Below are 72089 nucleotides of genomic sequence, written 5' to 3'. Positions count from 1 at the left end.
GTGCGACCACAGGGGAAGATAAGGGGAAGCAGCATGAGGAAGATACATGGGTTCACAAGGCTACTACAAAGGAACCTGAGTTTGACTTGGAACGCGCAAAGGAGATGTTTATGGAAGCTAAGAAGAGCTTCATGGAAGCCTCCACTTCAGGTATTAAGGACCAACCAGAGCTAGAGATGGATCCTTCCATGCTTACTACCTTTCTAGAGACTTGCATGAAGCTGTTGCACGACAATAAGGCAATTAAAGGACTACAAGAGTTGATCACTTGGTGCGCGGGGTCAGGAGAGCCACATGTAGTCCAAAAAGTGGGAAAGCATACATTACGCATGGGGAGGAAGATGAGATTGATGGTGCAAATTGGTGAATATCAGGTTATTCTAGACCTAGGGTCGGACACGAATGTATTACCTAAGCAAACCTGGGAATGCATGGGCAAGCTCATGTTGCAGTGGTCCCCTATTCAATTACGAATGGCAAACCAACAGAAGATCGTGCCCATGGGAAGGTTGCAAGGAGTGACAGTTGATATTAAAGGTGCGAGCACGCAGACAGACTTTGAAGTGATAGATATTATCGATGACAGCAATCCTTATCTCGCGTTGTTAGGAATCAACTGGGCGACTGATATGAATGGAGTCATTAATCTGAAGAAGAGGAAGATGATATTCAAGACAAATTCACTACGTATGGTAGTCCCATTAGACCCATCCGAAGGGGCACGCTACACTGAACCAGTGCGCAACGATGAAAGCGATGATGAGTTGGATTGTATTTACTAGATAACTATGCAAGATCAGGATCGGGTGAATCCGACCATGGATGGAAGAATCTCATGGGAACAGGACAGCTCCTGCACTTCGGATTCAAGCGATGAAGTAGAACATTGGTAGAACTGGTTACACGAGGTGACAACACTAAATTGCAACCTGATGATTAGATCACTTCATCGCGTGACAACAAAAGTGAGGGAAATGCCAACACATGATGACGTGACAGTGGTAGAGGAATTCCTGGACAAATTTGAAAGCGTAGTACCGAAACAGCAGCGGTACGCGACGCTAAAAGAGATACAGTTCGCAACACTTGTACATGGATGGAGTACACATACAAAGACCATGATAATTTGGCGCGAGGGTAAAAGGTGGATGCGATTACGGATGGGAAGCCCTCAGTGCCAAATGAAAGGTGGGCGGCTAAGACAGAGAAGATTGCATGTTCCCCTGTGTCGGCGAACGTGCACTGTGCCATCTAAAACCAAACTAAGGATCGACACTAGGAACTAGTCGCAGCAGCAGAATCAATGGTGCGCACCACAAAAATCTTGCATAGAAGCATTCAAAAGGGTATGCGGGATCTTGAATAAGGTTCACTAGGCCAGCCAGACTACTTGGGACCGACGCGTACCAGTGGTTCGATGGGCCTATAGGGCTATGTAAAATCATCTGATAGCGGAGACGATCCTAAAGACGACGGGCAAAGTCAATGCCATAGGTTAGCAAGGAAGGAATCCTGATATAATTGGAACAATTCGTAGGGACCAGGGCGAAGGAATTATGCAGCCGTGCAGGAGCAAACTTATGCAGATTCAGCAAGTCGTTCGGCAAGGGTACTTGAAAATTCGCGAACTTGAAGAAGATCGAGTACGGCTAAGGACGAAAAGTAGGATCCTAGACGAAGAAATCAACAAACTAGAAACCAAAATCACACAAACAGGCCGCGCAGAGAAACTAAGCCCGACAGAACAAACAATAGGCAGTCATGCTACTACATTGGAAGAATTGGTGGCTCTGCTACCATGGTTGTGGTTGCACCTCACTAGACAAAGGAACCAAGGGATTACACCGTATAAAGACGAACGTGAAGTGCTGAAGGATGTAAGGGTAAATGTGGGGTACCCAGGGACTAGGCTGGAAGGTGCAGGGTGGTCCTGCATGGGTGGGGTAACCACCTAACTATCCGTAGAAAGCACAGTATCAGCGCTCCAAGCAGTTGGAAGAGAGCGCGGGACTATAAAAGAGTCTGTATGGAAGCAGCGCGATAGGAGGACTACGCGGGGGGTCATTTGGTTCCAAAGGTCACATCCACACACGAGAGGCCACGCTGTCACGCAAGTAGACTGGGAAGTGACCGTTGGGGTCACTGTTCATGATAAGACATCCCATTTAAGACAACAAGGAGCGGGCGATGAGAAATTAAGCCACGCAGTTAGACCTAGATTTGAAACAATATACCACCAATATCACATTAATGAGCCAAGGGAAGGGGGAACGGTCGAATTTGAAATTTGGAAGGCCTATAAATCACATAGAATCATCCACTTCACAACCCTTGGCATCCTGGTAATTAAGTTATTGGGTTATCAACTATGTATGGATTTCACGGCTTTAAAAGCTCTGCAAGCAAGTTCAGTGTTTGAAGCAGTGTCGAGGACGCCACACCGAGCCCGATGTCATCTGTGGGGGATGCACTAGAAATTCCAAAATCACCCCAAACGCCGAGGCCTAAAAAGGACCCATAGTGAGCAGGACTGGTCTGCACATCTCCGCGAAACCCACGGTTTGGTAAACTATCTCTGGAGGATAAGGGAAAAACAATTAATATTCAGGGAGGAGGAGGATCTCCATGCATTTGTAGAAGAGATGGAACCAGAGGTAGAAATGGAGCCAGTACGTGCTGCAGAAAAGATTCCCAAGTATGTCCCTCCATGAAAAGGGAGAGTAAAGGTACCTAAGGATTTGGATATTGTTAAAATATCACTCTAGACCCTGTTCCTCCCTGAGGGAATTCTGTTTGAAGGGTCAGCTTTGGGCCATGTACCCATGATGAATTTTGAAGACTGGGACCTCGCAGATAGCGAAAATTTTCTGCATTTGGAAACTAGCCAACTAATGAAATAGAGCAAGGAGGGGATAGTTACAGCATTGCAGCCATGGAAATGGTTGTGTGGGGTGGAGGAGGTCAGGCTACTCCACCTCCTATGGATTCCACACTTTCATCGTAGCCTAATCATGATATTTTTCATCAGGCAACTGCTTTGCCTAGTGCACGATGGGTACTTGTGGCTGGACGAGCCCATTCCCATCATGGCAGAACCTATTCATAGGATTTCTCAGCTTCCCTATATGGAAAGGGACACTGCGAAAATCGCTAGTACAAGTGGAGACTTGGCGCTTGCAGAGGCCATGAAAAAGAAATATAAATTGGAGAAAAAGCAAAGGGGCTATGTGATCACTAGCATTCAAGACAAAGGGGTCTGATTCGCCACCCAGTTGTTGGCAGGAAAAGTGATGAGGAAATGCCATGGAAACGAGGTACCAGCAACGGTCATCGCATTGGCCAAGCAAGGCGCAGAGGGAGTATGGTTCAACTGGGCACAGTTCCTCTGCGAGGAGTTCTCGACGAACTACAGGGAGTCCCAGGAGTAGGGTAATGCATTCCAATATGCATGGTTGCTCTTATCCATTCTTTTCGTTGCAAGGGAATTGCCAGAGGATAGTCAGTTTCCTCCCCTTGACCAGGATTTGACGAAGGCAGCCAAATATGTGTCACTATGGGTGACAAAGGATGCTACACGAATTTGTGAAACCAAGATCTTTTGGATACTTATGGAAGCGTACGAGTGTGGATCCACAAATGGCCACGCCTATCCCCCACGGTATATGACAGTCTGCGGAGCTTTGCAAACTTCAAGGCTAACATGCACAATGTGTACATCAGCGCGCGGAAGGATCCACAGCAGAAATGGACCACCCTCCCCTTCATCGCGATTGATAACGTTGTGTTCGCAATGCTGGACTCTTGGCCATCTGAATGGCGCGCACCGGCTCTGGTAGAGTGCGACGAGACAGCGGTTCAAAGGCAGAAGGATGTCGCTAAGCTGCTAGCACAACAGAGCCGAAATGAATAGTTCATTGAGGAGGTGAGGGCCTCCCACGAGGCAGCAAAGGTCGCCACAGAGCAAACCAAGGTCACGGAAGAAGCAACAGCAGCACCGCTAACTGGGGCCACCACAGTACAAGAGGAAACAGTTCCAGACCAGCCCGCGGGACAAGGGATGGGTGACATGGCGGTAGGCACATCATTAGCATAGCTAAAGCGGCTGCATAGTGCGGAACAAACAGGGCCCCACAAAAAGACCAAGGCTTCTAAGCTAAATGGGGAACTAATTACATTAACCAAGGGTGACCTATACGACATCAGCGACACAGTTCTCGAGGTCATCCGGGAGGCACTCCAGGAAGTAATGATGGAGCAACAAAATGTGATGGGGGCACTCAGGGTGCAACTCCAGGAACTGCAGGTGCGGCCCCCACCATAGGGAACGGTAGCCGTCTTGTTGGCATTATGGCTAAAGTATTGTCCTTGATGGCAACCCATACAGGTGATAGATCAGAGTACTTCAGGTCAGTAGCAGAGATTGATGATCAGCTCTCGAATATTGAAGAAAATAAGGGGTACTCAGGTACACCGTACAGAAGGTGCGGACATGCAGGCATGTCTTACATAAAGTGCGTACATACCCGCAGTTATCCCGTGTAAAATGTGCGGACCCTAGTTCACGCACTTTCATGCAGTGAAAAAGTACTCTCACGTGGGAATCTGATGGTGGACCATAGTATTTAAACCGACGTATTTGATCCTATGGTTTGGTCAATGGTATTGTTTTATATTATTATTATTATTATTATTATTGAGCCCCATGTTTTTGGGCCCCTTGTTTTGGTTATCTATGGTATTGATCCATGATTTTAGGAAGAGCTTGCCTATATAAAGCAAAGGAGATCATTTGGCTAGACACTTGTGAAGGAAGAAGATCTTAAGAGAAGCTAGATCTGAAATTCTAGTGATGGGTTTGTGAGAGAGAGTTGAATCAATATAAAGGAGAAACATGAGTCGGATCTACTAATGGGTTGAGATCCATTCGGCGCATGATCAGATCTGTAGATCTGATAGTCTGGGTTATCCTTGAAGTCTGAAAATTGTCTATACCCGCAGGAACGCAAGTGCAGTGAAAGAAAAGTGCGGAGATACGCAGGCGCAGAAGCGTTGCAGGTGCACAGATACGCAGGCCCAGAAGCGCTGCAGATGCGGAGGTGCGCAGGCAGTTCATAAGACACAGAGCGCAGGTACGCAGGAAGTCCGTGAGGCACAGTGCGTGGGTACGCAGGAAAGTAGTTGGAAACAGTGCGTACTTCTACGCAGGTGTTCTATGGGTGAAGCTGCGTACTTCTCATAAAATCTATTTAGTTGCCCCTGTTTATTATTGTTGTGTTCTGGGTTTTGAAGTGATGTCTGGTTTCTGGTATTAAGTTCTGATAACAGCAGTGATTGATTAAATGTTTATACATTCATGGATGAATGGATCAGGTTCTTATTGACTCATTTTATGTGATCTGATGGACTAGATGTGATTGATGACTCACTTGTATATGTATTGATCTAGTGCTTGGGTAATTCATAAGGTTGTTTGATTATGAGTTTCAATGTTGTTGGGCCCAGTATGAAAATTGGATGAAATGTGGCCTTTCAGATTATGTGTTGTGCTTCAGTGTATCCAGTCTGAAAATTGATGAAACGTGGTACCTGGAGGAGAAAATATTGTAGGTCAGCACCTACGTACTAGTATCTAAGCTAGTACAAGAGCTAAAGGAAATCTTTGGAGCATTGTAGCAGGTAGCAGCATGCGTACTAGTAAATGGATCGGCTAGTACAAGAGCAAAGGGGGTTGTAGCTCCCGTACTGGTATAAGACTGCACCAATACAAAATTTTGTAAAAGGATTTTCTTATTAAGAAGAAGATTGAGATGACTTGCAGCAGGTGGTTTTCTCCCACATTGGGTTTCCACCTTATATCATGGTGTTCATGTGTGTGCCTTATGTGTGATGATCTATTCTATGTTACTGCATCTGTTAACTGATAATATGGTTGATAATGTTCTAATGCACTCATTGAAGATCAATTAACTTAATCATAAGAAGTTGTGGAACTAGCATATATGAATCTGATTATGGAAATGAAAAATTTTTATTAATGTGATAATACTGATTCACCCCCCCCTTTCAGTATTATTTCCAACACGTCTACGGGGCTATGAGTACATCAGCAACAGAGCAGTTGTTGCAGGCAAAAATGGTGTATACCATCACGCTACAAGAAGGATCAGTGGCAGCAGACAGTCTGGAAGATAGAGCCACGGTAGGCCGACTCAAGGGACTTGACCTAAATTTGGCAACCCTTCCGCAAGATATCATATACCAACTACAAGACATAGCAGCGGTGAAACTCAGTGCTCAAGAAGGACGAGTAGTCCAAATTCTCAGCGAATAGTGAATCAATATCGAGCAACTAAGCCTCCAACATGATGAAGCCATCACACAGACTCAACAGTTGGAGCAGATTGTGGAGGAAGCATGTTGCCGTGTGCCCGAGCTAGAGATTGCGAAAGACTTACCAGCAGGAGTGCGGATCCACAAAATGGCCAACAGATTCCGCGAGGCAAAAGAGGAAGCAACAAGGATCCAACTGGACCTCAACATGAAGAATGCAGAACTGTAGCTGAAGGCGCAGCCCTCTACACCCCCGAAAGTCAAGGTGCAGTGCCACATCGTCATTCAATCAGGGTTGGAAGCAATACAGCACGTTATACAAGATTGCACAAGTCTGCTAGATTAGCCACTTGTCACGCTCACTTCCCTATAGGAAGACCCAACGTTAAAGCGTTTAGAAACAGAAGCGCGGACGTTGTAGAAGGCCTATGATAATGTATGAGGGACAGTGTAGACGGTTGCTCTTACTCAGCAACTAGCCAAGATGGTGGAGGCCCAATCGCTAAAGGAGCAGGTGGACGATGCTCGACAGAAAGAAGAAGTGATTAAAGCACGCATCCAGCCTTGGCTCGAGGAAGAATTCACAGTCACCGCCAAGATCGAGGGAAAGCTAGCGCAAATGTGGGGTATATATGCGATAAGACAAGAGGGTGCCCCTGAAGATGCCGCATCAGAAGGTCACACACAACTAGTGCAGCGGACAACAGAAGAATGTGATGTGGATTTACGGGAAGTGCAAAAGCTATTGGATGACCTCTACGCAAAGATCAACGCACCGGCCGAGTGACTTGGGACGAGTCACGTTGATTGTGTTGGGGACCTGTTGGGCAGTAGAGCCCCCATAGTGATTTTTTGTCCATGTAATGTAAAGACCCCGCAAAATGCGGGTGAGGAGCACGAGAGTCTAGGGTTGTCCGCTCTAAGATAATGTAAATTTAGTATAGAGTGTATCGGCCTACCCATGGTCCGTGGACCATGGGATTGTATAAATAGAGCAAGGCTCTAAGTGTAGAAAGTAGTTTTTAAAGTCTTATGATGTTCTTAGAAGAGAAAACCACTCTAAGTTTGTAAGTCCGAATCTTGGGTTGTAGTAGGAGGTAGAGGCTCTGCAGTTGACTGCACAGAGGCCTAGTAGAGTCCGCAGCTGAGTGCGCGGACCCCTGTAGCTGAGTGCGCAGGAAGGAGTCGAGTCTGTATTGGAGCAAGCTTTGAAGATATTAATAATAAAGATCAATTGGGTTGTCATATTGTGCATCTGGTTCATAGATCTGGCGCACTTATATGTATGTATATGATTAAAATATCATCTTAGTAATTAACGAACAAACCCTAAGTAAGGAAGAACTAGGTAGTTAACATAGATCGCATGGTGGTTGAGGCTACGCGGTTCCACAAAACACCAGAAACTATTGAGTACGCGTAATCCAGTGAACACGAAGGCTGGATCGGGCACCAATCCCCCACATCAAGACATCCCTAGGGTGTGGAAGCCTGGTTCCAGCACCTCCCATACTACCTCGGGTGAGACCTCAGTCCGCGCTCAGCGGACTGTTGCCAAAAGGGCCGGTAGTATCGGGATTTGCTTGGCTGATCTGAAAATGAGATCTTAAGGTATTATAGACTCAAGTGCATGGATTTGCCTATGTTACTTTATGTAATGGATCGATAAGATTGTGAAATACATAGACAATGAAACAGTTAAAGAAGCATAATAGACAAACACACATAAACACAGAAAGTTTAATAAGGAGTTCACCCAATACTCCTGGGCTACATCTTCTGGTCCAACCTTCAGTGGTGGCCCCTCTATTATGTCTTCAAAACAGAGTTTCACAAAAGTATGAGCTCAATTTGAGTCTCAACACACAACAGATACAATAGCAAGACTTTTGCTTGAACCCCTCAAGCCTCTCTGAGTACACAGACTCTCGCTATCACTCTTTGTCTCTATCTTTGCTCTGTCACAACATTGTCTGCCTCTGTCTTCTGTTTTCTATGGCTTTAAAGCTAGACGGCGTTGCCTGTGCATTTCCTATTCTTGGCTTTCTGTCTCCTAGCCTCTGTCCACTTGAATCCCCCTTCTGAGCGTTAATAATCACTACATAACGTCTTTAGGGGAGGTGGCCACCTGTTCTGTAATGGATGAGTGCATCGGGCCTTTGAAATCCCTTAAATGGCCATTCTCTGTTTACACAGAGAAATGCATTCAAACACAGGAAAATTCCACCAAAACATCGTTCATCAGAATTCAAATATTCATAAATTCACCCTATTCTCCCGTCAAGTCCGCCTATAAGTCGTTATCGCATGTCACAATGCCCCTCTCCATGGCTTCCCTTTGTATTTTGAAAATATGTTAAAACAATAAAAAATCCTGTAAAAATGGCCTTGGGTGGATCTGAAATATTATACACTTTCATTCACAAACCCTTTCGGGTCCGGTTTTCATCGCATCGGCGCTTCCCCTTTGTATTTCGTTTAATAAACGAAATATGCAAAAATACATCAAAAATGCCATTTGACAGATCTCAAATCTTATCAAATAGCATTTATATTTCCATCGGGTCTGGATATCTCATCACGCATATATATATATATATATATATATATATATATATATATATATATATATATGTATATATATATATATATATATATGTATATATATATATATGTATGTATATGTATATATGTATATATATGTATGTATATGTATATATGTATATATATATATGTATATATATATATATATATATATATGTATATATATATATATATATATATATATATATATGTATATATATATATATATATATATATGTATATATATATATATATATGTATATATATATATATATATATATATATATATATATATATATGTATATATATATATATATATATATATATGTATATATATATATATATATATATATATATATATATATATATATATATATGTATGTATATGTATATAGCCCTGCTCCATTGTGTTTTCTGATTGCGATATCGCAATGCGATTGATCGCAATCGCATATCGCGATAACCTTGGGCTGTTTGGTGAGCGCTCTATTGTGGTTTGTCGACGTGATGTTGTGATGCAACATGGGCTATCAATCTGCGTGCTTGATTGATGGTCCTCATATATGTATATGTATATGTATATGTATATGTATATATATATATATACACATATATATATAGCCCCGCTCCATTGTGTTTTCTGATTGCGATATCGCGATGTGATTGATCGCAATCGCATATCGCGATAACCCTAGGCCGTTTGGTGAGCGCTCTATTGTGGTTTGTCGACGTGATGTTGTGATGCAACATGGGTTGTCGATCTATGTTCTTGATCGATGGTCCTCGTTGACCTCGCTGATCATTGTCGCGTATACCATGTGGTCTCCGCCAATAGCCTTCACTTGCCACTGCCAATTGCGATTTTTCGATCAGATCTGGACCGTTGATCAGCCAAATCTGACGGCTACTGTGCAAAGTTGTTGATAACCCATTTTTCCATTGTTTCTTCATATTTTTGGCTACCGATAGTGTTTTCCGTTGTTTTATGAAGGTTTTCCCATGCGATAATTTTGATCTTTTCGAGGATTTTTTAAGACTTAGAGGTATTTGGATCCATTTTGGATCATGCCTTCCCACTGAAAAAGGATTTTGGACCACCAAAAGTTGGTTTTCAAGCATCGATCAAGTGAAGATATAGCTTCCTCACTTTTCAAATCTCTATCCATTTTGCATTGTTGGGTTTTGAACCTTTGAGTCCAATTCTGAGCTACTCAATGTCCCCTCTGCGCGCAATTCGCACCTTCCTGTCCAGAACTGTATCTTCCTGCAATTCATTGAGATATTCAAGCAACATATCATCAATGGAAGGCAATTGACTTTCCTCTTCGGGATCTTCAATTAAAGAAGGTTCAAACAGTCTTAAATTTTCTGCATTAGCCACTGAATAGATGTGTATATAAGCTGGTAAATCAAGGCGGAAAGCGTTCTCACCAATTTTCTCAAGTATCTTGAAAGGCCCATACCTTATTGGCTTCAGCTTTTTCCCTTCACCTTGCATTTTGTCTTTGCTGATATACAGCGAGACTTGATCACCAACTTGGAAGCTATGCTCCATCTGATGCTTATCATGCCTTGTCTTGTACTTGGACTGGCTCTTTTCCAGCTGTTCCTGCACTGCCTGGTGAATTTATTGGATATGTTCAATGAACTTGGTTGTTATGTCCACATCACTGTCTCCATCAACTGCTATGTATTTTTCAAAGACAAAATCCAAGGGAGACCTTGGTATAAAACCAAAACAAGTCTCAAAACGAGATCTCTATGTAGAAGAATGCTTGGCACAGTTGTAAGCATGTTGCACATAACATAAATGTTCATCCCAAAGCTTGGGATGCTTGCTGAAATAACCCCTAAGAAACTGGATCACTATCCTATTGACCACCTTTTTTTAGCCATATTCTTGTGGATGAAAGGTTGTGCTCTTCTTTAGTCTAGTTTCCATCGATTCCCATAGACTTGACCAAAACTTCCCAACAAATCGGGAGTCTCGATCAAATACTATGGAAGTGGGTAACCCAAAATGCACCCAAACATGCTGAAAGAACAACTTCATTGTTTGTTCCGCTGTAATATGCTTGTTACAAGGTATTAAAATACACATTTCGTTGAACCTGTCCACAATAACATATAAATAGTCATGATCTTTTCTAGATTTTTGCAATCCCCCAACAATGTCCATGGAAACACTTTCCCAAGGACGAGAAGGAACTAGAAGTGGAGTGTACAAGCCTAATTTTCTATTGTTGGCTTGCTTTTAGCACACAAGGTACACCCTTTAATATATCTAGAAATTGTTTCATGCATTCTTGGCCAATAGCAGAATCTTTGCAGTTGTGCCACTGTTTTACTTACACCAAAATGACTTGATATTAGAGAAGTATGTGCTTCCCGAATTATGTTAACTCTTTCAGTTTTTGGAATGCATAGCTTTCCCAAATGATACAAGAGTTGGTCCTTAACATAATAATCCAATTCTTCTACTTTTTTTCCATGACATAAAGTTGCATATACATCTTTAAAATCTATATCTTAAGAATATTGTTCAATGTAACTTTCATGCATTACTAAGTTACGCTTAAGTATAGTAGATGCATTTATGATTGGTCTAGACAACATATCTGCAACTTTATTGTGTATGTCTTTCTTATATCTGATGACAAGATGAAACTGTTGTAGAAAACCCATCTACTTATAGTGTCTTGATTGTTGCAATTTAGTTTGTGAGTGCAAATACTGAAGTGGTTGATGATCAGTACGTATAATTGTTTCTTTGCCCATTAAGTAATGTTTCCACTTTTTCACACTCTGGACTAATGCATACAAATCTTTATCGTATGTGGGATAATTAACTACTGCAGAATTAAATGTCTCAGAATGATAACATATGGGTTTACCATGTTGCATCAACACTGCTCCCATGGCATAGTCACTGGCATCTGTTTCAATCTCAAATGGTCTTTGAAGATCTGGCAATGCTAGTACTGGTGTTGTACTAATTTTTTCTTTCAAGGTTTCGAAGGCTTTCTGTTGTTTCCCTCCCCACTGAAACACCTTATTCAACCCTGTTAAAGCATGTAAGGGAGCTACAATTAAGGAAAGTTAGCAATCAACTTTCTCCAATATTGTGTTGCTCCTAGGAAGCTCCTAACTTCTGTAGCAGATTTGGGTTTAGGCCAGTTTACAATGACTTCAACCTTAGACAGATCTATCTTCAATTCACCACCCCCTACAATATGACCCAAATAATTTAAATATGTTTTGCCAAATTCACATTTTGATAACTTAACATAGAGATTTTCTTTTTTCAAAACATCTAGAGTCTGCTTTACATGCTTCAAATGTTCTTCCCATGTTTTACTGAAAACAAGAATGTCATCTAAATATACAATTACAAAATCATCAAGAAAAGGTCGGAGTACATCATTCATAACTCTCATGAAAGTGGGAGGAGCATTAGTTAAGCCAAAAGGCATAACTAGTCATTCATACATCCCTTGCCTTGTTTTGAAAGCAGTCTTCCATGCATCTTTCTTTGCTACTCTGACCTAATGGTAACCACTACACAAGTCCAACTTGGTAAAGTAAACAGCTTCTTTCAGTTGATCCAATAGATCATCAATGCGAGGAACGAGATAACGATTCTTGATCATTTTTTTATTCAGTGCTATGTAATCAATGCACATCCTCCACGAACCATCTTTCTTCCTCACCAACACGATTGGAGATCTGCATGGTGATGTGCTTGGTCTTATGAACCCTTTTTCGAGCAACTCATATACCTACTTCTTGATCTCTACATTCTCTAAAGTAGATAACCTGTACATTCCGATGTTAGGCAATGGAGCATCTTGCAGCAAATGAATATCATGTACAATTTCCCTTTTGGGTGGCAGACCTTTAGGTTCTTGAAATAGGATATCATATTCTGAAACAACATTTTCTAAATCATATTTTTGCTTAGCATCATAGCCCTCAAATACATTGGTTTTATCAGGCTTCTTTTCCTTTACAACCATTAGTGAAAATTGTTTGCATGAATTTACAATTCTTTTCATCTGCCTTGAGTTTATGAGAGTGTAATTAATTTTGAGTTTATGAGCTCTTACAATATATTCTATTCCATCTTTGGTGAGTTGATACTTATTTTCAGCTCTATAGAAAATGGATTTTCTATCATACAAGTAAGGACTTCCTAAAACAATACCACATATATCCAAGGGAATTACATCTAACTCAACCTCATCTACAAATGCTGACCCAATAGCAAACCTAAGTTTACATTGTCTAGTCACTTGTAGCTTTGCTTTATCACATACCCAACCTAATGGATATGGTTTCTTGTGAGGTGTGATTAGTAGTCCCAACTTCTTTACAATTGCTTCAGAAATCAAGTTTACTGTGAGCCACTATCAAATAAATTATCAACCTTTTGATGGTTGGAAATAAATATAATATGAAAAATCTCATGTCTTTTCCTCTCATTTTCTTTATTATCAATAGTTTGTGCAGAATTACTAGTAGATGCTTCAGAATTTTTACCTTTATACCTGTAGTTGCGACTTTTGTTTCATCAGCTAAGTCTGAACCCAAATCTTTCTAAATAGCAGCAGCACCCTTCTTCTTCTTGCCATCAAACTTCTTGGTTTTCAGCTCCAGATGTAGACCAGCAATGTTCATCATCATGTCCATCCTTCTTGCATTGAGTGCATGAAGGTTTGGCTTTCTATACAACATTTGCCTTCCTCTCTTTCCATTTCTGCTTCCTATTTTCCTTGTTCTTGCTTGCAGTGGGTTTGGATGATCCCCCAATCTCTGGGTTCACATTCTTGCCTCTATCCTCTAGATGTGTACCCTAAACAAATATCTCATCTATGCTAGTAGTGTTAAACATGAGAATGGTATGCCTCAAATAACTATGCAGACCACCTATATACTTCAGCAAAGTTTCAGGTGAGTCTAAAGAAATGCGTAGAATTAAATCTCTTTCTCTAAATTCCTGGGTATATCTTTGTACACTTTGCCCCTTTAATTGGCGAAGAGTTTGCCAACTCATCATAGCTTGTTGCATATAAGCTAGTGGATAGAATTGTTTTTTAATGGCAGAAACAAATTCACTCTAGGAAGAAATAATTTTACCATGCTTCTTCAAATCAGCTTTTGTCCTGCCTTCCCACCACACTAGGGCAGTTCCTCCAAGGCCAAGGCTGGCCATCTGAATTTTACTCCTTTCCGAATCGATGTTCTACACCCTGCAATACACATCAATCTATCTAATCCAGTTATCTAGCTTTTCTGCATTTAATTCTCCATCATATATTGGCAAATCAAATTTTACATCTAACTTAATCAAAGATGTTTTCTTCTTTTTATTTTCAGGGCTATCAGGAGGTGTTGATATAGAAAGTTTTTCTCCTTTTCCTTTTCCTTCTGGGGCATCTGGAGAAGGTTCTTCGGCCCCTTTGTCTTGTTTGGAGGTTGAAGTACTTTCACCTCAACCTTTCTTGAATTCTCGATACATCTCTTCTACCATGGCTCTCATGGTCATGAAATTGTCCATGAACTGAGATTTTGATTCCAATTGAATCTCTTCTACTATTTTCCTCCTTGGATAGACTCACCCAATTTCTGGGTTGGCTTCAACAAGTTCTCCTTTTCCCAATTTGGGCTTTGACCTAGTTAGCATTCAACAATCCAGCACAGGCTTGTCTAACCTTAGCAAACCTAAAGCTCTGATACCACTTGATCTGAAAATGAGATCTTAAACAATTATTAAGGTATTACAGACTCATGTTCATGGATTTTCCTATGTTACTTTATGCAATGGATCGATAAGATTGCGAAATACATAGATAATGAAGCAGTTAAAGAAACATAATAGACAAACACACATAAACATAGCAAGTTTAATAAGTTCATCCAATACTCCTGGGCTACATCTCCTGGTCTAGCCTTCAGTGGTGACCTCTCTATTATGTCTTCAAAACAAAGTTTTACAAAAGTATGAGCTCAATTTGAGTCTCAACGCGCAACAGATACAACAGCAAGAGTTTTTCTTGAACCCCTCAAGCCTCTCTGAGTACACAGACTCTCTCTATCACTCTTTGTCTCTGTCTTTGCTCTGTCTCAACACTGCCTGCCTTTGTCTTCTATTTTCTATGGCTTTAAAGCCAGACGGTGCTTCCTGTTCATTTCCTCTTCTCGGCTTTCTATCTCCCGGCCTCTGTCCGCTCGAATCCCTTCTGAGCATTAATAATCACTTCATAACGTCTTTAGCGGAGGTGGCCACCTGTTCTGCAATGGATGAGTGCATCGGGCCTTTGAAATCCCTAAAACGGCCATTCTCTGTTTACACAAAGAAATGCGTTCAAACACAGGAAAAGTCCGCCAAAACACTCTTCATCAGACTTCAAATATTCATAAATGCGCCCTATTCTCCCATCGGGTCCACCTATAAGTCACTATCACATGTTGCAATGCCCCTCTTCGTGGCTTCCCTTTGTATTTTGAAAATACGTTAAAACACTAAAAAATCCCGTAAAAATGGCCTTGGGCGGATTTGAAATATTATACACTTTCATTCACAGACCCTTTTGGGTCCGGTTTTCATCACATCGGCGCCTCCCCTTTGTATTTCATTTAATAAACGAAATACGCAAAAATACATTAAAAATGCCATTTGATGGATCTCAAATCTTATGAAATAGCGTTTATATTTCCATCGGGTCCGGCTATCACATCATGTATATATATATATATATATATATAGAGAGAGAGAGAGAGAGAGATATAGATAAATATATCTATATATATAGATATAGATATAGATATATATATCTATATCTATATCTATATCTATATCTATATCTATATATCTATATCTATATCTATATCTATATCTATATCTATATCTATATATATATATATATATATATATATATATATATATATATATATATAGATATAGATATAGATATAGATATAGATATAGATATAGATATAGATATAGATATAGATATAGATATAGATATAGATATATATAGCCTCGCTCCATTGTGTTTTCTGATTGCGATATCGCGATGCGATTGATCGCAATCGCATATCGCGATAACCTCGGGCCGTTTGGTGAGCGCTCTATTGTGGTTTGCCGACGCGATGTTGTGATGCAAAGTGGGCCGTCGATCTTTGCGCTTGATCGACGGTCCTCGTTGACCCCACTAATCATTTTCATGTAAACCATGTGGTCTCCGTCAATAGCCTTCACTTGCCACTGCCGATTGCGATTTTCTGATCAGATCTGGACCGTTGATCAGCCAGATCAGATGGCTATTGTGCAAAGTTGTTGATAACCCATTTTCCCACTATTTCTTCACATTTTTTGCTACCAATAGTGTTTTCCGTTGTTTTATGAAGGTTTTCCCATACGATAATTTTGATCTTTTCGAGGATTTTTGAAGACTTAGAGGGTATTTGGATCCATTTTGGATCATTGGCTAAACTCACTGTTGAACCTGGGTCAGGCCCCAAGTAACCAACATCTCTCCACACACACTCCCCAAAATGATCTTCAATCTCTGCACACAACTCTGAAACATTGTTGAAGAATAATCTCTGAAGCTCTGAACTTACTACAAAACTCACTAGTTGTGCACTAATAACATATGCACACTCACTCACTAACACTACTAGAGAACCCACCAAATGAACTTCTTGCCTTCACATATTTGTAGAATATAGAGATGGTTAAGTCAATTGATTTTCTAGATGATGTGAGCTCCATCATCTGGAAGATTTGCTCACTCACATGGGCCTGTCGTTTAAGCGACTAGACATTTTCAGTCGCTCTAATGAGAATCCATCCATGCAACTGGAGCAGAGCATAAGTTGAAACAAGATATCCAACCCTCAAACTTGCAACAGAGCTTTAGGGGAGTGAAATGACCTATAAACCATCCTTCCAAACTCATCTTGACATCAGGAACCCAATTGCATAACTTCAACAAGACATCACATACATCATCAACTAGACCTCTAGGAAAAATGTAGCTTAGCTTCAGATGAGGCCTTGTTACCTCATGACACCTCTCCTACAAACCTTCTGAGACTTATGACAACATTTACATTAGCATGACAACCTTCAACAAGTATACAACAGACTCAAGACTTGACATATAGACTCATGAGTACATGAATTCAACAGGTGACATCAATGGAAACATAAACATGGAAACACTTATTTTTTTGCATTGCTCCGATTCCTTTTTATTAATTCTTTAAATACCTTTTACATATTTTAGCTAGCCACTATCAACAAGGAGAAATTTCCCCTATAAAAAATTGTTGGCCACCACCAACAAGGAAGCCCCAACTCCCTACCATTTTTTTATGGTCACTACCAGCAAGGAGCCACTACTCCTAACTTGGCAAGCCACTACTTTTCGGAAACCCCTACCTCCACAATCTCCACGAGCCATGGTTTCATACAATTTCAAACTAGACCCCAATCAACAAATCAGCTCTCTCTACAGCAAAATATCTACTCAATAAATTAGCAGCAACACATCTTAATAATATCATCAGTACAAATCCTCACTCAGCCATACAACCCAACCATAAATTGTAGTTAAATACAAATCAAGATATACAAGACATGACATATATAGTGATGAACTCAACCTATGAAACTTTCACCTCAACTCTGATCTCTACTACATGTAAAAATATCAACTTCATTATGAATAGAAGCTAAAATAATATGTAACACCAGTATATTATATTTATAATTTTTTTCCCTCGCCAAATTGGACAAAATTAGCACATTAGTTACATTCCATGTCCAATGATAACCATATCAAATAAAATTTAATTAATCATGCAAGCTCTCACACCAAATACCATGGGAAAAACCCTTTGTAATTGATCATGGTTTTCTTTTCTTAAAAATATAACATCATCACACTAGAATACACAGTTCTAGCCATCTGCAACAATAGCAACACACTGGAAAACCATGCCAAAACACATTTAGGTTGACATCAACGCTAACCAAACAAAATTGTTGCCAACAATGCATACACATGTCATTTATTTTTTGGGTTAAGTAGATATCTAGTGCACTATCTATCATATGCCCTTGATAAGCCTACGGGTCAAAATCACTATGTTACTACAAAAGAAATCCTATATGAACAATATAGGATTAGAAATAACCATGACGGTGATTGTGGATTTATTCAACCAACACTTATTCTCTAGTGATATCTCGTAATCACACGATCTCTAGAATAAAGTATGAAGCAAGGAAAGGAAGAAAGCATCGATAATTCCATAATTTCTTGTACAATGATTCATAGGAGAAGAGAGAAACACGAATATAAATGGATCATAATAGAGGAGTCCAAATTTGTTACAGATGTCAAGAATAAAATAAGGTTTTATGAAAGAACTCCAAAAATACTCCAAGCACATGGATCCATCTCCAAACAATTAATGATCTCATCAACACACCAAAAGGGTTCGAGAATTTGTCATCTTCTCTCAAATAAAGATTGGGATAAACATGAAACATTATCTACTCCAAGAATAATCCTAGTGAAGCACTTCATCTCAAAGCGAAATTAAATCCATGGACATACTAATACTAGCTCATTAAGATGTCATCCATGTATGTTCATTAAATAAGGTCCACAATTGTTGGGTCCCTATAATACTAGTGATTACCCTGTTACTATTGTAGTTATACCCCTTATTAATATTGTAGTGCCCCTATTGCCCCCATATTGTTATTACTGTGCCCCATAGAATCCCTCTATTGTTATTTTTGTGGCTTTATATTATTATTGTTAGGTCGGCTGGATTATATTGTGACTCCTTAGACTCCTATATATAGAAAGGAGGTTTTGTCATTTGAATCGTCCAAGAATTGTTCATTTATGTAATGTAAATGAGGTTTCCCCCTCGAAGAGGCTGAATTCTAAGGCGTTGATCTATCTTTTCTATCTTTTCTTGAGCTGGTTTCATAACAACAATCCATCTCATATGGTAGCAATTTACCCTGAGTGAAATATTACTTCATAATGAAGCAACCTAAAAGTAGACAGTGTTAAACTTCATGGAAGTTTCCCATTAATTCAAATTCTTCTTGAAGGAAGAAAATAAAAATAAAAACGTATAAACCGAAAAGCTTCCTCTAAAAAATTGAATTATCCTCTACCACTTAATTATGTCATGATAAAACAAAACAATAAAAGAAATTTATAGTGAATAACAAAACTACCAAATATAGAAGGTGCACGCCAACTTATCAACTACTAAGAACCTTATAGAACATTTCAAAAATATCTGGATCTATGAAATTTACCATAACCAAAATTTCTCGAAATGACATGAAATGTGACCATAATGTTGTTCATTGCATTTCACATCCTAACAAAAGTAAAAAATCTTATTTTGGAAAAAAAAAATCGCAGTCTCATATTACCACGAACTTTCACCCACAATTTGTACTCAATATTGGGCATGCAAAAATATGATTCTCTTAAAAAAGAAAAATGTTTATGTATAGACCTTGGTTTGACCATATTTGGCCAAGGTCCTAAACATCTTGGAATTTCTTGAAAATTGAAACCACAATCTCATCTCTTGCAAGGGTATCTAAATCTAATATCATATTTCAAGATAAAATTTCTAAACATATAGATTTTTCCAAGATTGAGAGTCTAAAATTTTTAAGGTTCATGAACTTGATCTTGGATTCCCAAAATTGTTATCAAATACTAGAGAAAATCAAGTTTCTAAAAATAGTTAAGTTAGGACTCTAAGAGTGTCCATCTGACTATCTTCATCCCCATGCATACCTCAAGGTATATCTGTCATTTGTATACATAGGGATAGCTATTAAAATTTGAATAAAAATTCTATGAATGCACAAAATACACCAAGGAAAACTATCCATCCGATATAAGTATACCATGTCCTCTAAATTTACCTATACATGAACCACTTACCAAAAGCATGCCCTATCATCATCCCACTTATCAATAAAATACTTGTGACCATGTGTCAAATCCAACTAGCACTCATGAACCATCAATGTCGAATGATGGGTCAACCAACGAGTGCATCTCGTTATGTATTCATAAACCATATTTGATGAATATACTCAAATGGATTTTGGGAAAGTACATTTTGATGTTAACAACTTCCTAGTGCCAAATTTTATATCCTTGATTTAGAAAACCTCAACGCGATCGTAAAGTTTCATGGAGGACCTAGATGTCCTCAGAGACTTGAGGGAAAACATAAATCTTGTCAAGGTAGGGCTTTAAGAGGTTTTTGTTTGTATTGAACACTGAATTCTTTATACCTTCTAGGGGTGTACCAAATTCTTTGAAACTCTTAATTTTTAGTTAAATACGAACATTTTTTGAAATTTTATGTTTCTTAAGATAGGAATTCAGGTGATTTTTGTCCATATTACTAGATTCTTTAGCTATTCTAGGGATGTCCCTAAATCTTTTTTAATCTCTTATTTTTCAATTAAATATGGAATTTCTTTTTATGCTTGCAATATTTGATGAACTAGTTATATTAGTTTCATTAGAAGTTCTTTTAATATCTTTTCCTCCAACTTTACAATTTCCTTTATTAAAATTCAATGAAAATAATTATTAAGGCCAAAAAGAGTATCACTCATAAACAAAACAAAACAACAAAAAATCTCTCCTTTGAGTCATAAAATCAATATTTCAATTTGTATTATAACATTGAATTTGTATGGAATGCCATGAAACCTCTAATTTGTAAATTAAGACAATTCAATGATGAAATGGATGGCTAAAAACAACAAAAAGTAAGAACAAAACAAGAATATCTTGAGAATACTTAACGAGGATCTTCAATATGAAATGTGTAATACAGCATAAATCAAAAAATCAAATGAATTTGAAAAACAATTACAATAACCACAAAAAACAATTCATAACTTATAAATCAAGGATCAAGCACAATTTTATAAGATGTCCAACTCAATGTGACCAAGAATTGCAAGAACAAGATAGGTGAAAACAAGCAAATCAAGAAGATAGATAAAAAAAAAATCAATAAAGATTTATCAGAAGAAAATTATTAAAAAAATAATTATTTGTTTAAAAAAACAATGACAAATCACAATTCAAGTACCAGTAGCACAACCAATTGAGAAAGGGTTTCGTTAGTAAGGCATCCTGTATTCAAACCTCACCAAGCTACTAAGCACGTGCGCTACAAAAAAAACAACGAGAAATATTACTTGTTAAAGTCAATCGATTGAAAACAAAAAACAAAAACAAAAAAATACCAATCCCTCAAATCAACAAAGGAGACTAATATACTTATTGAATCACGGATTTTCCAAAATTTAAGGTACAAACAACAAATATAAAAATTTCAAAAAACTTAATCAACAGTAAAAGTCCGGGTATCGTTAACAAGAAATGTTGATAATCCAAAAAAACAACAAAAATATATAATGAAGATATAAAACCTGAAGAGAATCAAGAAATTGTGAAAAAATAACAAGCAAATTAGACTTGGAAAGACACCCTTCCATCATCCAAATCATAAAAATTGTCACAATGATCATTTAAACTACCAATGTCTGCATTACTCCAGACAAAGCAATGGTGATAAAAAATACACTCATAATTGGAATCAAGAACCTAGTTAATGGTTGATTATGATACACTTTGACTTAGTATTGAATAAATTATATACGATGTGCTAATATTTCTTAACTATTCCATAATTATCCATCATCTCATCATCTACTCGAAGGACAAATATTTACTAGATACGCACACTTATAATATATTATTAATACAATAATAAGTACTAAATATGTAAATAATATTATATATAACTAACATAATTTAGTTAAGACTAAATGATGTGACCTTTCATGTTTGAGAACCATTCAATGTATATTTATGCAAATGTAACGCATAGTCATTATGGAAGCTCTTGAAATTGAAAAGCACCCTAACAACTTCAATCGGGAAGATGGGTTTCAATTAAGCCAACCTTGAAAGTTGCTATTCATTTTTTGTCCTCTAATATCAATCCTAACCATCCTTAAACCCCTCCCCACCTCCCCTCTTTTCTGGTCTCTCTCCTATTGTTAAACCCTCCGCTCCCCCTACCCCCTCTATCCTATATTATTATTAATATTAAATAATATTATTAATCCTAAAATCACAGTTTTATAACATTTCTATCTCTCCTCTTTCTCTTTCTAATCATAAATTAATCTAATCTAATTATAAATTATAAATTAATTTTTGTACTAAATTATAATCTATTTTTCTGTTCAAAATTAATTTTATTCCATTCTTTTCTATTGTTTATAGCTAAATTCTTTATAATATTATTTAATAATTTGAATCCATTGACTAGAAATTGGTCAAGACCTACTCTATTCTAATATTATTTTTCATCCATTATTGTCATTTTGACCAAATCTTGAATATATCAATCTAACTCTAATTTATTATAATTTACCAAATTTAACCTTATTATATTTTTCTTCCCCTAATTTATTCCAATCCTTGATATATTTTTATAAATTTCTCCATTTATCTATAAATAAATTATAATCTCCTAATTCAACCTGAATTTTCTATATTTCTCCCCATATCTTAGCCATAATTTACTCCAATCCACTATCAAAATAATATTAAATTAAAAATATATTATTCTTGATTCATATATATATATATATATATACATGATAATATTAAATTAAAAATATATTATTCTTGATTCATATATATATATATGTGTGTATATAGTCTTTGTAACAATAATATCAAATTGATCATATCATAATTAATCTTCAATATTTATAATTCAAATAAAATTAATTAATTAGTATATCAATGTTCAAATCTTTTTCTCTATCTCTAACATCTCATCTCTAAGGGTCATGTTCTTACCTTATCATGGTTTGGCACTTTTATTATTATCAATTAAGCTTTATGTCCTTGATAATGACATCTCATTGAGAACACACAGTTGTCCAAAAATCTTTAACATCATCTTGTCAACCCAACCCAATATAAGAGAGATGTTGTCCCATAATGCTACATTATAAAAATCAAATAATACTTACATTAAAATTTAAAAAAAAATATATATTAATAACAAAAAAAATTCAACATTCATCGTAATAACAAAAAAATCAATATATTTCCTATATCAAATATTTCAATATCAAATATAAATAAAATAATTTAATGTCCACCTTAAATAACATAATTTTACATCAAATTTGTATATAGAGAGAAAAAGTAATTGAAAACCAAAAATTTATAATTTCATTCTTAGCTACTTTCTACTAATCCCCTCAATATGGAGTTGATACATGACATTTAAAATAATATTGATTACACCTCACAAGATGTGTAATTTATCCCATGCTCAGCAATTGACATATTGTATTTTAAAAAAATATTAATAACAAAAGAAAATATTTGTCATTTATAAATAAAATATTGTAACTTCTATATTAAGTAATTTTTGTTAATTTTATATCAATTTTATATATAAATAAAGTAATTGAAAATAAAAATATTCATTTAGTAAGAAAAAAATACCTAAATACATAATAAAAATATAAAATGAATCAAAACACTACCGAAAACTAATAAAAAAATTAGAATTAAAAAGACACATTGCCATCATGCAAATCATAAAAATCGTCACAATAAACATTCAAACTACCAATATCTACCTTACTCAAAATTATAATCAAAATTTTAATTATTGATTTATTATTGATTAATTATGATACAATTTGAATTAGTATTAAATAAGTCATTTGTGTTGTGCTGATGTTGTTTGAATATTTCACAACTATTCATCTTCTACTTATTTGAGTCAAAGCTTTAGTGGAGGAGATGACTTGTAATACGCTATTAATACAACAATACCAAATATATAAGTAATATTATTTATAACTAACATAAGTTAATAATAAATGATGTGACATTTCATGTATGTGACCATTCAATATATATTTATACAAGTGTTATACATAGTTGGAAAGCATCACCTTGTCAACTCAACTTAATAAGAGAGATATTGTATTATGATACTACATTATTACAAGTGTTATACATAGTTGGAAAGCATCACCTTCTCAACTCAACTTAATAAGAGAGATATTGTATTATGATACTACATTATTATTATATTAAAAATTATAAAATAATAATAATAATAATATTTTTCTATATTTATTATAAATATTAATAACAGAAAAATAAATATTAATTATAAATAAAATATTTAAATATAAACAAAATATTTTAATGGTCATTTTAAATAATATAGTTTTAAATCAATTTTATATAGAGATAAAATAAATGAAAATAACCCCGGATGCGGGTGGTTAACAGCTCAATAGTTACGTGGAAGGCGTATCACATGGGTAGGTGTTAGCCCCCATGCGCCACGAGTAATAACGCTGGTCAGGCGAGTTGGGCTCGCACAAGTTCATTTATGAAGACATTAACTTCGTCCATCTGTTGCAAGGTTAACAGTGCCATGGCGCTCCATAAGCGAACTGCTCCCGCGGCTTTGTTGCATTCCTCTGCAGCGCCTTGGATTGCAGCGCTGTGCGTTTTTCTGAGTCTCTCCGCTAGCGAACACGAGCACGTTAGTGCGCCAGGTTCATATGAACCATTTGATGTTCTGTTGTTGTCTAGTTCAGAGCACTCTTCTATTTGCATTCACCCTCTGAACGCCACAATGCCGCGTGAAAGGCCCAGGTTATTGAGCAGACGAGGTGGCTCTGGTGGCCGAGCGACCTCTCAGCGGTCTTCTGAAACACTGGAACTTGGGCGGGGCAGTCCACTGGTCACAATAGGCGGAAGAGGCAGGGGTCGTGGAAGAATTGGGAGGGTCGAATGTAAGCATGTTGCTCATCCCACTGTACGTTATCGCATTCCATGCTCTCTCGCTAATTCCACTTTCATAGTCTCTGTCACCATAGAAAAATGTGAAGATAACAGGGATCTGGGAGCCGCCCATCCTGAAGCACTTGCCGAACAGAGGAATGTGAATCCAGTGGATAACCTGCGCCCGGTCATGGGGAGTGCTTCGATGCTGGACACGGCCGTTCCTGCAGGCCCAAGTGCGCCTGTACGTGGCGTACCCACAGGCTCGGTGGCTCCACATTCTAACTCGGAGGACTCTCTTCAATATGGATGCAGAGTCGTCGAGGAGCCTTATACCACTGATGATGACTGATACAGCATGACTATGTTTTGTTTTCGCAGCTACGGTTTGTCTCAGGTCTCTGACTGTCAATGTGTCATTTATACTTATCATGACTATGTATTGTTTCGTGCAGTTACTGTTTGTCTCAGGTCTATGTCCGTCCATGTGTCGTTTACACTCAACACTGTGGCATGTTGGTCCAATATATTGTCCCCGCTTTGTTCAAATCTATGTTGTGTCGAAGATGAAGTCAACTTACTGATGAAGGTTCACACTGTTTTGACCTCATGAGCTTTTTGTAATATGCCATTCTCAGGGCAGAACTCTCAAGACCACGGCCTTGCTGTAACTTTTTTGTATCAATAATAGAAGTAGCCAGATTGAGAAAAAAAAAAAAAATTAAAAAAAAAAAAAATATAATTTCTTCTTTAATTACTTTCTACTACTCAACTCAATATAGAACTGATACATCTTATTTAAAATAATATTGATATTACATCCTACAATGTGTAATTCCTAGTCCTCAACATAGAGTTGTTATGTGATACTTAACAAAGAAATATTAATAACAAAAGAAAATAATTTTTATCACTCTTAAATAAAATATTTTAATTTCCATATTAAGTGACATAATTTTATTAATTTTATACCAACTTTATATACAGATAAAATAATTGAAAGTAAAAATTTCTTTACATGCCTAATTGTTTCACTATTTAAAAATATTTCAATATAATCTTAAATAAAATATTTAAATATTCATGTTAACTAATATTTCAATATGAACTTCATGAGAGAGAAAATAATATATATATATATATATATATATATATTAAAATTTTAATATCAGCATATAAAGTGAGAAAAGAGAGTATATATATATATATATATATGCGCTAAGGGAAAAAATCAATAATATATATATATATATATATATATATATAAAGACAGAGAGAGCTAGCCCTAAGGGTCTCTAGAGCTAAACGAAAAGTTCTTTGATATTGTTGCTAGTTGTTATTGATCACAGGTTCGACTCTCTTCGATTCTCTTGGGGCAAGGCTTTGTAATCAGGGCTAATGGTTTACATGGTTTACCATCCACGAAATGCGGGGAGTACTCCAAGGTTCCAATGCTTTCATTTCAAGTGTGTGTGTGTGTAGAGAGAGAGTGTATGTGTGTTGAGAAAAGAAATCAGTGTTTCTCTCAATCCAAGGGCTATAGTGAGGTTGTTCGTACCAAGCGAGCGACAATGTGGACTATAGACAAAATATTTCAATGCCTATGTTAAGTAAAATATTTGAATATCACTAGATATATGTTTTATAGAGAAATTAAAAATTAAAAAATTCCTATGGGCAAAACATTTTATTGGTGTTACTCAAAATGAATGAGATGTGCAATTCCTTCTTTGTTGAGTGTGGAGTTTATATATATATATAACCAATGTAGATCCATTTTAATCCTGGATCTATTAAACACTGAGAGGGATCAAATTTCTCAAGGTGCAAACCTTTAATTTTTGCACTCTAAAAGAAGTTTGCAACTCAAGAGATTTAATCCCTATAGGCACTTGATAGCGAAATGGAATTTTACAACCTAGTATGGGGAAGATGTTGTCCCATAATGTTATATTAAAAAAATAAAAATAAAAAATTACAATAAAAAAGAGCTTTAAAAAAAACACAATATTTTTATTAGTTAACCAAGTTTAAATCACATAAAGGCTTTTAAATCTAAAATAATAAACCAGCATTTATTCATCTTAAACCCAAATATATTAAGTACTCAGAGATCAAATTTGTTAAGGTGCATTTATTAAAAAACCAATATAGATCCATTTTAATCTTGGATCTATTAAACATTGAGAGAGATCAAATTTCTCAAGGTGCAAACCTTTAAGTTTTGTAGTCTAAAAGAAGTTTGCAACTCAAGAGATTTAATCCCTCTTGACACTTGATAGTAAAATGGGATTTTACAACCTAATATGGGGAAGATGTTGTCCCATAATGTTATATTAAAAAAATAAAAATAAAAAAAATATAATAAAAAAATGGCTTTAGAAAAACACAATATTTTTATTAGTTAACCGAGTTTAAATCATATAAAGACTTTTAAATATAAAAAACTAAACCGGCATATATTCATCTTAAACCCAAATATATTTAGTACTCAGAAATCAAATTTATTATGGTGTATTTATTAAAGAACCAATGTAGATCCATTTTAATCTTGGATCTATTAAACACTGAGAGGGATCAAATTTCTCAAGGTGCAAACTTTTAAGTTTTGCAATCTAAAAGAAGTTTGCAACTCAAGAGATTTAATCCCTCTCGACACTTGATAGCGAAATGGGGTTTTACAACCTAGTATGGGGAAGATGTTGTCCCTAATGTTACGTTAAAAAAATAAAAATAAAAAATTACAATAAAAAAAGGGCTTTAAAAAAAGCGCAATATTTTTATTAGTTAACCGAGTTTAAATCATATAAAGGCTTTTAAATCTAAAAAATTAAACTAGCATATATTCATCTTAAACCCAAATATATTAAGTACTCAGAGATCAAATTTATTAAGGTGCATTTATTAAAGAACCAATGTAAATCCATTTTAATCCTAGATCTATTAAACACTGAGAGGGATCAAATTTCTTGAGGTGCAAACCTTTAAGTTTTGCAGTCTAAAAGAAGTTTGCAACTCAAGAGATTTAATCCCTCTCGACACTTGATAGCGAAATGGGATTTTAAAACCTAGTATGGGGAAGATGTTGTCCCATAATCTTACATTAAAAAAAAAATACAATAAAAAATGGCTTTAAAAAAAAACACAAATATTTTTATTAGTTAACTGAGTTTAAATCATATAAAGACTTTTAAATCTAAAAAATTAAACCAGCGTATATTCATCTTAAACCCAATATATTAAGTACTCAGAGATCAAATTTATTAAAGTGCATTTATTAAAGAACAAATGTAGATCCATTTTAATCCTGGATCTATTAAACACAGAGGGATCAAATTTCTTGAGGTGCAACCCTTTAAGTTTTGCAGTAGAGATTTAATTCCTCTCGACACTTGATAGCGAAATGGGATTTTACAACCTAGTATGGGGAAGGTGTTGTCCCATAATGTTACATTAAAAATAAAAATTACAATAAAAAAGGGCTTTAAAAAAAACACAATATTTTTATTAGTTAACCAAGTTTAAATTGTATAAAGGCTTTTAAATCTAAAAAACTAAACCAACATATATTCATCTTAAACCCAATATATTAAGTACTCAGAGATCAAATTTATTAAGGTGCATTTATTAAAGAACCAATGTAGATCCATTTTAATCCTGCATCTATTAAACACTGAGAGGGATCAAATTTCTCGAGGTGCAAACCTTTAAATTTTGCAGTCTAAAAGAAGTTTGCAACTCGAGAGATTTAATCCCTCTCGACACTTGATAGCGAAATGGGATTTTACAACCTAGTATGGGGAAGATGTTGTCCCATAATGTTACATTAAAAAAATTAAAAACTAAAATAAAAATTACAATAAAAGAACGGCTTAAAAAAAAACACAATATTATATTAGTTAACCGAATTTAAATCATATAAAGGTTTTTATATCTAAAAACCTAAACCAACATATATTCATCTTAAACCCAAATATATTAAGTACTCAGAGATCAAATTTATTAAGGTGCATTTTTTTAGTCATTTGATTTTTCTTGGTGTTTACTAAGTTTGGATTAAAACAGATCTATGTTGGTTATCTTACAACCCCACATGAAGTATAAAAACTGTTTAATATTAGAAAACCACATGAAGAATATCATGACAAATGAATGAATAAAAATCTCTTAAAAAGGTGGATATTTAAGCACAAAATCATCGAAACAATTCCATAGTCATAACCATAAAACACAAAATTATCAAAACAATTTCATTGTCATAACCAAAAAAATGCGTTGGGTTAAGAGCAGAAAGTGTGGCTTAGTATAATTCCAACGCAAATCTAATATTTCTGAAGGTGTGAGAGGAACCTAGCAAACATGCTTCAAACTTAGTACTAAACACCTATAAAGTAAATGAGAGTATGTAGCAAATAATGTGTCACAATTTCAAAGAAAGAAAATCAAACTTGATGTTGAACTAAACAAACACTCAACCAACGGAAAAGGCAAGGATGATTACGACTTAGAAATTTGCATGAAAAGCTTGGACCCGGCCGGGACGTCCTTGCAAATCAATGGTGTGTTTGGTTCAAATAAACTGCTGGTTAGAGATTTGCAAAATTGAGAAAATGACCAAAAAGTTAAATAGTTTAAGAAATGGTAAACCTACTCTAACTTGATACCAAAAAAGAAGCAACAAGCATTATGAAAGCTAAGGTAAAGATACAAGCATAAAGTCTGGTTGCTTTGATATCCCTATAATTTTTTTCTACCAAATCAATCCCAACATGTAATTTTATAACAAAGTGTACTACTACATATAATGTCCATTTAATCACATCACACCGATAAAAAAAATATTGCTCATAACAACAAAGAGACACAAAGTAACCAAAAAAAGACAATTATACATGATTGAACCAAAAATAATTTTTATTGCTCATAACAACAACAAAGAGACACAGAAAAAAAAAAACAATTATACATAATTGAACCAAAAATAAGAGGAGAAAATGAAGAAAAGGCCTACTCATCACTGAGAAGTCCTAAAGTAACCAAATTACCAAGAAAATTATCTATGAGACCCAACTACAAATGTAAGTGGAACTAATGGGTTTAAAACAAAAGAAAGCTATTGTGATTAAGCAACTCTTCTTGGACATTATTTCAATATGTATGATGTAACACATGACTCTTGCATAAGCTTCTGACAATGCGAAAACACAAACCCTTTAAAAGAAGATTTTGATATTAACAATTAATGAATGCATTCATCCAAGACATAGAAGATTAAGAAATGCGGGAATGTTACATTGATAAGCATGTTTATTTCAAAATAGGCCCATATATAACAAAAACTATTTACAAGTTCAGAAATTTTAAGTGAATATAGTTAAAAAAAATTATTACATGTTTTTTAAAATGTAAATATGTTTAACTTCTATCTTGATTTTATTATAATCAATCATAATAATATAAAATAAAGTTATAATTTAGTTAAATTTTATGTTTTTTTTAATATAGGCAATGTGAGATGTATCATGGGATAAGTTATCATGGATTGATGCTTATAGGTTTACCATCCATTTAATTTATATGATTGCACTAGTCTTAACAATGTGAAACGTGTCATGAAGTGTGCGTTTTGATGATCATCATGATCGATGCCTATCAATGTTTACAAACCAATTTATCTATGGTTGGGCTAGTTATAATTATCGATGTGTCTCTTGCAAAATTGTTTGATTGACTATAATTAAATGTTCTAATAGATATGTTGATTAGTGATTAATATTTACAGCTTAAACCAAACATCTTAACATTTAATTTTGTGACAATAAGAAATGGAGGATGATAAGTACTCATGTCCACATTAAATCTCAATTTCAAAATCTTTGTAATAATACCAATCTTCATCCCGGATGCGGGTGCTCAACAAGGGCAATAAGGTGGCAGCAAAACGGAACGGCATGTGCCCAGACCACATGGCCCTCCGTAATCTGGCACATCGGTCTAAAAATGGCATTAACACCAGCCATAAATGGCATTTAAGGGAGCGGTGTCTCCAACCTGTCTGCAACCACCCACCTCAGCTCCACGCAAAAATGACCTCCAGTGATAATCTTACCACTACACCTGTTCATTATCCTCTGCCTCTGCAATGCCTCTGCCCTCAAGCTACTGCAACACCCAACCCCCGCACTACCACCGAGAGGCACTACCACCTCCTCTGCTGCATTGATTTAGGCCCGGGAATTCACTTCACTCAGAGCCTAGCTTGCCATTTCATCTTCCACTCGGCGTTTGCAGCTAGTCCCTCCTCTGAGCCGCCCGTAAATTCCACTGAGCCTTTGCATCACTCTGAGCCTAATCCCGGAAGAAATTATCAAACATCTGGTGCCAACATGCCGAGAACGCGTCATCGTATGTGCAGTCGCAGGGGAGGAAGCAGAGGAAGCTTGACTCATCCCCCTCATTCTCTGGTTTCTGATTCCACTTCCTCTCTGGCCCAGCAGACTACTGGGTGCTACCCAAACACCCGTAGTGGAAGAGGTCGCTCTCAACCTCACCGCCTCCATTCGACGTCCCCTGCTTCGCCTCCCAGTGGCATTCCTTCCAATCCTGCTTTGCCTCCCAGGGGCTCTCCATCCACCCCACAGCCGCATCTCCATTCCACCCAATTCACCTTTCGTTCATCCATGTACAAGCCCATCATCACTGCCACCATCTCCATAACCTTTCACGAGATGGAGCAAGCAATTGAGGGACATGCCACTGAAGGGGGTGGTCACACCAGAGCAATTAAGGAGCAAGCCACTGAAGGTGGTGGCCACACTAGAGCAAAACCAGACATGGCTCAAACGAGCACCCACGGAGCAGGGACGCGGCAAACGGGGAAGGAGACGGGACAAACAGGGAAGGAGACGGACCAGGACTAGCATGAAGAAGAAGACGTGGATCCTTACCGCTGTTTCATCGAGGAGGAACAACCGGCGCAACAGACAAACAACACGGAGGCTTCACAACAAGTACGTGTCGACATGGAGGATTACAGGGCCTTCATCATGGAGGTGTCGACATGGAGGATTACAGGTGCTTCATCATGGAGGAACCCCTGTCCTCTCCGCCTCGCTCCTAGTCAGCAACACTAATTGCCACGTATTTGCCACACAGCCTGCCACGTGTCTGCTATTCTCAAGTTTTTGGGATTTTTGCTTTCTAGTTTCTTTAATGGGGGTTCTGGAAAAACTGATGGTATTTGGTTACTTGGTTGGTCTCTGTTTCAACTTGAAAAACTGATAAAAAATTGTGCGCAATCGTTGGTTTCCCCTGCGTGGGCAGCGAGTTAATTTTTGCAATCGTTTTTTGATTCGGACTAGTTTCCCATTATGAACAGTCCAGACTCTGTTTCTGTTGTTTTTTGCCAACACTCATACACTCATGCATGGATGTGCACATGCTAAGGCCTCAATGTACAATATTTTTTCAGTAATAGAATTAACCTAACTTAGAAAAAAAAATAATACCAATCTTCAAAAATAATACTCTTATAACTCATGAAAACTAAAGATTTAAAAAAACTTATTTAAAATATTTTGGATTATAGAATAAATTTATAAAGCAAACAAATTAATCTCTTATTTTTTTCATAAAATGCAATAAACCAAAAGTAATCCCATTATCATTTTCATATCATTACACACAAATATTAACGGGCAATATCTACATCTAACAGCTTTCATACCTTCTTACAACCCTGTGCTCTACATCTTCATCATCTATCATACCTTCTTACAACCTTGTGCTCTACATCATCATCTATCATGTGTTTTCGAATTTTTCAAAATATATACAAGGACAACATTAAAGGTACCACAAATATTTTAATTGTTTAAATACTTTGTATTGGTTTCCTTTTTATCTTTCATTCAACTAATGAACAAGATTTTATTGTTTTTATTATTATTTGTTTCTATCAAATACTTTGTATTGGTTTCCTTTTTATCTTTCATTCAACTAATGAAGAAGATTTTATTGTTTTTATTATTATTCAACTAATGAAGAAGATTTTATTGTTTTTATTATTATTTGTTTCTATCTGCAACTTATTATGTTAAACCTTTAATATTGAACACTTTCCTCCCACGACTTGTTATGTTAAACATTTAATATTCAACATTTTCCTCCCACAACTTATTATGTTAAACATTTAATAAACACTTTCCTTTCCTCCCATTATTATAAAATCACAAACATTAATGAGCACAACTTATTATGTTAAACATTTGATAAACACTTTCCTCCCATTAGTATAAAATCACAAACATTCATAGATATCATTAGTATTTCATACCTTCCAATTGTTAAGTAAAACATTTAAAGTTTAACTAGACATGTAAATATGACACTTTCCTATTATTATTATAAAATCACAACCTAGGGTTTCATACTTTCCCACAACATCGTGTCCTACATCTTCAACGCCTAACATATATTTTCCAAATTTTCAAAATATATATAATACCAGCATTAAAGATATCACAAGGATTTCGATTTATAGAAACCTCAAATTTCGCATTGTGTGCATTTTTGTGATTTTTTAAGTCGACCAGTTTGCTTCTTCATTTCATGTGTTTATATTATGTTGTTACTCGTTTTCAGTCTACAATTTGTTGAGTATTTATGCTTCATCACTCTCGTTAGAGTCTTCTGAAAAAGTCAACCAGTTTCCTTGCAATTTCATGTGTTTATATTATGTTCAATTTCCTGTGTTTATATCAGGTTGTTACTTGTTTCAGTCTAAAACTTGTTGAGTATTTATGCTTCACCACTCCCATTACAGTCTTCTGAAATGGTCCGCAGTTTCTGTAATATTCTTCATTATAATTACAGGCCAAAACAATTTAACTAATAACACCTATTACACTCGTCTATGTTTTCCTTGAACAAATTGTTTAATAATATTTCACTTTTGTGATTAATAGAAACTTGATTCAAAATTTGGAGAACGCCATTAAATTCATACATTACAATTCACACCTTTTGTACAGAACCTTTCATCCTCCTTACCATTGCCAACTAATTGAATAGATATCCCATCTAAAGCAAACACTCGCCTTCATCTATGTCCATTAGAATTCTAAACACCCATTAGGAATATTAGAAATGAAATGAATAGAGTTGAATAAGAAAATAATAATGCAATGTGAAAGAAAGAACCTTCGCTGCCTTCATCCTCACCCAAGTTTGTCTTTGCACAATAGGCAAACATGACCCCAAAATGGTAGGTCATATGACGCATCCTTGAGCCTTATGAATTCCAGATATTTTACAATGGCAATTGCTCTATTCCAGCAATCGAGGGAAAAAATTCCATGCTATTCAATAGAGTTTGTGGGTAGCTTTTATAGGAAGAATGAGCTCACTCTCTTCAATAGAGTTTATGTGAGTAGTCTTTATAGGAAAAATGGGCCCACAAAAGTACCCTTGGTATCACTAAAATTCTATCACATGACAGAATAAAACTATCGATTCAAAGATGTCTATGCATTAGTCTCTACTTTCCGATCAACAATCCCAGCCACCAATTCTTTTACAAATGAATTGAAACAGTCAGTACAGCACCCAGGCATCAGTTCCGAACATTGATGAACTCGATCAGTGTGGCAACAAGATACTACTTCAAAAGGTTGCACTCTAGACCTTGAATGCTCTATCCCACATGCTGCTAGGATTGTGTGTGTGCAACACCTTGCTATCTCCTTGAATAGGTCCTTTTCTGCGGCCAAAAGAGATGATTTTATCATTATATTCAATGCCAAAACACTAATACACCAGGGAAAATATTAACTAATACAAAACACACAATTGGTACAGAAACTTCAATGCAAAAAATGTAAATTTGACAATTACAGGCATATATGCATAAAGCCAAGTTCGAGAAAAACTCCAAAAGTTCTAGTTTTGCAAAAGTTGATTTGAAAATCATAAAGAGATCTGTTTATTCTTAAGAAATTTGTAAGGCTCCCTCTTCAATTATTGCGATTCTTTTCAGAAACAAATTAGCTCGGTAAAGTCCAGAAATAGAGCAAGAATTTAAGCTTCTAAGCATATTAGCAGCCATTTGTACCAGGAAAACACATGGTGAAACAAATTTTCAGCCTTACCTGCCAAACATTACTGACATTAGCAAAATAAATTGTAAACTATTCCAAAAGCATATTGTTGGGAGAAGCAAACAATTATCACCAAGATGATTAAGGAAGTCAGTGTCAATTCTATGGATTTATCAGACATCTTGAAGAGGGGAATCAAATCATAAAATAGCCTAATTAAAGACAATATTTAAAAGAAGTAATTTTCATATTTAATATATTGATATAAAATGTTAGTATGTTCATATTTTGAAAGCGCACTTTTTTTAAGATTAAATTTCTATTCACATATCAAAAAAAACTAACAAAACATGAGAATGTTCAATCTGGTCTGCCGCTAGGAAAACTAGACCAGAGACAAAACTGAAGTTTGGTTATCAGCCATATAAACCAGTTACTAATAGTAATCAAACGGACTAGAAAACTAAGAGCTAAGCCTAGGCCATGAAGGCCAAAATCAGAATGCATAACTAGACACTGAAACCAGAAAAACACTGCAGTAAACATAAAGAGAACAATCACATGGACTTATCAGAGTCCATAGCTTCAACTGAAATAGGTTCCTTGCTGCTTCCAGGAAAGCAGCCAAAGTCAGGGTGTATGCTAAAGTAAGCTTCCACACGGCTGAATCTTCTGTCCAGGATTGTAAAGTAAACTGCATGTCATCCAGTACCAAAAGAACCTCCTCTTTAGCCTCATTTCTGTCCAATAACACTTTGCCCAATAAGTGCTTAAGGTGCCAATACATGTACACAGTATACATATATTGGCTCTACCCGCCACATGTATGACCCGTGTCAGGTACCCAGTCACCCACATCTGTTAGAACTTCAACGTCCAAAAGAAATCAGCGTTCTCCAGCAAATTCGCACTCATCCTGCTTGATTTCAACTTGAATGGAAAGCGGGGTGTGTTCTCTACAGCCCGGGGAGAGCTAGCAGCTCTTGACTGGGCACGCAAACTCTCCTGCACATGTTGAGCGGCCGCCACCCTTCTCACCCTCACTCTCTGACGAGGCATCACTGACATCAAGGAGGAAGCAGACAACAGCGGGGAGAGTGGTTTTAAAGCCAAGGCTAGAGGGCCATCGAAGATGAAGGGGGATGACAAATAGAGAAAGCCCGGAGATGAATTACAAAAGAGTGGAGCGCATAAGAGGGGAAAACAATAGGGAAACACCAAAACCACTGGAGAACGGACAAAAGCAGCCAAGAGAAAAAGAAGTGGAAGGGGAAGAAGCCAAGAAAGGCTCTATGCCGCGAGGGAAAGGAGGAGAGTGGACCAGACTATTACAAAGATCCCACACCGAGCCAGAAAATCGATATAAGAGAAAACATCTGAAAACCAAAATATATAGAAAATTGGAATGGATACCTGTTGGGAGATGTTGTTTCCGGAGATCTCTTGCTCCAAGAAGAGCCATGATACCGCCAAACTAGCAGATTGATTAACGGAGGATGGCAGCTCACGTGCCATCTGAAACCATAAAACCAAAACATCACCATTTGCCTCATGAGGAAACCTTCCTTCATTTCTTGTGCACCTATGACAGGGCCCTCCGGCGGCCATGTTTCACCAAGAATGCAGGCCATGGATATGCCCAATCTCCAACAGAACTGAACATTTAACATTGTACTGTGGATCAAAATGGCCTCCCTCGAATTCCAACAACCGCTCATTGTTAAAGGTGGTAAAGGATTAATGCTTCTGCGGCGGTGTAATGCCACGTCCCATCCATTAAATCATGGTGCGGTGGTGGCACTAACACCTCCCCCACCCCCACAACTTGTTGACAATCAAGCACCCCATCTGGGGAATTTTGAAAGCAAATTGTTACCATTTTAGGGATCTAGTAATTAACAGAAACATATTGCCCATGACAAGCATATACTAAAACTGTAAAACAATGAAATCCACATAAAAATGCATACCAAAAGGACTCACCTAGGTGCAATCCCCTTGTAAGCTCCACGTCACAGAGCACTCCGTAGTTTAATTTTGGGATAGACATGTACATCAACTTTAAAAATTTTATGAATTTCATTCCTGTCTACATAATTCTTTTGCAAGTCTTGAGTTACATTTAGATTTTGCTTAATCTCGATAACCTCTCACTCTCTTTTCTTAAGCATTTCTGGTCCAAGCATGAGTTTGTTCATTGGATTATCCCAACTCATTGGAGTATTACATTTGTTTCCATAAACAGCCCCAAAGGGAATCATTTTTAATCGATGCCCAATGTCCCATTGGATTAGCCCAACTCATAGGAGTATTACATCTTTTTACATAAAGAGTTCCATTTTTAATTGATGCCTATTGTCCCTTGTTATAAGAAAACTCCACTGGGTGCAAGCAGTCCTCCCACTTCAATGATTTGTCCATCACACGTGTGAATTATGCCGTCCAGTATCATATTTGTTCTCCGTCTGTGCCCATATGGTTGTGGATGAGATACGGTACTAAATTTTAGTTGTGTACCCAATCCTTCAAAGTTTCAAACAGTCATCTCCAAACATTTAATATATTGATATAAATTTTATTATATTCATATTTTGAAAGCAGAATCTTATTATTTTAGGGGTATTCTAATTAACATAAACATATATGATATATCCCATGACAAGGATATACTAAAACAATAAAATGCACATAGAGATGCATACTTGGAGGACCCACATATCTCACCTTCACATCAATTACATATTTCACACGCAAAGAACTTTGATTCGTTTTACTGCTTGTTTAGCTTATGGAAGAAATCAGGATAAAAAATTTGAAAATACCAATGCCATTTACAGCTTGAGCCAACATGTCATCTACAATCCAAAGTGAAAAAACCTTGCACGTGACTCAAATTTACCAATTTATTTGCTTTCCGAACCCCCACAAGGCCTTGCGACTAAGAATGAAATGATTGTGAATGTATTCGATGATTCCGATGGCCAGAGACGGATTAATCCCCAATCAAGGCTAGGGAATGGACAGTTCCAAACACACTGCAAACTGCACTAGAGAATCTGCATTGTACGGAAGCTAATATGAAATTGAACCAGGACAAAGCTCCAAGCAATGACAAGGTAGATTTATAACTTTAACTAAAATTTTGAGATCGTGGTAACTATACAAATGAGCGCAGGCCAGGTAAAATTGCAGCAAGGAAAGTGATCCAGCAAACATGTCCATATGCAACAAGAGCAAGGAAAGCCACTGACCCCCATGCCTTGAGGTTTATATAAAATGAAAATGAGCAACATATGGTCCACTGATAGGTATGACGTTTAAAAGAAGAATAGTGAATCTAAGCTAACCAGAGCAACAAGATTCAATGTGGTCAATATTACAATTCCTAAGAATTAATCATGACCACAACCAGAAATTTCTGAATTTGGCACCACACTCTTCCACATAATATCTGGAATTACCTGACGTTGTATTCCATTCTTTTGGATAAATCAGTATTCACTGAATTATTGGATACGCCAAAACCCATGTGTTTCACTCTTAGTCCTTGTTTATGATTGAATTGATAGTAGCAAGGTGCCCTACAGCCCAGTATGAGGGAGATGTTGTCGCATTGGCATAAATAATGCTATATAAATAATAATAAGAGAATATTACATTAAGAATAAATAAATAAAATATAAGACAAATTTAAATTTATTACAAAATAGACAGATGTACAAATGTACATAACAACACCTAAACAAATCAACCAGCATAGATCCATCTTAAACCTGGATCTATCAAGCACCCAGAGGGATAAAATTCCTTAAGGTGTAATTTTTTTGCCATTTAATACAAATGAATTAATAAATGACACATGATTAAATGATTAAAAATATTACACCTTAAAAAATCTGATCCCTCTTGGTGTTTAATAGATCAAAGTTTAAGATGGATCTATACAAGTGTAGACACAGCCCAGCCATAATCCCTACCTTGGCCCCACAGAATCAAGTATAAATGAGACTATCAAATCCTGATTTAGGGCCTCGGAATTGGCACAACCATGTCTGCCCCTGCTTAAATGCAACAAACATTCAAACTTTGGGTGACTCTAGGATAGGATAGATATAAGGAGCATCCTTCTCAAAGCACAGCCTCCATACCACACTGAGACCCTTGTTGCTTCTTTCACAACATTAGATGTCATATACTCCCTCATAATATATAGAACAGCAATAAAATTTTTGTTTCTTGCCCTTCTGTTATGCACATTACATCATTTTTTTGCAACAGTAACATAGCATATACAAAATAACATCGGCCCAAATGATCAGGACCAGAATTGCCTCAACACAGTTCTAAATAATTTTTTGACGGGACATTTAAGAATATCAAGGTTGTGGCCTGAATATATACACATGTTTTGTGCTTCTAAAGTTCAAGAAGCTGAAAAAATCGACACCTGAATCTAGAAATCATTTAAAAAAAATCGCTTCATGACTCTAGGAAAGCATTTGACACAGTGCCTAGAATTTAACATTTTGGAATAGATTAGAAAAGTTAAAGGTTCCACTTGAGTTGAAAGCTGCTGTGATAAGGTTTACTAAAATGTTATTTCTAAGTTCAAGAACAATGAGGATTGGTAGGAAGAAACTAATTGTAATATATGAGTTAAGCAAGGATGTTCCCTGCACCCTACCCTTTCTGGCATTACATTGACAAGTTAGAGACATGTTCAAAGGAAGCAGGGTGTGCTGGCACTACTTTACGTTGAATAGTCATATCCTTCTTTATGTTGATTATATTATTCTTATGGAGAGGTGTCCCTCTGATATAGACATGCAACTAAGAATTCTCAAGGATTTTGTTCTAGCACAGGTATGATAGTGAACATGGGAAAAACATAGGCTATGATTATCAAATCCAGAAAGACCAATTTTGCTAATTTTTTGTATGACTAACAAGTTTCTTTATTGTTGAATTGAGGCTTCTGTGATCCATATCAAATTTATGAGAGAATTTTCAGCGTAAATCACATGATATTTCATTTGTCGACGTGTTTCGAACCAACCAATGTGTTTCATTGTCAGGACAAGTTGAAGAATCAGATCAAGAATTGCATGTTAAATAGTCCCAGCGAAACCTCCAACAGCTATAATTCTTGAACAGGGAACGGCTATATTGACTAACGGCTAAATATGACTGGGGGACAGCTAGACAGACCAAGGTCATAAAAATAAGTTAATTTCATAGTTGGTTAGTTATATTATCATTAAATTAAAAGTCAAAGGGACATGAATTTTTTAAGGGGTTTTAAATATATATATATATATATATATATATAAATAACAAATTATTTTTAAATGATTATTAAGTTGATAGTTAGTTATAAAAAGTATTAACTATTTAATAAAAATATATAATATAAATATTAGAATAAGTCAAGTGTTAGAAAAAATAAGATTTTAAATATTCAGATTTAATTAATTGTTTCTCTAATTGTCACATTAACCTAGAGGTATTAACTAATTTAACTATTTATATGAATTTACCTAAAGGTCTTTACTATTTTATAAAAAAAATTATATATATATATATATAATTTTTTTATTAATATATATCATACACACACACATATATATATATATAAATTTCTTAAGAAAATAGTTAGTTATAAACAAAAATATATTGATAGACTAAGTCAAGTGATGGAAAGAAAATAGTATAATTAATCATTTATCTTAACTGTTAAATTAACTTTTGATTAAAGTTAAAAAATAGAATAAAGCAATAAACGATGAACCACACTGGTTGGTTCGAAACGCGTCGACAAATGAAATATCATGTGATTTACGCCGAAAAATCTCTCATAAGTTTCTTTATACAAATATCTTAAAATCAACCCTCATCACAGTAACTAAAACTATGGCAACAAGAAAAGGATTAATGGAGGTGAAATTCCTAGTTTGGTCTTGGAAACATTTGCTTCTAGTGCAATCAAGACTAGCACTCCTTTTGGTTGTGGGAAAAATAGAAACTCCTCAATGTTGAATTTTCTAGTGCAATCAAGACTAGCACAAATTTTCAAACTGATAACTACTTAGAATGATATAATTAGACTTCTTATAGCATTCCAATCATTAAGCAGTTATGCATGAAAAATTTCAACCATTAACTTTTTCAATAGAGAAATAGAGATCACAGTAAACAATAAGACGAGACACCAAAATTTAGGTCAGTGACCAGGGCAAAACCCACAAGACGAAAACCCAACAATCTTCCCTCATGATAATGTAATTCATCAAAATGTACATCAGAAATTAGAATATTCCAAACAAAATTCCAATCTCTGACCTCAGTATTTCCAAAGTCAAGCCAATCAAAGGAGAGAGAAAATAGTCAACGTTGGTTCAAGTCAGTCTGCAACATGGGCCAAATTTCAACCTGAGGTAGCTGAACAGAAGGGGCCGAATTTCAGCCTGAGGTAGTTGAACAGAAGGGGCCAAATTTCAGCCTGAGGCAGATGAACAGAAGGGGCCAAAATTTAGTCAAATCAGTCAACGAACTACAGTCAAATTTCGATCAAAGCACAGAAGTTGATCTGCTGTCAACCGTTGGTCAACGAGCCAGAACAGGAGCAAAATTTCGGTCAAGCTCAGTCAACAAACCACAGAAAATCTCAGCCTCCAAAACCAGTCAAAATCTCGATCAAACAGAAGCAAATAATCCCAAGTCAACACTGGTCAAACAGAAATCAAGAGAGCTGGTCAACACAAATATTCTTCTTCTTTCTCCGTCACACGTGTAGATGAATCTCCTTGTTTCAGATCGAATTTTGATGTGATGGATGAGATGTCAAATGAGGTCAATCGAACTTCTATTTATGCGAATTAGGAGGGTGGTTTCGACCATAGGGTCCAATCCATTCAATGAGTGAGGGCAACTCATACTGATATGTGTGGGCCAACCAGAAAACAATGTCCAAGAGGACAAAAAACATTTCATTCTATTCATTGATGGTTTCACAAGAGTCACTTGGATCATGCTAATGATTGATAAGCCTCGGTATTGCAACAAGAATGCTGCAACTCCCAAGGCTACTGACTTTAATTATCAACCCGGGGTTCGTATAAACTCCAAATGAGGCCGGCTTGGTCAACATGAAAATACAAACTTTCCCCTTCCATTTTCCAATGAAAAAACTAACCGTAGCTACCAATTTTCAACACTCCCTCTTAGCTAGGGAGGTACTTTTCATTCTCTCTCTCTCTCTCTCTCACTCACTCTCAAGATCAATTTCCCAGACCAATCCATTGATCTCTCAATAACAACCCAAGAGAGAAATCAGATGTATATGCCTCATCATAAGGAAAGATACATTGCATCAAACTCATCCCACAAGCCAAAACCCAATGGCATCAAGGTGAGTGCCCAACTGACCAATGGGACCAATCAATAAGGCCAACCTCTCCAACCATATGCAATGGTTTCTCAGTCAAGCACAATGACCCACGAGAGTATAGAAGGTTCATCTCCCCAACCATAAACAAGGTCTCTCAATGCATGACCCAAGGGAGATATCCCTATCTCAATATCAATCTCCCCAACTATATAGTCTCTCAATCAAATACAATGACCCAAGGGAGAGAACTCAATAGCAGTGTGCCCTACCAAACCCACTAGTCTCTCAATGAAACACAATGACCTAAGGAATCACTCCAAGCCTCAAAATCAAAAACCAAACTCCCCAACCACATTCATTTCTCATTCAATCTCAATGACCCAAGGGAGTAACCAGGTCAATCTTCCTGACCGTAAACGTTAGTCTTTAAACTAATTCCAAGGAAGATCAATCACATGATGCTATACAATTAATGCTCCCTCTCTCCTAGAGAGGGATTTTCTACAACTCCAAGTTGTTCTCTGAAATAAGCAAACTTCAGTCGGGACAATGGTCTCATCAAAACATTAGCAACCTGCTCATCAATAGGTACATATTTGTCCCTCACAACTCCTCTCTAGACAATATTCCAAATGTAATGACATTTGATCCCAATGTGCTTTGACTTGTCATGAAAAACTGGGTCCTCAAAAAGCTTTACACAACTTTGATTATCACAATATACAATGGCCAATTCCAGCACCTAAACTATGAAAATTCTATCTTTGCAACAATTGATTTATTTTACCTACTTATTTTCCAATAAGTTATTTACTAAAACCCTTTAGTAAACATTAAAATAAATTCTGCTATAGATATCACACCATAATACAAAAACAGATACATGCACAAGAATCAATACACATTGACACAAATATTTTGGACAATTGTCCCCGAAAAAACCCAATGCGGGAAAACCGGTGGAGCAGAGGAGGATTTTATTAATCAACGATTCTTGAATACAATTGGGTGCCACACTGGCTTACCCAACAGAGATAAATTCTCCAGCACTTCTCTCAGTCTCAACGTCAAGGTTGTTGGCCTCTGCACAGCTCCCTGACCCTCTGTGTCAACTCCTGCCTCTCTACGTCAACACTGGGCCTCTCTGTGTCACCCACACAGGCCCTCTAGTGACTGCACAGTCCTGTTGCCTCTGCGTCTGCCTCTCTACCCTCTGCGTTGATCTTCTGGTGTTGTTCTCAACTCTCTGTTACATACCTATTGCCTCTTGCTACGCTCTAGACCTCTAGTTCGAATTTCTCAGCTAACCCCGCTCCAGAAATCGAACTGATTGGTCTCCCTCAGTGTATCTCCAACTGACCCTCAAGTCTTCTTTTATATTTTTCCTGTTGATGAATCAACAATCGAGATTAAGTCCCTAATCAACGGCTAAGATTAAAATAGACTTGATCCTTATCTTTTGGAAGCTTCTCATCCTTATCTTTATTAATACCCATTAATATTTTTATTTCCCTAAGTTTAGACTTAGGAACTCATTAAAAATATTAATTATTTTAATAACTCTTCATCCAGATGGATTTTTCCAAAACGATTTCTGGGTTTTGGAGATCTCATGTGCTTTAGCCTCTCCACCAATTTTCATGGCTAGAGCACATTCGATGCTACCCCAAATCAACATGAACAAACAAACTAGAAAACAACTTAAAAAGCCACACAGCTTCACAACATGTTGAACATGCAACTATATACTCAGCTTTGGTCGTACTAAGAGCGACAAAAGTTTGCTTCTTACTAGACCATGAAATCGTAGTAGAGCCCAAGCTAAAACAGAAACCAAAAGTTCTTTTTTTATCGTCAATGCATTTAGCCCAATTAGCATTAGTAAAACCATGCAATTGATATTTTCCACTAGAAACATATCTCAGAGCATAATCAATGGTGCCATGCAAGTATCTCAATATTAGTTTCGCTGCAACCCAATGCACATGCCAAGGCTCAACCAAGAATTGGCTCAACGCATTCACAGCGTAGCAAATATTAGGTCTGGTGTTCACCAGATAGTTCAATGAGCCAATCAATTTGCAATACATAAAAGGATCAAGCATATCAAAATCACAATCACGTATTGTCTTCAATTTGTCACCATGGGAGTGTCCATGGACTTGTAGTCCATCATGCCAAATTTCTGAAGGATCTTAATAGTGTACTTGCCTTGTCCAACAAAATTTCATCAGGGTTTTGCCATATTTCCAATCGCAAATAGTAATGCATAAGACCAACATCCTTCATTTCAAATTCAAAAATCATCTCCCTCTTACACTAGACAATGAGAACCTCAACCCCTGTCAAGAATAAATCATCTACATAGAGCAGCAAAATCAAGGGCTAACATTCAACAACTTTGAAGTACAAATTCAAATCAACATCGCTCTTTTTGAAACCAAGGCTCAACAAATAGCTATCAATGTTCGAGTACCATGCATGAGGAGCCTGCTTAAGCCCATAAAAGGCTATCTTCAATTTGCAAACATCTCTCTATCATGAATGTCAAAGCCTTGAGGCTACTCAAAATAAACTTCTTCAATGACTCCATTGAGAAAGGCAGTCTTGACATCCATTTGATACAATTTCCAACCTGCAATAGATGCAAGAGCAACAACAAATCTAATAGAAGAATACCTAGCAACGGGACCAAATGTGTCTTCATAATCCTCTCCCTCTTTCTAGGAGAATCCTCGGGCCACAAATCTTGCCTTGTACTTCTCAATACTTCCATCAGCTGCATGCTTGATTTTGTAGATCCATTTGGAAGACAATTTCCCTTCAAGTCTTGGCATGCTTTCCCAAACATCATTCTTCAATAAAGATCAGTACTCTTCAATCATAGCATCTTTCCAAACTTGATGTTTAGCTGCTTCTTCTTAGGTGGATGGCTCAGACGCAATGATCTTGATCATTAATGTTGCATAACCTAAATACTTCTTTGACCTCTTGCTTTCCTAAAAGGTCCCACGAGGTGTTGCATGTCCTTCAGCGTCTTTCAACGTTCTTTCAAGCCAGGTAGATCTCTTTCTAGTCTCAGGTATAGTGACTCTTGGTGAGTCAAAAAATTCATGTGGACCATCAGACTCTTCATGAGAATCAAGTTCCATAGGTTTAGGTTCTTTAGATTTTGATTCCACATTCGTAGGTATAACCTGCATTTCATCATCAAAGTCCAAGTGTGATCCCTTGGTGTTAAGTTTAGGTATGTTCTACGCTTAGAGCAATTTATTTCAATTTTCACAATTAGCTCAATATCTTTTCCAGATTAGCAATCACATCAGCATTAAAGTAAATTGCAGATAGAACATAAACATAAATTGCAAAAAACAAGCCAAGAAAAGAGGACACAAGATGTGGTGCTAGCCAGGGACAAACCCCAATGTGGGGAAACCCTTGATCAATTCTTCTTATATGTTCTTCAACAGTTCAGCACAGAGAGAGAGAGAGAGATAGTACATTTACAACAGAAGTCAACACTTTGACTTGACAAGATAAGAACATAGATCTTCTCTAAGAAGATGTCTCGTGAGGTAACTGATATGGACTCATGTGATTCCATCACCCTATCATAGTGTTGCACCATGTTGCACCATCATACCATGAACATCATCACAGAGTTGTACCCATCTTGTTGTTCTTCATCATCATGTTGCACACATCATGTTGTTGCACCATATCATCATGCTGCACCTCCTTGTGCTGCATTTTCAAATTGTACCTTACTGTGCCCATCATGTTGCATCCCCTTGTGCTGCATCTTGATACACTTATGTTGCACCTTGATACACCATGCTACACCTTGATACACTTGTGCTACAGACCCTGATGCACATATGTTGCACCTTGATACACTTGTGTTGCACACCCTGATACACATATGCTGCACCATAACTTCTGTCATGCTGCCACACAGCCTTAGCAGTTGCCACATAGTCTTAGCATCTAGATAGACTATGATCCCACAGTCCTAGGAAACACACAATGTTGATCTTTGTGTTATAGGAGCTAGGTACGGGTAGCAGTTCCTTTATCTAGACCGCTGATAAGAACCTTTTGTGACAACACATAAGATCTCCTCATCTAAAGAGACCTCTCTCTTTAATTTGACAGGTCTTTAGGACAGCGGACAAGATGTGCACCAAAAACACAACAATGTCTCTTTCTTACCGCAGATAGGAGGTGTAGAAGATTGTGTTTGTTGTTGTTCTTTACTATCACTGGTTAGGGCACCCATGTGCTACAACAACCCTCAAACAGTCACCTAAAACATCGCTCAAAAATTGCGGCCTTCTCAAGGGAGGGTCTCCTCCATTTGTGTCACTATTCTGGATACCTTTCAGCCCAAGAAGCCTCCACGCTATCCCTATTTTAGTTAGGCAAGGCCTGCAGCCTACCACAGGGATTATTGTCACCTATTAGCCAACCAAACAGTGTCACCCTTACCTTAAAGCTACCCACAAAGAGTCTGCAATTCTCCTTACCTAACTCGGCCTCCTTGTAGCATGGAACAACCCTCCACGTAGTCAACAAGAGGTTCTAACAGCCTTAAACCACCCACATTGTCCCTACCTTCTTTGCTGGTTAGCGCAGCGAGTTTACTGCCTCTTTTCCAGCGTCTAAGGGTTGTCTCAAACAACGTATGGATTAGGGCATCTAGGGTGTGATAACACTGTTTAGGGTCAGTTGTTAGGCCTCCTTCACCGTGCTAGATCTCCCTTTGAACTGCGGCCAAACCTTCACAAGACCTGCAGCTAGGCCATTCTTCTTTTACAGCGAATAGGGTCTCCTTCTAGACCTGCGTTTAGGGCTTCCTCCTCTTCGACTTCTCTTCCACTAAAACCCAAAACAAGTGGAGAGAAATTAAGGGTGAAGTGTGTGTACAAATGACAATCAAGTCACCTCTTTTTATACTAAAACGTTGAGCACATGTGGGGTTTATTTGGTTGTCGACCGACCTTGACGAATTGTCTTATAACACAAATAAATTCATAACTCCATGAATACTTATCGGAATCGGATGATCTTTAGATCAATACTACACCTCTCGATGAGAGGGATCCAAGAAAAATATCAGCTGCCATAAATAAGATGACCCACATGGAGTTTGGCCCTAGTTTCCAATTTTAACACTTGGGTTTCTAGAAAACAGTATCCTCATCAAAAATAACATCCTTGCAAGTTTCAATAGAACGTTGCCAAGGTAAATAGACCTTGAAGGCCTTTGAATTTCATTGTAGCCAATGAAAGTTCCCTTCTTCCCAAAAGGTTCTAACTTCATCCTTTTCTCCTTTGGGCAAATGAACATAAACAGAACAACCAAAAATTCTTAAATGTTCAACATTGGATCTCTCCCCTGTGAAGACTTCTTCAGGTTTCTTGTAATCCAATATTTGGTGTGGGCATCTATTTTGAACCTAACCAATTGTCTTTGAAGCTTCACCCCATAGAAACATTGGCAACTCTGGATCATGAGGCATGGCTTTGGCAACTTCCATAATAGTTTTATTCTTCGTTTCAACAATTCCATTTTGTTGAGGATAGTAGGGAACTATCAACTCCCTCTTAATTCCAACATCCCTGTAGAAAGCAATCAGCTCCTTGGATACATACTCTCCTCCATTGTCAGACCTTAAAGTCTTGATCCTTCTTCCTATAGCATTTTCAACCTGTGCCTTGAATTCTTGAAACTTTTCAAATACTTCATCCTTGGATTTCAAGAAATAAATCCATGTTTTACAAGAGTAATCATCAATGAAAGTGACATAGTACAAATGACCACCCAAGGACTTGTCAAACATAGGCCCACAAACATCAGAATGCACAAGATCCAAGATTCCTTTGGATCTACTATCACTGCTAGTACATCTTCCTTTGACATTTTTCCCAAGAGCACATCCTTTGCAAACTCCATCATGTTCAATCTTGATTTCAGGTACACCTTTAACAAAATATTTCATTCTAGACAAAGCTTTATAATGAACATGAGTGTACCTTCAATGCCATAGTTCACAAAGATCAGATGTGTTGTGTATCAAGGCTTGAATTGAGTGACCAAGGAAACGATATGGGCCTCTAATCCGTACACCAATGACTTTGGCACATTCAAAGGAGTCCTTCCATACTAGAACTTGTCCATTAACGAATGCAATTCCATACCCTTTGTCTTCAAGAGATGAAATAGACAACAAATTCTTCTTCAAACCAAGAACATATAAAATATTGTTAATCGATACATTACCTCTTGATTCCAATTGGAAGGATGATGAGCCAATGTCATTGACTTCATACTTGCCATTGTCTCCAAGCTCAACCCTTTGGGCTATCTTCTTTTCAACCAAATCAGAGAGATTCTCACGACTACCAGTCATATGCCTAGAGGCACCACTATCCACCAACCAAATTTCATCATGACCTGCAATGGAACTTGTAAAAGCAGAATAAAATGAGTATTCATCATCAAAATCTCTCTTTCTAGGCCTCCTCTTATGTGAGGGTTCATTAAGGTCAATTGTAGAAGCATGGCGCTTCCCTTTGATAATCATTCTTTTGAGGACTGTTGATAATGACCATATGCTTGGCAACGTACACACTGAACATGTGTCATGTCTCTTCTTTCTTGAGAGGGAGGAGGAGGTCTTCTTTGTGGAGCAAGTCCCCTTCTTGGAGCAGATATTGAATTAGGTCTTTTACTTGTACTTCTTCTTTGAAAACATCCAAAGTTTCTTCTACCTTTGCTATTCATTGAGTGGGCTGCAAAAGCTTGAGAATCTTCACCTGGGATTGAAATTTTGCCTTTGGATAGGAGCCTTGATTCTTCTTGAGTGCAAGCAGCGCATAGCTTTGTCAAAAGTGGGAGAAGTTTCTCTTCCACTAATGCTTGTTGCAAAAGGATCCCAAGATTCAGGTAGGTCACCTATTTCTACAACTACTAATTCTTTTTGGATACATGTTCATCAATAGCCTTGAGTTGATCTCTTATTTGAGATATTCTTGCAGAGTATGATGCCAAAGTATCATTTTGTCATATTGACATCATGAAGCTGACCCCATAGACTTATAGATTGATTGATGTTTTTGATGGTGTACAATCCAATGAGGGCATCATACATCTCCTAGGAGGATTTGAGATCAGCAATATAAGGAATCAAATGATCCTTAATAGATTCCACAATGATTCTCATGGCCAAGATGTCATCCTCATGAAACTTGTCCTTTCCTACTTGATCAGTTGGTTCAGTAACTTTTCCCAAAACAATACCCAAGACCTTATTCCTTGCAAGCACTAGGTCAATCCTAGTCTTCCATGCCCTAAAATTTGTAGCTCCTTCAAGCTTGTTCTTTGTCTTCATGAAGGAATTCATGATGAAGATGACCAATCAAAACAAAAGATGTAGAATCCCAATGCTCTTCAAGGTGCTCTCAATGCTCTTTCCCTTCACCAAAGCTCTGATTCCATGTTGATTTTCTAGTGCAATCAAGACTGGTACAATTTTTCAAACTGATAACTACTTCCAATGATACAATTAGACTTCTTATAGCATTCCAATCATTAAGCAGTTATACATGAAAAAATTCAACCATTAACTTCTTCAATAGAGCAATAGAGATCACAGTAAACAATAAGACAAGAAACCAAAATTTAGGTCAGCGACCAAGGCAAAACCCACAAGGGGAAAACCCAACAATCTTTCCTTATGAGAGAGAGTTCAATTCATTAAAATGTACATCAAAATATTCCAAACAAAAATCCAATCATTGACCTCAATATTTCCGAAGTCAAACCAGTCAAAGGAGAGGGAAAATAGTCAACACTACTCCAAGTCATAGTCTGGAACAAAGAGGCCGAATTTTGGCCTGAGGTAGCTGAACAAAAGGGGCTGAAATTTAGTCAAATCACAGTGAATGAACCACAATCAATTTCGGTCGGTCAAAGCACAGAAGTTGACATGCGGTCAACCCTCGATAAACGAGCCAAAACAAGAGAAAAACTTTCAGCCAACCTCAGTCCACGAACCACAAAAAATCTCGGCCTCCAAAATGTCAAAATCTCGGTCAAATAGAAGCAAATAATCCCAAGTCAATGATGGTCAAACAGAAGTCAAGAGAGTTGGTCAACTAGAAATATTCTTCCTCTTTCTCAATGTTACCGAATCCATCAGCCATGGGGAATGGATTCACGGATCCCCGGATCTGATCCGGATCCGAATCCGGATTTGCTTGGATCCGCCTAGGGACCCATATGAAAATGTTTTCTTCACGATAATGTGCACCCCGAAATTCAAATTGCGTTCTTGCAATTTGGGATTTTTACAACACAAAAATACCTATATTCACTGAATTAATTTTCTGCTAATATTCGTTGAATTAATTCCTAACTTTGGGTCCCTTTGGTCACAGGAGAAGTTCATATTCGCTGAGTTAATACTCTATAAATATTTGTTGAATTAATACTCTGTTAACGACAGAAGTTCATATTCGATGAATTAATACTCTATTAATATTTGTTGAATTAACACACTATTAATATTCGTTGAACCCCGGATGCGGGTGGTTGCTAGACACATAGCGCATAAGGCTCGTCCGAAGGGCAGGTGTCCGCCCGGACGAGCCACGCATGCCAGGAGGACACACCATAACTACACCAACCCGCAGCATTTAAGGAAGGAAGTTAAGGTTGATGGCAGTGGCGTCCTGTCGACATTCATTGCGCGTCTTGAGAAGCGAAACATGGCGCTTCATAACTGCAAACTCTCGGACATTCTCCCGCATTTCCCGTCTGCACCTGTTCTGGTCTTGAAGGAGGTGACGGAGGTTCAGCACTTCGGCTCTCATTCAGGCCCTGAGAGCGAATGTGAGTGTTTAGCAGCCACAGAGTTGGGCAATTGGCAGGCTTACGAGCAAGCCAGTTGCGATTCTGAGAATTTGGCAGTGCTGTGTACTTGGGAAACTGGTGGAATTACATACCCGCATCTCTCGTTGGCTCTTGTTCTGGTTTCGAAGGAAGCGGTGGAGGTTCAGTGTCTCGGCTCTCATTCAGGCTTTGAGAGTGAAGGTCAAGGCTCTGCAGCCACAGCTTTGGGCAATTGGGAGGCTAGAATTCGGTCTGGCAGTGAACCTGTGCCAACAGTGGTGTTACACACCCGTCATCTGCAGTTTCGTTGGGGAATTGAACGCCCTGTACAGAGGACCAGGATGCAGCGCAATCGTGGAAGGGGTAACAGTGGAAGGCGCGGCTACAGTGGAAGAGCCCCCTCGACTTCTTCCTCAATTGAAGAAACCTCTGAGCGCAGAAGACCGAGGGGAAGGCCCCCGGGCAGAGGCAAAATAGTGGAACCTCCAGCGAGAATGGATTGTGGGCATACGGAGCACCCAATGGTGAGATACCGCCTTCCTTGCACCTTGGCCAATTCCACTTTTTTCGTGACTGTTTCTGTGGAGCACTGCAGCAATCCTTGGGAAGATGATGAAGGCAATCCCCGTGCCAACCCTCCGCGTGTTCCTGGGATTGTTCCCACTGTGGAAATGGAATTCCCTGCTGTTGATATGATGAGGCCCATACATGACCCGGGAGCAGGCCCGAGTGAACCTGTTCGTGACTATGGCGCTGGCCCAAGTGACCGTGGAACGCGCAACCCTGGTAAGGCTATCCTCCAGCCTCCCTGCTGCAAGACGGAAAATGAACCGCAGACAACTGATGAAGATTAGCATGCCCAGCTCGCGCTCCAGGTTTTACAGCAAGAATTTTTCTCTGTCAGCTCCCTCCGCGGTTATATATGTGTCTGTTACTCTGTCACTATGTAATTGTGTCGGTTTTCTGTTATCTCTGTTCTGTGTCGGTGTTCTTCACGTGTTTTTGTCCATGTGTCAGCTACATGAGTGTTGCTCTAAGTTTCCATCCTATGTAATCCTGGCATGAATACTCCTGAGTCTACTGTCTGTCCCAGGACAAATCTTACAGGGCCGCGGCCCTGTTGTATTTTTGATGATGTAACTTTGCTCTTGCTGTAATATAATAGTTTAGCCTTACTTAGAAAAAAAAAAATTATTCGTTGAATAAATACCTAGCTTCGGGTCTATTTGCTCACGGAAGAGGTTATTTCCCAAATAATACTTAGCTTAATACCTGGCTAGTAAAATGCATTCAGTGGGTTGCTTGTAGCCACCATGGCAGGCACCCTCTCTGGGTCATCCCGTCACCAATGGAACATATCAGTAATGTTAGAAATACTATGGTATTGGAAACCAAGGGCTAACCATTCGTTGGAACATGGGGACATTTGGAGACACTTACGGAAAATTTATTAATGTTCTAGAGATTATTCACGTTCAGATGTCGGAGCTCAACTAGTAACTTATTAATATTAATAACTATATAATTTATAACATATAATAATAATAATAATACAGATAATACTATAAAAATTTAAATTTATAATATCGTAAGCTCATATATTAATGAACTCAGCTTATAACTTATTAATATTAACAACTATGTAATTTATAACATATAATAATAATAATACAGATATATTATACAAATTAAAATTTATAATATTGTAAGCTCATATATATTAATTAAATTTTAAAATTTGGTTTTTTAAAGTTAAGTTTTATATTTATATTTTAATTTCTAAATTAAAATTACATATATAAGATTCAAACTTAGATTTTTAAAAAAATATAATTTAGAATTAAGTTCTATATTTATATTATAATTTATATATTGCACTATAGATAGAAATATTAAAATTTATATATATCTATTAAATCAAATATAATAGTTTATTATATCATATATTGAAAATATATATTTATTATTAAAAATCGCATAAAATATAATTATATATTTAAAATTTTGTATTTTTACAAATTATAATTGCTAATGTTTATCTTCTTTGAAAGTAAGGAAACATATTAATGGCTCAAGGCCTAAAAGTATCTTGCGAGGGTGGAAGTCACCCCTATTACATACCACATACAAGTTATTTTTAGATGGCCAATTTTGTCTACACATAATGATGTAGCTGCATGTTGAGATATTCAGAGTGTATCAACAGAGGTTAGACCAGTAACCATGAATATTGTAGCCTTTTCCATACTATATAATATACATGTCGTTTCCCCGCCGTATCCGGATCCTGGCTTTTAAAAAATCTGACGGATCCGGATCCATATCCGTATCCGCATCCGGATCCGGATCCGGATCCGAATCCTGGTAACTTAGCTCTTTCTCCTTCGCAAGTGTGGATGAATATCCTTGTTTCAGATCAAATTTTGATGTGATGGATGAGATGCCAACTAAGGCCAATCAAAATTCTATTTATATGTGAGTTAGGAGGAGGGCTTTGACCATAGGGTCAAGCCCATTCAATGAGTGGGACAGACTTGACCAAATGAGACAGACTTGGTCAACATGAAAAATACAAATTTTCTCCTTTGATTTGCCAATTAAAATACAAACTATAGCTACCAATTTTCAACACTCAAGACTCTTGTTATCCCTGTTATCTTACATGTATGTGAAGTTTGGAGATTAAAAGCAATACACCCTATCCTATCCTCCTCATAGAAAACAGGATTCCTAAGATTGCTTCAAACTCTAGTCAAAGTCGCCTATGGATCAAGAGAGTTGGTCATAAGTTGGTCATAAGGATACCAAGTTTAGGCTAATATAAGTGGAAAATTGAGTAGAGCAGGAGGTCCCTATACAAAATATTCATACCATTAAAAACACTATCACATCTAAATTTAAGGAGAAATTGTGGTGCAATATATATATATATATATATATATATATATATAAAAGGTCATTAACCCTAAGATAGATCAAAAATATCTTTCTATTTTAACTAGAACGCAAAGGAAAATCAACAATGATAAAATGAGACGAACTATCACTAGCTCCAGAGTGAAACAAAGCATTGAACAACTCCTAAAATGTCATGGGATGAAAGAATCTGTGATCCTAGCAATACAATGATGGGAGGATGAAAAACACTCTCTCACATTGTCTTGTGTACACCCACATTAAATCTCAATTTCAAAATATTTGTAACAGGACCAACATTCCTAACCTTTTAAGTTTTAACTGATTAAAACTACGAAGATTCAGGCAAGCTTCTCTTATATCTATTTGAGCATAGAAATAAAATTTTAGCAATCCAAGCAATTCCATACAATTTTTTCTTAAGTTCTGATAGACTGAACTTGTTCTCAGTAGACATTAACAATCATCATCATCATTTCAAAGGGACATGAACTAGATGGTCAATCAAGTTGTAACTTGTAAGTATCTAGCTGGATTAAAATTATTTGCATGTGCAGACTTCTGCAAGTGTAGTCCTCACAAGTCAATAGCATCAACCTTCAAAGGCTCTAAAGCTGTTCCTCTCTATCATAACAGCATTCTTCCAATCGTTAATGGAAACTGCTATTGCATTTCTTTATATACATTCAATATTGAACAAAACTTAAAAGCCAATTTTGGGATTCCAATAGACTCTATTTGTGGCACTTTTTTATAAATGTGATAACAGGATAATTTTTTCCTGCATTTTTATTATTTAATTGAAAAAGTATTCATAATCTCCTTTATGAAGACACAGTCATGAATCAATTTTTCCTGCATTTTTATTATTTAATTGAAAAAGTATTTATAATCTCCTTTATGAAGACAGTCGTGAATCAATTTTTCCTGCATTTTTATTATTTAATTGAAAAAGTATTCAGAATCTCCTTTATGAAAACACAGTCATGCAAACTGCAATTATACCCATGTATTATTCTACATAAATAATTATCTTCTAATAATACTCCCAATACAACAATAGAAAAGATTTAGAAGCTTGGAGCTCTGTTTTTTTACAACTAAGCAATCCCCACAAAGAAGACACCATCTGTCTTCCACAAAATTTATCTTCGAAGTTGAGATCTCTCTTTGGTACACACACTGCCTTGTCGATGTGAAAGCCACCCTAAGCACTTCCTAGCACCCCCTAGAAGTAAGGATGCATTTTCATTTACAAGGCAATGTCTGTCCATGTCTTGGTGGACCATGACCCCAAATATAGAAACTATCCCTTTTATATTTTAGCCACACTTCTCACTCAGAAGTTGGATTTGGGTGCTCTGTTTTTGGTTATAAAAATATACAACATTCTTTTGAGCAAACAATAATTCGGGGCAGAATGGCATTCAATTCAATCCACAAATAATATGGTTCCTCAACCCTACAAGATCTCCAGCAAAAATGAAAACTTGAGCTATAAATAGAGCGAAAGACCTTCAAGGTCGAGATCTCTACGCCAGTGAGAATAGAGTCATAGACAGCCAAGTGGTTGAGTCCAATTTACTTGAGCAGTCCAAATAATATACTTTTTCAACCCTACAGATCACCAGCAAAAGTCAAACTTGAACTATAAATAGAGTGAAAAAACTTATACCACAAGAAAGACCTTCAAGGTCGAGTTAATTATCTGGAAAACCTGCATAATTCCATCTTCCTTCAAAAACCTCCCCACCAATGAGATCAGACAACGAAGTGGTTGAGTCAAATTTGCTTGAGCAGCCCAAGTGCCTCAACCTGTTTTTGCCCTCGCATTCCCAAGCATCTTCCAAAGACAGTATATCCTTCCATTTTACCAGTGAACAACTCATACTCACCTCCTGGTGCCCAAAACTTTGGAATCCAAAAAAGCCTTCATTTCCAAGTAGTTCATAACTTTGGAATCCAAAAAAGCCTTCATTTCCAAGTAGTCCTTCCTTGGCAAGGTCTCTCTCATTACACATTACACATATTCTTGATCCACATTTTTTTAATCACCATGGTACATTTATGGCCTTTTGCCTCTATTATGTCATTCTTAGTCCCAATTTTCAATGGAATGGTTCCTTGTACATCTGAGTAGTTTCTGTAAGTTTCTATCATTTGCAAAGAATATTCCCATTTCTGACAATATTTGTAGAAGTGTTTAGATCCCATACAAGTCATATTCATCTATGTGTTGTTATATCCTTTGCAAAAATATGTTTGTATTTCATATAATAATATATCAAAAAGTTTAGGTAGATAACAAGGGACAAACGTCAAAGGATCTTAGCTTGGTGAACAATTTGTTTCACTAGCTGTATAGGTTCAAGTCTCCATAGACATGTTGTAACTGGCCCGTTTGTGGCATTTATGAAATAGTTGTGGTCAACTGGGGTTATCTCATGTGGTTGGGCAGAAAGGCTGTTATCTTCCCCATCCAGGTTCAAATCCCCATTGGTGACATGATGAGCTATAATGTCTTGATAAATATTGATGTATAATGGCTTTGTACCTATGAATATTGTTGTATTGGCTTCGAGCCTTGTGAACTCTTAAGTTAAAAAAAGGACAAGGTGTTGAAAATAGTAGCAAGGTCTTGTTTGACTTGTGCCTTAGTCAAAGAGACCACAAGCAGTTTTTCTTTAGCGTGCACAAGTTCCCATAAGTTAAGATGAGTTCCCAAAAGTTAGGTCGAGTTGCAGTTTAGCTCATGCAAACAGTTGGAGGCTCAGTTTGTTTGTCTCCTAGTGCGAGTTAGATTTGGAAAAAGACAAGTGACAAGTCTCAATGGTTATTTGTGGCTAGGACAACTTGCAAGAGACAGTTAGACTCAATTAATTAGTCAATCACAAGACCGAGTTCCAAATATAAACTTGCCAGATTTAGATGGGTCGAATTGCTTATAAGGAAGTCGAAAGGCACAATTGTAATCATTCTTTTGTGTGAGCACAAGGCTGTAAGACAAGACAATAGAGAGCACGAGTTTGTGTGTGTGAGCTAGCAGAGCTAGCAAGAGCGTGAAAGAGAGGCCTATATGCAGTGTTTGGAAGAGGAAATTCCATTGCTATGAACTAGGAAATAGGAGGAATTTTCAGGGCCAGCAAAAGGATTTAGGAGCTAAGGACAGGGTTCTTGCAAGCAGGGAGAACGAGCTTATTCTCTAGAGAAATAATTTGCCTTGTAATACTTCTATTTTCTCAAACTTTGTCAATAAAATTTCTACAGCTAGCAGAGGGTTTTCCCAGTTGGGTTCCCTGGAAAATTTCATTTTTTGCTATAGTGTGACTGCTTTTATTACTGTTCTATTCTGCTGCAAATTGGTAGAGAAATTCTGTGTCTTGGTGCAACAATTAGTTTCAGTTTTATTCATTCAAGCAGTAGAAGAATTTCAAGGAAATTCTACACAAGGGACAAATCAATCTATATATGCACTTATATCTTTTGCAAGTAAAATTCACAACTAAATTTTCATCCAAAGTGTTTAGGTTACTAGCAAGTGGTATCACAGCATATCTCAACATTGCAAGGCAGAAATCATACTATTCAATAAGTTTGAGACTTGAGATACAAAAATCTTCCCAAGTTATGCAAGCAAGAAAACTGGTGATTTTCAGTTCTAAAGCTATCCAACCAGAAAAAAATTATGCCATTTTCAACACCCTCTGGTCAAAGCTATTCCTGGCCTCATTCAACCCAATTAAGAATATATCAATCTTGTTGGGATTTCCTCTTCAGTTGATGCTTCTAAGTTATATATTTATGCAACCTAATATATCATTTATGTGAGGTTATTATTCGTTCAAAATTATTTAGTCCATCCAGCGCATCTACATAATTTTCTGATCAGTTTCTGGGTAGACTCTATCAGACAATTGCAGCAGAAAATAGAAGACTGTTTTAGTACCTAGTGTCAGAAAACTCTAATCTGGAAAAAGTATTTTGGGTTGTTTCCCTAAAAATATTTACAAAATTTTCAATCCCAAGACCATTTCGGGGAGAATTTTAGTCAGGGAGAAATTTAGTATTATTTCTGGAAATTTTGAATGCATCTGAAAGAAATTCTTCCCATTTGCTCAAAAGACTCCAGCAACAAATATGAGTGAATTCACAGAATTTAAGATTTGGAAATAATTAAATTTCACTTCGTTTTTCCAAGACCATATATGAGTGAATTCACAAAAACTGAGATTTGGATTCTGGAAACACTTAATTTCACCTCATTTATTAGGATTGGAAGTTCCCTGAGATGCAAACATGTAGCATTAAGGATCTACTTTTCTTGTTTAAGGAAAATGTTCAAGTTATAAATAATGATACAAGAATCCTTGTATACATGCCTGACACAGTTCTTTGGTCACAACTAATGAAACTGAAATCCATCAATACATAACAGGCAAGGCAGAATGTAAGAGAGCATCTACTTTTCAACATATAATCTGACAAAAATAAACATCTATACTATCATATAAAGCTGTCACCACACCAAAAAAGGAATTAAAAACCAAAATAAAAATAGGAACAGATTTGGATCATTATGGTTAGTCTAACAAAATGTTAAACAGGATCAAAATGTTAATATGGCAAATAGTGTAGTTGATTATGATTTATTGAGCCCAAGGGGTTAGCCCAACCTGATGTCATTAATGTTACTAGGTATTTGGCTAGTTCTGCGCTGGCAGGTGCCCAGCTCGAAATCCCTTGGGTGAGGTGCACTAGTCAATGCCAATGGGTTTACCAAGGATGCCATCCATGAATGTGGGGAAACATCCATTGGGTTTCCCCAGAGAGTTTTTCTTGGAAAGAATAAAAATAGAATTTCCTAAAGAGAAACTTTGAGATGAATACAGTGTACACCCAGTAAAATAAACTCTATAGAAACAAACCATAAAAGAAGGAAAAATACAGATGCTTTTACCTATATGTTCCCTTGTGAGTGTGCGCTTCATGTGAGATTTTACCATGGAGATCACCTTCTCCTTTGCACCTTCAACTTTCCGGCCTCCATTTTCCTGAGGTTTACTAAATGAAGTGCCATTGTTTAGCTGATGATGTAAACTGTTACTTCTTTCAGATAATCTTATACCCAATATCTCATTAGAAACACTAGGTACTGGCAGCCTATTATTTCCAATATCACTAAATGAGATCTCCTCTGTTATCCTTTCTGGATTTTCCAAATAGTTAGCAGTTGCAGGACTGTGTCTATCTTGACTATTGCTAGTTCTTGATCGTACAGAAGCAGTTAAGATGCTTCCACTCACAACACTTGACCTTGCATTGCCCATCGATTCTGATAAATCATTTTTTTTATGACCAGAAGTTGATCCCTGCCAATGTCTTCCATCTTTCTGAGAATTAGCTGGACCTATATTATCTTCTCTTGATGCTAGAGCACGTTCCATCATTGCCCACGCCTGATCAACATCAGATTTAACAGCATCATTTTCCATCTCTAAAACAGGGGCTAAATTACTTCTCCGAGCTGATTCACGAAAGAGAAGCGACCTGCTGTTGGGTGTGGATTGTACAATTGCATCAGTCCCATCTCTGACACCAAATCTGTCAAGGGAAGAGCTAGGTGAAAACTGCTGAAAGCCTCTTTCTGGTGCAGACCAATTGTCATGTAAAGCCTGTACACGCTCCTGAAGTATGCGCTGACCTGAGAGAGTTCTTGCACGTACACTGGATACTTGGGATGTAGACCCAGATACTTCAGTCTGCCTAAGTGAAGCCCTTGCTGCATCTGGCAATCTAGGAGATGGATTTGGAGTGCTTCGTCGCAAAATCCTTCTGCGAATTGTTCTTACATGAGTTGGCCTTGTCTCTGCGAGAGGAGCAGAAGAAGAAGAAGGTGGTGATAAATTAAGATCTAAGTTTATTCTTTCTGCAACCATCCCAACTGGAGCATCTTCTACAAATCCTCTGATACCTAAGCCTTCATCCCCATTGTCAAAATCAAGCACAAAATCCTCAACATCTTCATCATGTGTGCTGGACTGTCCAGGCATAGATGTTTGACAGCCTTGACAATACCAATCTCCTTCAGGGATAGCCCTTCCAAGGCCAACACAATATGTATGATATGCTGAATCACAGCGATCACACAATAATAAAAGATCATCATCACCAGCCTCATTACAATCTAAGCAAACTATATTTGCATAGGGATCAAGAAATCCCATCACTTCTTCTTCTGAAGGTTGATATACCTGCCAAACAGAACCAAATCATATAAGCAAATCTTCCTTCAAATGCAGGACCAACTGCTTAAAATTCAACCCTAACTATGCAAATAAATAATCATGCTTCACAGGAAAGATAGTAAGATAAAGCCAAGGAAATATCTTTAAGAAATCGAACAAGGTGCTGCAGCTGGAAACTGATATCACCAAATTGGAAATCACCAACAAACACAAGGATTGATAGAAGAAAATGATGAAATAAAATGAACTAGACCCAGGGGCACTCAAATGTAAATGTCTTTAAACATGAACCTATAAATTCGAAGAACCCTGATAAATAAAGATTACTGCTGCAAATAGAACATAAACTACTCCAAACAATTATTGGGAAAATAACTAAATTCCAGCATTCAAACAAGGGCATAAACATGTTGTCAAATGGCAAAGTTGAGAGCAGTTAAAAACATCAGGCACATGTTGCAAATCCAATTCCTATCATTGAAATCAGGCCAACTACCATTGGAATCTCAGGCTTGGATCCACTTCTCTATTGAATCTATTCATCTACTTGTCTACTCAATCTGTTATAACTGCACCAAATGGTGCCACGTGATAAATAAATTGTAACTTCAACAGATATTTTCAAACAAAGGCTATCTGCTGGACATTGGAATGAGTGATGCAGGAGCATCCCCAGTCCATTGGTGTTCTTATTTCACCAAAAACGTGTTTAAATTCCAGCATCTGATTCATGTTTAATCAGCAATTTGTGCTTGTGAGACTTACATGAGCCCACAGGATATCACTCTTAGTTTCACCGACTCCCACTTTAAACATGACATTTCTAAAAATAGCTGGCAGGAAAGGCAAGATACAGTGTACTTAGTTTATTCACCCATTACATTGGAACCACAATAAAAACAAGAGGAGTTGAGATGATGGATTGCTGCTACTGGAGAAATAAGACAAAAACAAAGAGATACCAAATTAACAGAAATACAGCTGGGTGCGATGGCATGGCATCATTGTTTCCAGAAACATCTTGCTGAATGATGAAACAGAAATCAACTCCAGCAATAATTAAGACATTCATTGCAAAGGAGGAGATCACTGAGAAAGAAATTTTAACATATACCAGAAATCACTACGCTAAAGTGGAAGAATTTGTTGAGGAAAGCAAATTAAGAGAAGCAGCAGACTCTCTGGAGAAGAAGGCAGCGACTTCCACAACTGCAATTGAGCACAATCATTGGGCAAGAAGATCCTTGGAGCAGTTGAGGCATATCACTGGGCAATTGAGGAAGACCACCCCACTGAAAATGATGGAGATTGTTAAGGAATAATCACTGAGCAGCAAGAAGGGTAAATTCCTGGAATGAGAAACAACCTCGCTGTCTTGCAACTCAGACTTTTTACTGACCAAATAAAACCTCCACTGTCTGAAATGCTCCAATGTACCTGATCGCAAGAAGAACCTGGTGTCCATCTCGGAAATGGAAGTCAAAGGTTTCAGGGTTGGCAATTTGTATCAAGTTGCAGGATGGTCCATTGGGGATCATGTCAATTGACATATCGCATCTATAACACCGGAAGTCTACCTTTGGGGCCCTACCTGATGTGAGTCAAATGGTGATAGGGATGTCTAAATTCAAGTAGAGCATGAAGGTACATGTCTGAGATGTACCAAAGGAAAATCTTATAAGGGGACCATTCCCCTCATGCAGGAGGTCCACAGGTTTGGAACAACCCGAGGAGTTTGAGATTCATGATCGGGAATCTCATGTATCCAGGTAGAAGAAAGCCCTCTATGGCTTGAAGCAAAACACCCCGGGCGTTGTATGAGAGGATTGATAGCTATTTGATGAAGCTGAGATTCACTAGGGATGAAATCAATCCAAACCATTACCCAAAGGTTGTGGATGATAGACCTCTCATACCGGCACCTTATGAGGACGACCTATTTCTGACAGGTGCAGACCCTCTCATTTGCAGAAGTAAGAGGGAGTTGGATTCCGGATGTGGAATGATAAACTGCAAACCTGTGACTACCTCGAGGATCTTAACTTTCAAAAGTTTTATGGTAGTGATGTCGGACCAGATTTGGGAAATGCCTCTGAGTTTCATAAACTCATTCGCGTTGATGTTCTTGGTGAACTTTCGTCCAGCCATATGTTTTGCAGTTAGCATGGTGAGCTCATATTTGGTTGAGCCTCACTGGATTGGTGCCAAGAATCTTCTAAGATATCTTCAGGGCACAATCTCTCATGGATTGAGATACACTGCCGGAAATATGAAACAGCATGATTATTCGAATGCTGACTGGGCAAGCAGTGTGGAGGATCACTAGAGGGAGTTGGATTCCGAATGTGGAATGATAAACTGCAAACCTGTGACTACCTCGAGGATCTTAACTTTCAGAAGTTTTATGGTAGTGATGTCGGACCAAATTTGGGAAATGCCTCTGAGTTTCATAAACTCATTCGCGTTGATGTTCTTGGTGAACTTCCGTCCAGACCTATGTTTTGCAGTTAGCATGGTGAGCTCATATTTGATTGAGCCTCACTGGATTGGTGCCAAGAATCTTCTGAGATATCTTCAGGGCACAATCTCTCATGGATTGAGATACACTGCCGAAAATATGAAACAGCATGATTATTCGAATGCTGACTGGGCAAGCAATGTGGAGGATCACTAGAGCACTTCTCAATGCTGATTCTCTTTGGATTCTACTTCGATATCATGGATGAGCAAGAAGCAAATGTCGGTTGCTATAAGCACCACCGAGACCGAATACATAGCTACGAGTATGATCTCGTGTGAAGCTGCATGGTTGCAGAAGCTCTTAAGTGAGTTGTTTGTACACATGATGAATACCACTGTGATTCTCTGTGACAACTAGAGGGGGGATTCGATTATTGTGGAATCCCATATTCGATGATTGCTCCAGCAGATAGACATCAAATACTGCCTTATCTGCGATATGGTAAGTCGATGAGCGAGGAGGCTCCATCGCATTGAGACTATGTACAGGTCGCAGACACGCTGTCAAAGTCCCAAGGAAAGGTCAAATCTGTGACTTTCCCAAACGACTTGGAGTCGTTGAGAGACCTTCTTATAAGGGTCCTGCATGTTGCATGCATTGAGCTCTAGGAGCTCTGGGGGGCTTGGGGTACTTATTGGAGCAACATACGACCACAGAGCGACTCACCCTCCCCTGGTGGTGCGCTATGAACAAGCTGATTAGTTCTTCTGTAGGCCGAGATGATTTGTTCTCCCGTGGCAACTGTGAAACAGGATGATTAGTACTCCTGTGGGCCGAGATGATTAGTTCTCCCATGGCAACTGTGGAACAGGATGATTAGTTCTCCTGTGGGCCAGGATGATTTGTTCTCCGTGGCGACTATAGAACAGGATGATTAGTTCTCCTGTGGGCCAGGATGACTTGTTCTCCGTGGCGACTGTGGAACAAGATGATTAGTTCTCCTGTGGGCCAGGATGATTAGTTCTCCATGGCATCCACTGACTAGTATATACTATATACATCGAAATCCCCATCATCAAACAAAATGAACTCTAGAGGTCTGCGGGGGGAATGCACAGGGAGGATTAGCAAGGACGGAAAAGAAGAGAAGGGCATCGTTTGCTAAAGGAATCTAAAAGAGGAAAAAATTGTGTATATATAACAGGAACCCCTAGTTAGACAAAACATAATTGACAATGTTCACTAACCACTATGAGGGAAACATGTAAATCAGCTGAACTCTGATAAACAGGATCCAAATTTAGGAGGTGCATGTCATATGCTGAATGAGGTCCAAACACATCGTTTCATAACACTCGGAAATTTCTAAGGCAAGCTTTATCTTGTGAAGACAAGGACCGTCTTTATCGTGGAACAACATCTACAGGCCTCTTAAAGTCCACTAGAAGGATTAGAACCCCGTGTGGTGTAAGAGGAATTGTGAAATTAACAGGAAGCAGCTAACAGGTGTAGCAAAGGCAGTAATCGTGAAGCGTATTGGAAAGGGAAAATGAGAATCTGAGAAAGAGATGAAGAATAAAGCTGATAAGGCTTTCAAGAATGTGGTAGCTGAACAGTGTGGAAGCGGTGGTTGAAGGAGAAGTTACAGACTCTTGCGCAAAGTTGGCAGAGGATGAAGGCCAAATTTACCATTCACCAACTTTATGAACAACAATCTCACCTTCAGTGACCAGGGAAGTCTGCTACAAAAGCATCCCTAGTCCATTGGTGATCTGCATCACCAAAAACACATGTTTAAATTCGAGGTTCTGTTTCATGTTTTAATCAGCAACTTATGTTTGCGGTCAAGATTTTTACTTTGGGCAATCTCCATGAGATTTATTTGAGCCCACATGAGGTCACTCTTACTTTCACCAGCTCTCACTTTGAACGTGGCATTCTAACAACAGCTGTCAGGAAGAGCAAGAAACACTGTTTACTTATTTTATTCATCCATTACACTGGAGCCACAGTGAAAACAAAACAGAAAGAGTCATCCCTAGCTAAGATGACAGATTGATGCTGGTGGAAAAATAAAGACAAAAGTAAAGAGATAGTAAATTGACAAACATGCAGCCAAGTGTGATGGCATGGCAATGCAATATTGCTGATTGTGTTAACATCTCACTGAATGATGACGGAATGGAAATCAACTCCAGCTATAATTGAGACATTCATTGCAAGAGAGTTGATAGCTGGGAAAAGAAATTATAAGAGAGACCAGAAATCACAAGGCTGAAGGGGAAGAATTAGTTGAGGAAAACAAATTAAGAGAATCAGTGGAATCTCTAGAGGAGAAGGACGCAACTTTCAGGACAGCATTTGAGAAGAATCTCTGAACAAGAAGATCACTGGAGCAGTTGATACGAATTGCTGGGCATTGCAGCATGATTCCTGATAACAAAGATCACTGGGTAAAGATTGAAGGAAATTGACGAGGAGATTGGGCAGCAAAAAGGACAAATTCCTAAGAATAGAGCTGACAAAGAATCTGTCCCTGAAGAAGAGACCACTCAACCTATTGCTGTGTCAGAGGCAAAGGACTGTTTCTTTTTATTTTTGTTATTGTTTTCTTAATCTTGTGCATAAGGATAACTTTAACTTTCTGATGCAGAGAGTAAATGTAATTGAGTTGCATCTCTGTACTTTCACTGATCACTTGAATGTTATAACTTATAATACTAGCGTAGCCATATAAATTAAATGGCTGGTAAATGCCAATAGGCATTAAAAAACTGAGCCCAAGATACTTCTCACATTGCTCAGATTAAACAAAATCATAAAATTACCTAAATTATAACTTTATTTTAGATCATTATTATTATAAATTATAAAAGGAATTAATATACTATTTAAACAATATTCTTAACCATGGAGATTCAAACACACTTATGATGGAAATTCTTAACTTGTAAATAAATAGCTTTTGTTACAATACCATGGCCTGTCAACACCACATACCCAATATGATGTGTTAATACGACATTTTCCTTAATTAATTAATTTGAGATAAATTAATTGAAAGAGCATAACTAACTTGGAGATAAATCTTAACTCTCGATTAGTTTATACTACTATGAATATTCCAGCATATTCCATGAGGTCAAATCTCCACCATCCACCTAATAATTATTGATAATTAAACTAAAATTCTGAAAGGCCTATTCTGAAATAGGCATGCCTATCAGCATAACAATTTTAATGATAAAATCATCCTGTGGATTGTTTGGCTTCCATTTAACTAAGTGCTTTGAGTGTGATTGACACACTATCCACTAAAATTGGTAGCAGATTTTCTATCTGCCTACAGCAGACAGGTGAGAATCTGAGCAGGTGTTCGTGTTTTAGAGACTGTACCAATGAGATTAGAGAGTTTGATCTTACATTATTTCATTATACCAAATAATGCCAATCTCTATTTCAATACTGAAAAACCTATAAAGAATGAAAAGATTATTGCCTGGATTAGTGACCAAAAAAGTTTGAATGAAAAGAGCAACGGTTTCATGATTGCTGTTGTCATTATTTATAGAGGATAATTTGGCATCAGAAACAACGCAACCAGCACCAAAGTGAATGTGATAGATTAAGACACTATCTAAGCACATAAACAAAATGACCGTCCCCTTCATTTGATACATCTAGAAAAGATAAGCAAATCACTCGACTGTGACAACAAAATATAAAAGTTTCAAAACAACATCCGCGAGTAAAGAGCATACCTGATTTCGCACTGGAATCTGAATCGTTGTCCCACGTAATCCTTTCCCTGACTTTGAAGACTTTGATATAGTCCGAAAACGTTGTTTGCACATTGGACATCTAGACTCCACCTTTGCCCATTCCATGATACAAGCAAAGCAAAAATAATGATCACAACAATCCAATTTACCCCTGCTAGGCTTCCCATCCTCTGATAAACAGATTCCACAAACTGGCTTTGAGAATTCTGAATCCACGGCATGTTCTGATTCTTCAGCCTTTTGTTTTCCTTTTCTTCTCCACCCTTCTTCTTTTTTAAGCTTTCCCTCAAGCAAACTAGTGTACTTCTTCTGCTGGTCTTTGCCGTATGAAACAATTTCTTGTTTTTCAATTGATAATGATCTCATTGAAAGACTTGCAGTTTTCGTACATCCATGAGACCGATATGAGGGTTCGCTATCTTCTTCTGAGATTGCATAATCAGCATTTGATTCAGAGCAACTAAAATCTGGCTCTGGAATGCTCTTTCTCCTACGCGTAGATCTCCACCCTATCTCTTCATTTCTGGTGGATTTTCTTTGAGACCTGGCACGCTTGGTTGGTATTACAAAATGTTCATCTGAAAGGGAGTCAGCACTCCACTCCGACTCTTCATTTCTGGAGGATTTTCTTTGAGACCTGGCACGTTTGGGTGGTTTTACGAAATATGCATCTGAAACAGAATCAGAACGGTCCACATTTCTGACAGATTTATGTGACGCTGCTGTTGTTTTCCTTCGTTTGCTGGCAAATTTTTGCGATGCAGTGTTCCTTTTCTTCTTCTTTCGGACGGATCTTTTACTTACAGATGCCCTTTTCTTTTTTGTCTTCGGCTTCCGAGTGCCCGATCTCTTGGATTTTGTTACTCGTTTTGTCTTCTGTCGGGATTTCCGCACCACAGCGGTTTCCTCTTCTTCACTGTCGTCATCATATTCATCATCGTCTGTGGTGGAACTCAAATCCGGTTCAAAATCTTCATCGTCACTTGATGATATTTTCACCCGTTTTGTTGCACGATTTCTTGGATTTCCCTTCAATGTTGGTGCTTTTCCATTGGATTTACTATTGATTGGCCTTGGTTTTCTCGATTTTCCTGCATCAGAAAGTTCTTCGCTGTCTTCACTTGAGGTGCTTTGTGCTTCTTCTTCTTCATCAGACTCATTTACCTCACTCGAGAAACCCTCGTCGTCATCATCCTCTTCTTCTTCATCAAATACGTAGTCTTCATCAGAACTGTTTGATGCATCTTCAGCAAACCGCCGCTTCCCTCGTCTCCGTCTTCTCACATCTTCCTGATTCCCCCTGCGACGTGGCTTTGCGCGGAACTTTCTGGCCATCTTTGAATACAGCTTCGCTATGCAAAATAGCAACCACACCTCGTTCCACGGGGCAAAACACAGACAAAGCTTCCGGCTTAAATACTCAAAATTTCCTGTAGGAAATATCGACCACACAAATTGAGATCAGCCCAAAAGGGTAAGAATTAAAATAATAAGAGATCCACAAAATAAATGACACTGCCAAGGGAGTTCCCACGCAAAATTGCCTGTAGGAAATATCGACCTAACAAATTGAGATCAGCCCCAGAAGGGGAAAAATTAAAATAATAATAGATTAACAAAATCAATGACACTGCCAAGGGAGTTCCGTTCACTGGTCACGTTGTGGAGTATTGAACAGTCTACCAGGTCCCAACGTCATTTAATGGATATTTTGAGTTTTGATTAATGAAAACTCTTTAATTTTTGGTTATTTATTTTCCCATATTTTAGATTTTTTTGTCTATAAAGTTTGATTCACATGTACCTTTCTAAAAACAGTTCGTATTTATATTTAATTATCAAAAGTTCTTTAGTTTTTAGCAATTCCTCTTTTTGTTTTTCCAAGATCTGTCGATATATTTGTTGTTGTTCATTTGCAAAGCCGTACAGTTTTACATACAAACCCCTAAATAAATCAATCATCAACTGAAAATAAAAATAAAAACACAGAGCCAGAAAATACGGCTTATACGGTGAAACCCCAGACGTCCGTGTCTGTTTCTGGAAGTATATAAATCAAACCTCGGATCCATCATTTTTCTGTTTATATTTTTTACTAATTCTCATGCCCATAGATTTCAAATGTTGTCCAAGACCCGCGAAATGGATAAACCCAAATTTTCACAAAAGCTCATATTTAAAATGGACAGAAAAACCAAAATTTTCCAAACAGATGCCCTAAGTACCCCGACTCACCACAAAATATAGAAAACCAAAGAGAAACTTCGCATTGATGCTTGTACTACAGACTCCGAATCGTATCCAGAAAACATCCAAACATCGTTTTGGCTTCAGAAATCCATTTAACAAACGGATCCAGAGATGAACCCGTTTGAGCTCGACAATACTTCGAAAATTATCCCCAGAAAAGCCGTTTTTAAGGCGTATAATTAATTCAGAGGGTACAATTTTACCGTGGAAGAAGCGAAGGCCAGCGTAAATACCCCACACAGATCCATCTTCCCATGGCAGTAAAAACCGCCTCCGGTTTATTAGACTTGGGTTTCAGAAACGAAAATGTCATATAAAGCCAAGGACCACTAACCTTCGAAGTCCGCGATCTCCACCATCCGTTCCCGTCTCCCTTCCTACCTATACCGACATTACATTGTTTGGGCGTCTTCACTGTGAATATGCCACGTGTCTTAACGTGGTCGGTTTCATTGACTGAGAGCATTTAATTAAGCAGGTTACCAACCAGCTCTTGCATTAGGTACCAGTAATCCCATTGAGATCGGTTCTATTTCGATTACTTTGAAATATTATCACCTTTTTAATTTATAAGTTAATATTGATTTGGTGCAGTTAAAGTAGTGATAGGTATACCGAAGATTTATTACTAGCAATAAAGGTATACTGAAGGAATAGAAAATTTCAGTTGGAGTAGTGACATTGATAATTAATATATTACTAGTAATAAAGGTGTACGGAAGGAATAGAAAATTTTAGTATATGATCTCGTTACCAATAGTTTTTAGTCGAGTAAAATTAGTTACAATTAAATATTATCACACTAATTTATTTTTAATTAAATATTATCATATTAGTTTTTAACCACTTAAATTATAATTAGTCACAATTAAACATTATCACATCAATTTTTAATTACTTAAACATTATTACACTAATTTTCAACTATTTAAATTATAATTGATTTTTAATTATCATTTTTTATATAGCAAATTAAAAGCATTCATTAAAGTATTATAATGAAAATTTAATAGTTTGATATCTTTACGATAATAAAAATTTAAAAGAAATATCCCCAATTGCGGTGTGTGCCAGTGCACAGTCCCTCTTGGGACTCTCGTTAAAGGTGACAAGATGGGAGGCAACACGGAAGAGCGGCTCCTGCCAGTACATTGTATGTGTGAACAGGTTGGCGAGGAGGTAGGTCGCATGGGAGACTTTAAGGCGGGAGTAATTCATCGTCGTGCGCTTAACCTCCTCCCTTCCTACTTAAACTGACGTTACATTGTTTGGGCATCTTCATTGTGAATATGCCATGTGTCTTCATGTTGTCGGTTTCATTGACTGAGAGCATTTAATTAAGTAGGTTACCAACGAGCTCTTGGATTAGGTATCAGTAATCCCATTATGATCGGGTTCTATTTCGATTACTTTGAAATATTGCTTATTACATTTTTACTTATAAGTTAATATTGATTTGGTGTAGTTGGGTTAATAAAGTTAGTAAGGTTTGAAGTTACTTTAAATTTTGGCTGCGTTCTAGATCTAATCTTCTGCGGCTAGAACTAGATCTAGATCTAATCTTCTGCCTTATTCTCTGCGGCTGGGTTGTAGATCTAATTTTCTGCGGCTAGATCTGTCTCTAATCTTCTGCCTTATTTCTACGGGAAAATATGGCTCCCAGCTTCACGAAAATAGTTGTTGGCTCAGTTCCGTCCGCTTCTGGAGGGCAAGCTCCTGCCCATATCGTCAGTAAAGACCCAGTTCCCACTGTCCAGGTGGTTCAAGCCGCACTCAATGAGGCTTTGAAGTTTTTCGAAAGTGCCCTAATTTGTCGGTTCAATGGTTTTTCGTCATCGCTGACAGCTCTCCACAATTGGATCTCGGAGGTATGGAAGCTTGTCATTTCTGATGAAATTAATATCTAGCCCTGTGCTAGGGGTTTCTTTATAGTAGATTTTGAAAATCCTGAAAGCAGACAATGTATTCTAGATTCCGGCCCTTGGTTTTAGGAAAACTCAGGCCTATTCATGAAGCCATGGAACCCATCATTCGACCCCTCAACAGCAGTCATAACCTCAGCACCAGTTTGGGTGAGATTGCCAAGCCTACCCTTGCATCTCTGGAATCTCTCCTCGCTAAAAGCCATTGGAAATGCAATTGGGAAATTTTACTGCAGGTGCCCAGAAACAGAGGAATATGCCAGAACCACCTATGCACGCATCTGTGTGGAAATGGACTTCAGCGCCGAATTCCCAGCTGAAATAAACCTAACAAGTAAAGACTATGTGTGGAACCAGAAACTCGATTATGAAAGTGTCCTCTTCAGATGCCGATCCTGCTTTGAGACAAGCCATCTAGTCAAAAATTGCCCAAAAGCCTCCCAGAAAAATTCTGCTAGAAAAAACCACCACAGATCTACATGGTGGGAAGGGGCACAAAACGAACACTACATTGTCATCAAAGAAGAATTCTCTAGAGAAAACTCTAAATCACAAGAATTTGGGCAAGAAAGAAACAACTCTCAAGGCAAGCATGGAGAAAGCCCCGTCCTCTCAAGCATCAACGGTTATGAGGATTCGAATATCGCACAAAATAAATCTTCATCTAACAGCAAAGCAGATCTCCTAGACCAAACTTCTTCTCCGACTATCTTCAAAAGGACGAACACAATAGATCTCAAAGCTAAGACATCAATGTCCCAAGAAAAAGAAGAGATCAAGGAGATGCAAGATAAAGGAAGTTGGAAGACCGTAGAGAAAAAAAGAAAGCTACATCATCAATCTCGCCAAGAAAGACGAGGAGCCAGACAATTAAAAACTAAGAAAATTATAGGTCTGATATACCATTTTGGTCTCAGTGGACGTTAACCATTATCATCATCATCATCATCATCAATTTATGTAATTAATATATTACTAGCAATAAAGGTTATACGGAAGGAAGAGAAAGTTTCAGTAGATAATCTCGTTACCAATCGTTTTTAGTCAAGTAAGATCAGTTACAAATAAACACTATTACACTAATTTATTTTTAGATAAACAGTATCATATTAATTTTTAACCACTTAAACTATAATTAGTCACAATTAAACATTATCACATTAATTTTCAACCACTTAAGCATTATCGCACTAATTTTCAACCATTTAAATTATAAATTAATTTTTAATTATCATTTTTTATATAGAAAATTAAAAGCATTCATTAAAGTATTAACATTACTCACAAT

The 72089-nt window shown here is 37.3% G+C and overlaps 1 protein-coding gene across 3 annotated transcripts; it reads right to left on the bottom strand.

Moving 5' to 3' along the window:
- Window positions 1-33977: 33977 nt before the first annotated feature.
- On the bottom strand, window positions 33978-69343 carry LOC149174415 (uncharacterized). Of its 3 annotated transcripts, none has more exons than XM_089419333.1 (4): window positions 69214-69343; window positions 66609-68059; window positions 59099-60392; window positions 33978-34605 (listed from the first exon to the last, which is right to left on the bottom strand). In XM_089419333.1, the coding sequence occupies exons 1-4, from the start codon at window positions 69236-69238 to the stop codon at window positions 34370-34372; spliced, it is 3006 nt and encodes a 1001-aa protein (XP_089275459.1). In that variant the 5' UTR covers window positions 69239-69343; the 3' UTR covers window positions 33978-34369. The 3 variants fall into 3 exon arrangements, with proteins under 3 accessions (XP_089275459.1, XP_089275461.1, XP_089275460.1); XM_089419335.1 differs by lacking the exon at window positions 69214-69343 and adding an exon at window positions 69083-69207; XM_089419334.1 differs by lacking the exon at window positions 69214-69343 and adding an exon at window positions 68865-69199.
- Between the last annotated feature and the right edge of the window lie 2746 nt (window positions 69344-72089).

The sequence above is a fragment of the Pinus tabuliformis genome, chromosome 4_1, assembly GCF_031772625.1.
Source record: "Pinus tabuliformis cultivar Carrire ecotype Pingquan chromosome 4_1, CPIR1, whole genome shotgun sequence".
Lineage (NCBI taxonomy): Eukaryota > Viridiplantae > Streptophyta > Pinopsida > Pinales > Pinaceae > Pinus > Pinus tabuliformis.
Note: the sequence above shows the minus strand (reverse complement) of the source record. Positions and strands in the feature narration are given on the sequence as shown.

Coding starts and splice junctions, on each gene's coding strand:
- LOC149174415 (XM_089419333.1), bottom strand. CDS start 69,238: ATGGTGGAGATCGCGGACTTCGAAG. Junction 68,060..69,213: donor GGAGATCGCGGACTTCGAAG/GTTAGTGGTCCT, acceptor TATTTCCTACAG/GAAATTTTGAGTATTTAAGC. Junction 34,606..59,098: donor ACTCACAAGGGAACATATAG/GTAAAAGCATCT, acceptor TTTTGGCCGCAG/AAAAGGACCTATTCAAGGAG.